This window comes from Anabrus simplex, chromosome 11 (genome assembly GCF_040414725.1).
Source record: "Anabrus simplex isolate iqAnaSimp1 chromosome 11, ASM4041472v1, whole genome shotgun sequence".
Taxonomy (NCBI): domain Eukaryota; kingdom Metazoa; phylum Arthropoda; class Insecta; order Orthoptera; family Tettigoniidae; genus Anabrus; species Anabrus simplex.
In genome coordinates this window covers 102,667,492-102,739,580 of record NC_090275.1, presented here as the reverse complement: position 1 = coordinate 102,739,580, position 72,089 = coordinate 102,667,492, and positions in this window count along the sequence as shown.

Here is a 72,089-nt window from a genome sequence, read left to right as displayed (position 1 = left end):
CTTTTTTCAATGACTGGGTCAGCCATCCTCGTCAAGGTTTCTGCTCCCTAAAGGCACTCCGTTCTAACCACTGTGCAGTAATGTTTTAATTTGGCCTGAATTGAGAGGGACTTGGACTTATAGGTGTCATGACATAGTCTGAATGCCAACTCTATTCTTCTCACCCTCTCCTTTAATCCCTCCTTTTCATCTCCATTGGAGGTGAGTATTTCTCCCAGGTATTTAAATTTTTGCACACGCTGGATATCCCCATTCAGTGTAACAAGTCTGTCCGTGTCGCCTTTCTTTTTATAGAAACCGTGAATGCTGTTTTTTCGAAGGAGATTCTTAACCCTGTTTTGACTGCAATATTTTGTAGTTCTTCAACTTGTTTCTTGGCTATTTGACGGTTGTCTGTAATAATAACGACGTCGTCTGCGATGGCAAGGCAGTCCAACATCATCGCATTTTTTCCACAACCTATCTTTACCCCATTATTATTATTATTATTATTATTATTATTATTATTATTATTATTATTATTATTATTATTATCGGCGTGTTTTCAGGGAGACGTGTCGTGCCCATAAAGGGACAGCGACTTCAGCGACTTGGCGCCAGCAGACACGGTACACAATGCGGTGTAATGGATGACCCGGGCAGGGGTCGCACTCTGTGACTCAGCGCTGGCACACAATCGGTTGGCCATCTCGTGGTGAGACATTAGTCACCGAGGACAGGCCTGCCATCTGTGATCACTTTAGCACTTAAATTAATAAGGACCTGTACAGGTGTCAGAGTCGCGTGCACTTTACTACAGCTATGTCTCATTATCAGTTGGGAACGCTATATATATTATTACGTGATCAATGGCTTGGTATTCGCGCCTCACACCTCCGGGTTCGATTCGGCTGTGTCGTCGTATTCTAATTGCAAACAATTAATGCTCTAGACTCGGTGACTGTTTGCGTGTGATGCCGTTTCCTATAAATAACAGACGCCACTCCTTAAAATACATGCATCCCTTTATCCCTTAAAATGTCATAAAAACGTTTTACACTGGGCCTTACTCATACAAAAACTTCTATTTCCGACCCTTGACTACTGTGACAGTATACTGATTGATCTAACCTGTGAATAAGCAGCAAAACTACGTGTACAGAACTCTTGCATTCGATATGGCATGTTGCTCATATAACACCATACTACAAAAATTTGGGATGGTTACGTTTAAAGTATCGTAGAAAACCCACCGGATGACCCTCGTCTATCAGTGTTGCTTTCTACAAACAGACCCACCTATCTATCGACCAATTTTATTCTTTCTTCTCGTTATGGATCACTACTTGAAATAGCACCGCATCGAACAAATATCTACAGTGATCCTCGTCAACGCTTTGAGGTTATGGAATACGATGATTGATTGGTGGTGATTATTGTTTTAAGAGGAAGTACAACTAGGCAACCATCCTCTTATGGAATACGATCCCGATAGGTATTTAAAAGACTTGCTCGTCTCGGACATTTAAAACAGCCTACCGTAAATTCGTCCAGAGTACATACAGTTGACTCGAATAAACGTGAATGAAACCAAAAAATACGTATTAGATTTAAGAATCTTAGGCTGTCCCATTTACGTTTTTACTCTTCTCATTTAAGACTATGCACTGTTCCTAGAAATAGATAATATAGTAACATGGTTGTTAGCAAACTCAGATTGTAACATAGTAAAATTCAGTTAATGTCTTTTTGGCTCATATTAGAATAGGTTTTCCTTTAAGCTAGTTAGTAGATATATTCTGTTATTATCCACTCTCTCTGCCTGCTGTCATTTCTTGATGGATACAGTACTTTTGCATCCATCTCTTGGCACAGGCCAGAGTAAAGTGTAGCTTCCACCGAAGTCCCAGTCAACATCCATGGCTGTGACAATATGGAAGTTGCTGGGGTATGGGTAGTGCTGAGTAATGACATTCAGAGCATGACTGGTGCATCTGAGTGTTATGAAAGGTGCTGCTCATAGGGTCAGTCGTGCTGCAATAGTACTTTCTGGCCCAGGGAGGAAAGCAATGGCAAACTACCTCACTCCTCATCTTGCCTAGTACACCTCATATTGGTGCTGCCATTGGTTTTTGGGGTTTCCTTATAACCGCATAACCTTTGGTGGTGCTATTTGAGGATCCAACCAGCCTCTGAGCTGATGACCTAACAGACAGACAGACAGACAGACAGACATCTACTCTCTAGTTATCCCATAATTTTTTTAATCAATAGTAGCCTAATCATACGTAACTGTATTATTGTTACTCCTTATCTGAATTGCTCGTCTTATCTAATTGACTGTAATTGATTACCATGATATTTTAAATTAATGCTGTAAAAGTCTAAAAATTTTATGTGGTTAAGCGTAAGAGAGGGCCAAGAGCCCTAACTTCACCACTTAATAAAATAAATAAACAAACAAACAAATAAATAAATAAATAAATAAATAAATAAATAAATAAATAAATAAATAAATAAATAAATAAATAAATAAATAAATAAAGTCGTGCCACAAAATAGAAAGCATACAAAAAAGAAACTGCCGAGTAAGCGGGCGGGCGGGCGGTTCCGATCACGTACCTATCAGCTTGCATTCGGGAGATAGTGGGTTCGAACACCGTTGGTGGCAGCCATGAAAATGGTTTTCCGTGGTTTCACATTTTCACAGCAGGCAAATACTGGGGCTGTACCTTAATTAAGGCACGGCCGCTTCCTTCCCACCTCTAGCCCTTTCCTATCCCACCGTCGCCATAAGACCTATCTGTGTAGGTGCGACGTAAAGCAGCTTAACATCATCATCATCATCATCATCATCATCATCTCATCATCATCATCATACACTTAAGGCTAAGCCTTGACGCTGCAACCATTCTTCTCTCAATCCTGCTGTTGTTTTCACTTCCCTGTAGTCTTTAAATCCCATCAAGTCTTCTTTGGTCTTCCTTTTCCTTTCTTTCCCAGTATTTTTCCTTGAAAGACGTTTTTTAGGAAGTCATTATGTCTTAGGTTATGACCTACAAGGTTTAACTTCCTCCTTTCCATATCCTTTAATATCAGTCTCCGTTGCTCATTGATTTTTTAGAACATCTCCATTCGTCTTTTCTTCAGTCCAGCATATCCGCGACATTTTCCTCCAAATCCACATTTCACTTGCTTCCAGCTCTCACAACCATAAATTAGTAAACTACGCGCCAGACAAATCCGTCGCACCGACACAGATAGGTCTTATGGCGACGATGGGTTAGGAAAGGGCTAAGACTGGGAAGGAAGCGGCCGTGGCCATAATTAAGGTTCAGCCCCAGCATTTGCCTGGTGTGAAAATGGGAAACCACGGAAAACCATCTTCAGGGCTGCGCAAGACACACTATTAATACAAATCCACAGCCTCAGCATCTTTGGTGACCAAGGCTAATGTGACGTCACTGACAGTACACTTTCTATTCAACACACACTATTTATAAAAATCCACAGCCTCAGCATCTTTGGTGACCAAGGCTAATGTGACGTCACTGACGGTACACTTTCTATTCAACACACACTATTTATAAAAATCCACAGCCTCAGCATCTTTGGCAACTGAGGCCTACGGTAGCAACTAATGTGACCTCACTGACTGTACTAAGGCTCTGTAAGATGGGTATACTTAGCCGCCATTTTGGTTCATACATGCGCAATGGGTTATGTGATCAAACTCTAGTTTCTCCTACTAGCGCTCGCTTCCGTCACATTGAACGTATCGTTTTAATCACCGCGTGCATGGACAGAATAGTGCTGTATCTGTGTGGATATTTATTACATAATGGTCGGTCGTTCTGCACCTATCTAATTGTAGTAATGTCTCTACTGCGGAATACAGGTTGTTTAGATTTCCTTCTGATCTGCATTATGCCTCCACTGACTGTGCTACACCTTCTACTTCAACTGCTGACTTAAACCTGCATCGAGCTCCCCCTGACATTACTACACCCCTTAATTCAGTCACACTGATCATTTAATATTCAGTTCTTCCCCAAAGCCCGGCAACAGGAGTTCAACATCCAAACACCACAGTTAGAACATTTGTCAAAACTAACTTCATATGACAGAAATAATTTGTTTAACATTGGTCGTGGTAAAACAAATGCATTACCGGTATTGAAAACCAAGATCTGTGGTAGGCCTATATGCAGAAAGGTTTCGAACTATGAGCCTTTCTGACTCAAGCTCTGAAACAATCGTATTTTTTTTTTAAATTGGGTGAGACCAAATTGTGAAGTTATGAAATTAATTTGTAAGTGTGAGGTCTTCTATAGGGACTATAAGCATTATATGATGCAAAATGGTGCAAATGTTGTAACGGAGAAAATGTTGAATGTTAAATGTACCAGTACATGTTCTCCAACGTGCTGTAATTTAAAAGAAAATATGTTAGACACTTCTTGAAAATTCGATCCTATGCTCTTGTGCGTGGGTTGGCGACCACGAGGCCCTAAGCTGAGTCCTGGCATTGCTTCCACTTACTTGTGCCAGGCTCCTCACTTTAATCTATCCTATCCGACCTCTCTTGGTCGACTCTTGCTCTTTTCCGACCCTGACGCTATTAGATTTGCGAGGGCTAGGGAGTTTTTCATTGTCACGTCCTTCGTGACCCTTGTCTTCCTTTGGCCGATACCTTCATTTTTCGAAGTGTCGTATCCCTTCCATTTTTTCTTTCTGATTAGTGTTATATAGAGGATGGTTGCGAAGTTGTACTTCCTCTTAAAACAATAATCACCAGCACCACTCTTGTGGACTTTAACGAGAATGTACTGAAACTAGGTAAAATGTATGGAACTACTTCGGAAAATAAGAGAAAATGTAAACGAGGAATGGAATGTTATTGTTTTGTAAATATTGTAATAAAAGGAGGCAGTCAATTTGTAAAATATTAGTTAAATATCACATTAAAAAATAGGCTGCCTTAGCAAGTTAACCAATGTTGCAACCCTTTGAAGTTTAATAAGGTGAGTCGTGTTGAGAAATCATACTACTTCTCTTCAAACCGGAGGAATCTCTGTAAAAAGAAAAGTACTGGTAACTTTGCCAAAGTCAAAATTTTAAAATCTTTTTACAGCTCGTGGGTCAATCACCTTACAAGTCACTGGTACCTGATTATCAGTGCAATACTTCAGGTTGGGAGAGAAGATTCAGCCATAGAAGTAGTTACTCTATTCCTATTTTCTTCCTGAATGTAATTTATAATAACATAACATTTGTTTCATAAATTTGACGATACCGCGGCACATAGCTTAGGAACAACCTATTCTACTTGACAGTAATATATTAATAATTGCAAAACCAATTTATTAGTAAGCTATTTTTTCTAATATTGCTCCAGTGAGAGCACATGTCTAGTTTGTTTGATTGTTAAAAGGCAAATTGTCAACGACCTTGCTTTTACGGTAACCGTCTCGAGTAAAAATTACACAATAATGTACGAAATATACTAATATTTATGTTGAGTAACCGTTTGAGTAATACTGAGAATGAGTATTTTTACAGTAAGTTAGTTTAGCATTATTTTCTAGCGTGGGGAACAGTAATAAAGAGGGATGTACGAGGCTGAGGCTGTCAACTGCCTTACCAACGTAGTGCAGGAATGAACCATAATGGCGGGCGAGCATACCTAGTCTTTAGAGAGCACTAGACGGTACACACACTATTTATAACAATCCACAGCCTCAGCATTTTTGGTGATCAAAGTCTACGGTAACGACTAATGTGACGTCACTGACGGAACACTTTCTATTCAACACACACTATTTATAACAATCCACAGCCTCAGCATTTTTGGTGATCAAATTCTACAGTAACGACTAATGTGACGCCACTTCTATCACACATTTTGTCGCGTTACACAAATTTTCGAATGACCTCATTAGTGATTTAATCCCACTAGGGACCTCTTATGACCTTTTCTTTTTTAATGCTCGATTTCTTCCCAAGACCTCTTGAGTCCTCCTATTATTTTTTCCTTTCTTCCCTGTGAAATAGGTTTGCGAGATTTAACAACCTTTTTGGTAGACGACACCACGATTTAATCATTTTACAAAATTTTGGGTGATATTCGTTTAAAAAAATCGACAGTCAGGCAAGCAACTCTATGTTGAAAACATCCTAGAGATATAATGTTCGAATTTTAGGTAAAAATTACAATCCTTTTCTTAATCATCGTTATCCGATGGATTAGACACGGCCGACTTGATGCGTCGCTCTAGCTAGCGCAACGAGGGATCCAGTCGGCCGTGGATTAGATTAGCAGTTTCCCTCTTTCTACCAATACGAGCGCTAATGTGAGTCAATGCATTGTTTCACTTAAGCACCACTACGAGCGCTAATGTGAGTCAATGCATTGTTTCACTTAAGCACCACTACGAGCGCTAATGTGAGTCAATGCAGTGTTTCACTTAAGCCCTTATAACTACATTCGGTGTGGACATTTTCAAAAAATTAAAAAAATGCCTGAGAATATTCAACCAAGGAACACATTACAGAAAGTATTATGTAAATAAGTTAATTTAGCTAGGATTTGAATAAAAAAGAAAACGAGTAAGGAGACAAGCGATTTTAGGCTGTTTTCCGCAAGTGCATTTAGGTCGACAGTGATTTTTTAAATTAGTTGTTTAGTTTGATGGAGCTATCCAAGACTCATAATTTGAAACCTTTCCGGGCCCTTTAGCCCTTCAACTTTCGGCACAATTGATGAAATCGCTAATTTTACATTTTTCGTTATATAGGGACCCCTACTTTGTTTGCTAAGATATGCTTTCAGCATTAAAAAGAAAAGAAAAGAGTTAAAAGAGGCTACACAGTACACTGAATTGGATTTCCGAATACCCTATTGTTGTACAGTATTTAACTACATCAATGACTGTTGTGGAAAGAGAAAGGTGTTTCTCTAAATTCCATAGAATATAACACACGGTTCCTCTTAAAAGAATAATCACCATCACCACCTTTTATTTGATATCGCGGAAGTATTTTGAACACTCGTCAACTCAACTTTAGAGCACCAACCTCCACACCTTAACACTCTAGAAAACTTTCTGTCCTCTTGTTAAAACATGGAACAATGTGAATGACAAGGTATATACGAGCAACGATCGCCAGGTTGTCTAACAGGAAACAATAACACGCTCCACTTCTAAAGCTGTCATTCTCAGCTCACGAAACCAGTGTTACAAGATTCAGGTTGAACTTGTATTCCATACTGAGGTAGTAGTTTAATTATTATTGGCATCACTTATTTTATTAATCACGTGTTCTAAATGTATTTTAAATTAATTTCTTAATATGTAATTAAATGCGATATACATCCTATTAACTTCAGGCATTAATTACGTTTTTGTAATAAAAGATGTAATTGAATAGGTAAGAAAGCTGATACTAATACCGTCCTTGTTAGATCAAAATTTGTTTCTGTGTTGTTCAATTTCAATTGGAGCAGATGCACCGTCATATGTCTTAGACAGGTAAACATACCAGTTTAAACAGTTGAAGCTTCCACGGTCGGTTGAACTAAAATTATGTACTCTGTCCGCGTTGGACCGTATCCTTGTTCTATATACATTCTGTACAGAATGGAACATGTCATTGTTTGTACATAGGTTGGTCCGTGTTTTTCTTCGTACATTCTGAGCAGACTGGACACTGCTACTGATGTTGTGTTTTAGCGTGACAAAGCAAAGCACTTAAATCATTGGCAATGAACGACTTTAAAGGTAGCATAGAAAAACACTTTATGATGTTTGCTGGCTCAGTTGTCCTTACAATTGACAATCGATGTCTTTTACCCAGTCGACTACTTTATGAGTAACATCAATAACGTCTTGCCTATCATCTGGATAAGCTTTTTTCTTTCTTTCTTAAAGACTTCAGAACCTTGACAAACCAAACAGACATCTGGATATTACATACTACATTACAATTAAATGGAACAAATTTGAACATATATACAATTATACAAACTACCTTTCTATGAATCATAAGTCTGTCATCATCACCATCATCATCATCGTCATCATCATCAGTGTCTGAAGGCAATGCCTTGTCTATGTAATGATTATTTTCTGTCCTCAGCTCCTCGTTTCGTTTCATAATAAGAATCATGTCCACCTCTGTAGTGTAGTGGTTAGTGTGATTAGCTGCCACTCCCGGAGGCCCGGGTTCGCTTCCCGGCTCTGCCACGAAATTTGAAAAGTAGAACGGGGTCTACTCAGCCTCGGGAGGTCAACTGAGTTGAGGTGAGGTCGATTTCCCACCTCAGCCATCCTGGAAGTGTTTTTCCGTGGTTTCCCACTTCTCCTCCAGGGAAATACCGGGATGGTACCTAACTTAAGGCCACGACCGCTTCCTTCCCTCTTCCTTGTCTATCTATTCCAATCTTCTCATCCCCCCACAATGCCCCCGTTCAGCATAGCAGGTGAGGCCGCCTGGGCGAGGTACTGGTCATTCTCCCTAGTTGTATCCCCGACCTAATGTCTCACGCTCCAGGACACTGCTCTTGAGGCGGTTGAGGTGGGATCCCTCGCCGAGTCCGAAGGAAAAACCAGCCCTGGAGGGTAAACAGATTAAGAATGAATAAGAATCATTTTTATTTTTTATTTTTTTATTTGTTCGGGGCGTCGACCTATGTGGATCTTTAGCCCCTAAGTAAGAATCATAATGAAGACTCCGTGCCAAGTCTTGAAGAAGTTTTTTCTTCGGTCATCCTCGACAGTAGGTATATTGGATGGTTCGGCCGCCGCCACCGGGCTCCCAGGGGCCTCCTCCTCCGCACTGGAGGCCTTCCGAGGGGCTGAGAGGCCTTCCGAGGGGCCCGCTCCTCCTCCCGAGGGAAATTAGAATTTGTAAACAAAGCCACGTGCTTTTTGACAGCTATCATCGACAACAACGCATCGCTAACCTCACTGCTGCCATCTTGACGGGCCTAAACCTCAATGCTGCCAACTTAACCTCACTAGCGCGAGATTTGAATCGGTAAACAAATCCACGTGCTTTTTTGACAGCCACGTGCTTTTTGACAGTTATAATCGACAACAACGCATCACTAACCTCAGTGCTGCCATCTTGACGACCTTAAACCTCAGTGCTGCCAACTTAACCTTACTAGCGCGAGATTTGAAACGGTAAACAAATCCACGTGCTTTTTTGACAGCCACGTGCTTTTTGACAGCTGTCATTGACAACATCGACATTCCGGATGCTGTTTAAGTCGAAATGCATCCCTCATCGGCGTGCGGGATGGGGGTGAGAAGGGGTGAAAAAGATAACATAAAAATAACCTAGATTATGAATTATGTTCCAGAATAGCTATCAACCAAACTTGGCACACATATGACTTCGTACTGGATAAAAATGCTGGGGCTTTAAGACACTTCTACCACCCACGGGGCGGGGTGGAAAGGTGGGTGAATTATAAAAATATAAAAAAACATCCAATATTAATATAGAATCTATAGTTTTCGGGGTCTCTAAGAGGAATAGTGACACTCTGGATGTATTTTAAGTCCGATTTCAGACCCCAGCAGTATGGAGGGTGAGAAACGATGAAAGAGAAAATGTCCAAAATGATGGAGATTATGGATATATGTGTGCAGGTTCCAGCATAGCTCTGAAGGAAACTTGGTACGTACATGGCCTTCCATTTGTGTGAAAAACCTGTGGTTTAAGACACTCCTACGGGCGGATGTGGAGAGGGGTGAAATATAGAAATAATAGGAAACAACCAATATTAATGTAAAATCCATTGGTTTTGTGGTTTTCTTCTAAATGCAGAGCCTTTGGTGGTACTATTTGAGAATCCAAACAGTCTCTGGGCTGATGACCTAACAGACAAACCACGAGAAAGAAAATAACATACAGCTAAAACTTGAAATAAAAACATCTAAACAACTCTAAAACTATATAATAACTTGTAAAAATATAATTCAACATTTCAGTAAGGAATTCCTATAAAAATTCACTTCACACATAATTAACAGGTAATACAAATTAAAAGGTAAACATTCAAAATATATCCGGGCAACGCCGGGTACTACACATTAGCGGCGATTAGGGGGGAAGTGGGGGAAAATCATCCCCATTTTGTGGAGAAAAAATAAATGTTTATACCCTTTTAGCCACCCGAGTATTTTTAAGTTTACAAAGATTGAACAACCTAAGAGTTATTTAAAAAATCGCCTGAAACTAGAAATGATAAAAAGAGCAATTTGTAAAATGCATACTGTTTTTTCAAATAATTAATTCCTTTAGTTTCTTTGATTACCTATTAAGACACATTTAGCGGAAATACTCAGAAAATATCGTTCGCTGCGGCTAACCGATTCACATTCTTTCTGCGCTGGCTCAGTAAATGTGTCTGTTTAGTTCTATCTAGTATCTGTTTGTTAATGTGTAGTCAAATACTAAATGGCATTTTAATTGTGTAATCACGCTGAACTTCCATTTAATTGTAATGCATGTGTAGGTCTAATTATTGTCCCTTTGGTGAAAGTTATATTGTATGGTACTATCATTACGACACTGAAGTTGGTAGACTCAACCTTTAAGTCTCTATCGAAATGCGCTCAAAGATTATTAAAAAAATTTACAAATTAGTACCTATATATTTTTCCAATTTTTATGTCCTACCCCCACCCCCTCCCATAGCCATTAAACCGGGGTACTTTGTGCTGTCTCATTTCTGTGCCCCTCCCTCCCACTTCTAACGCCCAATCGCCACTAGTGGTACTACAGCTGGTATAAAATAAAAAAGTAAGGAAAGAAGTAGCAAATATGTAAATTGATCAGTTATGTCGTACACAGTCTTGGCTAATAAATGAGTTTCTCTCTGTCCTTCCATATTGTAGAAATCGTTCAATGGGATACACCCTATTCTTTTGCGATGTTCACGTTTGTTTCCCCATTTTGTAATCGCCATATTTTGTGTGACTTTTCTTCAGTATCAGTTACTTTCCCTTTCTTTTGTTACATCTTCACATTGAGTATTTAACAGACAGACTGATTTGAAAAAAAAATGGCGTATAGCTTTTAGTGCTGGGAGTGTCCGAGGACATGTTCGGCTCGCCAGAAGCAGGTCTTTTGATTTGACTCCCGTAGGTGACCTGCGCGTCGTGATGAGGATGAAATGCTGATTAAGACGACACATACACCCAGCCCCCGTGCCAGCGAAATTAACCGATGATGGTTAAAATTCCCGACCCTGCCCGGAATCGAACCCGGGATCCCTATGAAATCTACCACATAAATGGCGGGTGGCCTTCGGAGAGGTCTGGTGCAGGTCTTTCGACATGATGCCATATAGGGGTGAGGATTGGGTCCTATCTAAGATGAAGACGTCAAAAACACCCAGCCCCCGAGCCATATAACTAATGAAAGTTAAAATCCCGAACAGACCTGGAAACGAACCTGGGACCCTCTGAACCAAAGGTCAGCACGCTAACCATTTAGCCATGGAGCCGGACTGCATACTTCTGAAAACAAGAGTTTGAAAATAAGCTGTACATTGCTGTCAGCAATCTCCAAACGCATAACCATTAAAAATGAACATCGAACGTCATACTCGATACATTTCTCCAAAAATGTGATAAAACTACGCCGTTGTATTCGATATGTCGTAATAAACAATGGCGTACAAAGCGATTTTTTAAATGCGTTGTTTAAATAGGATTTAGAAAGAATCGTTTGATTTCGCCGTTATATCCGATACGTCGTTAAAAGCGATGTCGCTATAAACGGTTTCGATTGTATTTTCTTCTTCTGCCTGATATGAATGTGTCCTGAAAATTTGGTCGTAACTTATTGTTATACCCTGTTTATACGGCTGGTTGAAGAAAGAACATAAATTCATTAATTCATGAATTAATTAATTAATTTAATTGATTTATTCATCAAAGGTCTCAACGAGCAAAGCTCACTTTAAGGGGCTGTATACATTGGACTTATGGATTACATTCAAAATTTAAAAATTAGAACATATTCAAGAGGCGTGATATCAGTCGATTACAATGTATGTTAAATTGAAATTTCTACATTGTCCGCCTCTGTGGTGTAGTGGTTAGCGTGATTAGCTGCCACCCCTGGAGTTCCGGGTTCGATTCCCGGCCCTGCCACGAAATTTAAAAAGTGGTACGAGGGCTGCAACGGAGTCCACTCAGCTACGGGAGGTCAAATGAGCAGCCATCTTCGAAGTGGTTTTCCATGGTTTCCCACTGCTTCTCCAGGGAAATGCCGGGATGGTACATTACTTAAGGCCACAACCGCTTCCTTTCCTCTTCCTTGTCTATCCCTTCCAATGCCCCCCCCCCATAAGGCCCCTGTTCAGCATAGCAGGTGAGGCCGCCTGGGTGCGGTACTGGTCCTCCTTTCCAGTCGTATCGCAGACCCAAAGCCTCACCCTCCAGGACACTGCCCTTGAGGCGGTAGAGGTGGGATCCCTGGCTAAGTCCGAGGGAAAAACCAACCCTGGAGGGTAAACAGATTAAGAAAGAAAGAATTACTACATTAATACAAATACTAATGTAAACTAAAACTAGAGAAATATTGAAAGACACTGAGTTATGTGTACATGTTTTAATAATTAATATAAATATTTTAAAAATATTTTTAAGCCAGGTAGGATTGAAACAATCATTTCATTAAATCAAGTTTAAATTTATTTATTGTTGATTTTTTTAATGAGCTGTAACGGTTCAAATCCCGTTACAAGATGATACCTGTATTTTTATTATTGTATGACTTTATCTGTATTTTATTATTATTATTATTATTATTATTATTATTATTATTATTATTATTATTATTATTATTATTATTATGTCAGTATTATTATTATGTTATCTGTGATATTGTACTATTATTGTAATTATCCGTTTTATTCAATTTTGCAATTGCCTGTTGCTTGCAAGATTGCACTTAGATGTATACACATATATACGTATGTGTAGTATAACACTCAATACCTGTACAGTGAGAATTGTAGTATATATCAGAGATGGGATGTGACGTTGGGGCATTGTGCAATATTAGTGGAGATTCTGCCAAGTCATCGCCACTCCATGGCTATGTCATCGTATTGATTTAGATATGCGCGCACGAACTTATCGCCGCGGGGCTATTTCACCACTGTGCGTAATATCTGTCGCGTAGGTGGGAGTATGTCATTGTTATTTTTGGCGATTACGTAGCTGTGTCAACCAAAGTCTATATAAGGTGGATGCACATTGTAGCGTCAGTCATTACTTATACGGATGCAGTACAGTGAAGTAGTCTACTAGATCAAGAGGCCTTAAGTGGTCAGCCAACCAGTGTGAACGAGAGATGGTGAAGACTCAGTGAGACATTATTGGTCATTGAGAGAGTGAGACCAAATGGTTGGTCCGTCACTTAGTGGAAGACGTGGACGCAAGGCTTACCAAGGAGTCAGAGAGGGCAACCCTGGACCTACCAAGAGGTCATACCATATTGACTTACAAAGAAGTCAGATGATATGGAGAAGAAGCAGTCTCAAGGATGTATCACCACGTTAGGCGTGACACATCTACAGTAAACACCAGAGCAATGGATTACGTCGTAATTACACTAAAAGTGTTGAAGGTACAGTCAAGTGAATCAGTGAGGGAAATATTTCGTATAAATTGTTAAATGTCCGGTCAAGAAGAATTCAAATTCATGCCTAGTTTCTTTGAGTCGCAATGTCATAATTTCATATTCTCATCTGTTTTATCGCAACAAGACTCACTAATTTTGATATATTATTTAAAGAATATATATTGTTCTATCAAACGAATTCATAGTTTTATTTCATTAACAGTAATATATTTTAACCTCAAAATTAATGGGGAAACCAAACGCCAATCTCCTTTTCCCAGAACTTATATGGTATGTTGTCAAAAGTAAGCTTATTACCCCACACCCTAGAGATGGTCAAGAGTCTCATTCTATTATTGCTGTACTGAGTGACAGCTGGCGCCCTTCAAATAACGTATGTGTAAGTAAGCAGGTAACAAGTAAGTGTGAGTACAGGGTTCGACGAGTGTGTAATTTATTTAATGAATGTTAATTTTCATATTTTCCATTATAAATGCAGATATTCAGATTTACAAGTTAAATGCAGTTTTATATGTTTGTAAAGATAGTCAGCGAGTTAGGAAGTTCTCAAAGTGTCGACGCAACGTGGGACTGGAATAAATTCAGAATTTGTTCTGAATGACAGCATATCATAGGTTCATTTTGGGAGGAGTGTGCGCATTTAAGCCAACGGAAATTATTACCGGTAAATGTCAAGAGTATAATTTTGTGATATATATTTGTATTTTGGGGATATGTCAAGGGATTTGAAGAGGGAAATTAATTTGAGATCGCGTACTATCACTAGTGAACCAAAGATGGACAAGGAAGACAATAACAAGTCATGTGACGACGAGGTCATTGCTTCTGCGGACATCCAAGGTGAAATTCAGAGTAGGGAGCAGGGGAATACGATGGAAAATTCTGAGGAAATTCAGGAAAGTGCAGAAATTGAGAAGCACATTGAAACTCAAAAGGAAATCGTGGGGGGGATGAACCAAGATATTCTAAATTTGCTGTTGGCCCAAATGACCGAGCTCAGGAAACAAATGGTTAATAAGGAACAGATGGAAGAATTAATTGATAGTAGTAATGAAAATTGTAATAAACAGATTAATTCTCTAAGTAGTAAAATGGAACAAATAATTAGTAGTAACGAGAATAATAAGAGAGAGATGCAAGAATTAATTAGTAATAGTAATGAAAATAATAAGAAACAAATGGAAGAATTAATTGGCAGTAATAAAGAAAATTTTAATGTGACCAATGAGAAAATAGATGCTTTAAGTGAATCACTAAATTATAAAATAGATACTAAGATAGTAGAGGTAACTAGTCAAATATCTACGTTAGAAAATAAGTTAAATAAAGAGTGTGTTGACCTTAGAGGAGAAATGGAGTCGAATCGGAGCGAGCTTCATACTCAAATTGAGCATGTCAAAGGAACTTGTACAGAGAATATCAAAGAATTAAGAAATAAAATTTCGAGTAATCGGGAAGAAATTCATGAGGTAGTCGAGAAAAGATTGGACAAAATTTACAATGCAGTTAGGGAAGATACGAGGGAACAGATTAGTAGAATTGAACAAATTGAAAGCAAACTTGTGGAAGTCAGTGAACTACGGAACGAACAGGAAACGCTATCACAGCAGGTGAGAGAGAGAGAGGAAGAATTGCAGGAAGACGTGAGAATAGTGGAAGAGAATGCTGAAAGAGCAGCGGAAGAAGAAGAAGAAGAAGAAGAAGAAGAATTGAACTGCCAGGGAGTGGTACAGCAGAGAGGTAGAGGTAAGTCGGCGGGTGAAGTGGTAATAGCGAGTGGTTTGTTCAATAGGGATCGTGATTTAACCAAGTTTTCTGGAAAACAGTTCGGTACTACAGAATTTGTAAAAGTAGTCGAGAAAAGATTTGCAAGTAAGTTGAGGAATAATGTTATTGAATGGGAATACGTGTTGGAGATTTTGTCTAATGTGTTTGTCGGTGAAAGTAGAATATGGTTTCGAGTGTACTGGGATAATAGGTCTAATTTAGGAGAGTTTAAAGTGTTCATTGACAGGCTTTGGGAAGAATGTTTACAGGGGCGAGAGAGAGAGCGCATGATGTCTGGGGAAAATAGTATTGTAGAGAGAAGGGGAAAAATGTTAGCCGTGTATCAGAGAAGGGGTAATCATGATCTGCAGAGGATTAATAGTTGTGTTGAAGGTGATAGTGGTCGGAAGAGTAATCAGAGAGAATCGGGAGATTGGAGGCGTATGTATTTGAGTTGTAAGAGAGAGGATCAGAAGAGTAATCAGAGAGAATTGGAAGATGGGAGGCGTATGAATTTGAGTTGTGAGAGAGAGTATCAGAGGAGTAATCAGAGAGAATCGGAAGATGGGAGGCGTATGGATTTGAGTTATGAGAGAGAAGGTCAGAAGAGTAATCAGAGAGAATCGGAAGATGGGAGGCGTACGGGTTTGAGTTATCAGAGAGACTATGATAGTCTTAATATGAATGTTATCCAGGTGTCGTTATCGAGTCAGAGTATTTCAAATTCACAGGGAATCGGGTAAGTTACCGGTAAGTGGACAGGCTGAAGGTAGAAGATGAACTGGTATTTAGTATAAGTAGTTATGTAGTTAAAGTAGAGTTAAGAGTAGTGTGATTGTGACCTAAGTAGTGTTAAGTGAGATATTTAAGTAATGACATAGTCATAGGTAATGCAGTAATTAATGGTAGCAGTAAGTTAGACGTAAGAAGTGTTCTGGTAAGTGATGTAAGTACTTATAATGCCGAGAATGCGATGTAAGTAGTGAGGGAATAACTCCGATGATGGAAATTGTGATATGAAGAAGGTAAGTGAAGGTACTATCAGATCTTATAACAGCCGTTGGGTGAGTCAAAGTGAGTAAATAAGATAGCGGTACCAGTAAATTGAAGATAATTGTAAGTTTCAACTATGCCTTGTTGTACCAGATCTTGTGTATCCAGTGATTTTAGGAGCTGACTTGGTTGCAAATCATGGAAGTAGAATAGACTTTAATTTAGGTAGTGTGTGTTTGTTCTGGGAGTAATCTAGCAAAGAAGTACGTATTAATTATGATGGTCTGAGGTAAGTGTGTTGGTGACGTGTGTTCTTTGAAATATGAGAGGTAAGTGAAGTTGTTCCTAGTGAGAGGAAATGTGTTGTTGGGTGTGTTACGTGTCTATACGACCAGGATCTGAGGGATCGTCGGTATGAGGCAGTGACGTGAGGTAATTTGAGTGAATTACAGGAGTAATTGTGTTCGATGTTAGGTAAGCATCGAGATGTATTTAGTGGTTAAGTGAGGAAGAACACGTATATGAATATGAATTTGTAGTCCATGACCATTCATCGTTTGTGGGAGGTAAGTACCCCATTCAACTTAAAAATGCTAGTGACGTCTAAGAACAAATAAACATTATGCTGGATTACGGAATAATTGAACCATCTTGTAGCTATGGTATTGAGTCTTTAATTATTGTTGCCAAGAAGGATGTGATTTATTGAGATACGTAAGTTAATAAGGGAAAAATTGATTCGTTTGAGTGACAGAGTGCTACTCAGAGTTCCATTTCATCATCTGCAGAGGTGGGAAATATCTTGAAGTTATTCTTTTTTTTATCAGGGGTATTTCACTATTGTGAACCGTATCGGGAAGTGTGCATATTCCTTAAAAGATCAGGAAGGGGATATTGTCGGTATTTGTAGTATTATATATGTAAAGAAGTATTTCACGTGAGATTTGTTGAAATAAGAGTAAGATGATTAAATTTTGTGAGAAACTGGCAAAATAAAATTAACATACATGAATTAGCGTGTGAACCAAGTGTCGTATTGGTGCATTGGAAGAATAAGTGCTACATTGTCATGTTCTGTGTGACAAAACTGAGAACAGGACATTGGACAGTTATCTGCGATAACCATATGCGAGAAAAGTTCTCATATAAGTGATATTTCACAAAATATTTTGATATGTTAAAAAAAAAGGAGAAGAATGTTGTATATTGATTGAAAATTATTTGTGTGTGTTAAATCAAGTGCTATACTCTTGTGAATTGTATGAGAATGGGACACTGAACAGTTATCTACGATGGCAATGTGCGAGAAGAATTCTCATATATGTGATGTATTATAAAATGTATGGATGTTGAAAAAGAAAATTATTGTTGTATACTCATTTAAAGTGTTTATCTGTGTCAGTGTTATATATATAATTTTGTTCATAAATCAATCGATTCTTTGTTCTTCGATTTATTTATGAGGGAGGCGAATTGTAACGGTTCAAATCCCGTTACAAGATGATACCTGTATTTTTATTATTGTATGACTTTATCTGTATTTTATTATTATTATTATTATTATTATTATTATTATTATTATTATTATTATTATTATTATTATGTCAGTATTATTATTATGTTATCTGTGATATTGTACTATTATTGTAATTATCCGTTTTATTCAATTTTATATATGCAATTGCCTGTTGCTTGCAAGATTGCACTTAGATGTATACACATATATACGTATGTGTAGTATAACACTCAATACCTGTACAGTGAGAATTGTAGTATACTAGCAAATGTACCCGTGCTTCGCTACGGTATTCTACATTGTACACGGATATCGACGTAAAGACTGTGCGTGCAGCAAATGAGATTATTTTAAAATTGCATGTCTCTTAGCCTTATCCGAGAAATAGCATGGGGAGGTCCACATACGTTGTTTCCAATGTAAAGTGAGGGTTGCGGAGTTGTGATAATAACGGCAGGCTCACTTGCCTACTGCCATTCACAATCGAGTTGGCAAGTTTACATTATAATTGCAGGCCCCAATGCCTACTGCGCGGTCACAATCGATTTGGGGAGTTTTAGTTACAATGGCAGACCCATTTCCTACTTTCAGACAGGTTACAGTTGAGGAGTTTTTATTATAATACCAGGCAACTTCCCTACCACCAGTCAAAATTGAGTTGTGCAGTTATCATTATAATGACAGTCCCTTTTTACTGCTGCTAGCCAGCTTACTGCCAGTCACACAGAATTAGTGAGTTTCCATTAAAATAGCAGGCCACTATGCCTAATGCTAGTCAAATTTTAGATTGGAACATTTGTTTATAATGGCGGGCACCCTGGCCTAGAGCCACACACAATAGAGTAGGGGACTTTCGAACAAAACTGCATGATCCCTTGCCTTCTGCAAGACAAATCGAAAAGTGAATTATTCGTTAAAATGGTAGGCCCTCCTTACTAATGCCAGTTACACAGGAGTTGGAGAAGGACCCTATTCCTACTGCCAGCAGTCAAAGTCGGTGTAGGGAGTACTGATTACAATAGCAGACACACCCTTTCTCGATCGCTACAAATCGACATCAATGAATATATACAGATGGACATACGAAAGTATATAAATGTTTACAATATTGCAGACCTTCATTTACAGATTAACTGCTGCTAAACGGTACGTCATATCGACAAAGGATTGTACCGTAAGGCGCAGTATTTAGCGATCTAAATGGCTGGTTTTATGATATTTTTTCGCATCTAATCTATTCATGGGTCATATTGAATCAGAAACGTTGAATAGGTTGAAACTTGTGTAAGAATATCTTACATTGCATTACTTTTCGGATAATTATGTGACATAGCATTTGGCTCACATATGGGTACTGGGTGGGCCAATGTTCGTGTAGAGTTTGATCATACCATCTTTCGTGTAAGTGATTGAAATGATGCACATGAGAAGAAAAGGTTTAGAAATTAATTTCCATTAAGGCAGGTAGATTTCCATTAAGTTTGGTTGTGTATACATTGAGGGAGTGCAAAATCACGCTTTCCGTTTCGTAAAAATCCCCACTCAGTTCAGGGATTTAGAAACGATATTTGCGCTAAAACCTACCCAAGGACAGGTGGATTCTAAATATGAAGTTTGGTGGAAATATATATTTAGTAGTTTTCAAGTTATAGAAGGACAGACAAACAGACAAACAGAAAACAGAGAAACAAACAGACAGACACCAAAGCTAAAAATGATGCAGATGGTCATTATTTCACCTGAAACAGATAACTGTACGGAAATTTCGCCAAAATAATCAATGTACAGACGCACGGTCGTTACGATTTTATTTTTTTGTGCTAAAACCTACCCAAGGACAAGTGGATTCTAAATATGAAGTTTGGTGGAAATATATCCAGTAGTTTTCAAGTTATAGAAGGACAGACAAACAGACAAACAGACACCAAAGTTAAAAATGATGCAGATGGTCATTATTACACCTGAAATGGATAACTGTATGGAAATTTCACCAAATTAATCAATGTACAGACACACGGTCGTTACGATTTTATTTATATAGATGACGGATAAGCATGAGCACGTTGAAAAGTGCAGACTTCCACTTCGAGATTCATATCTCCTAAACGGTTTATGATATTAAGAAACGGTTTGCGCCATCAGACGCCTCATGTATCGCTCTAAATGTTTATTTCTAAACCATATCCCCGTATCTCCCATATTAAGGGGGTAAATTGAGTTCAAAGTTTGAATAGGGTGAAATTTGGGTGCATTTTTAACATTTTACATTACATTTTGCCTACTTATGTATAAGCTAGAATCATGAAATTTGGTACACATATGTCCCTTAATCGTGCCAATGTGCGCACCTAACGCGATGATCCTATCATTCTTATAAGTGTGTCAAACAATGAAATATACTTGTAAAAATCACCAAATTTACGAACAATCCAGAAATACGGCCAAATTTAACGTATAAGGGAGAGAGATACGACAAAATGTCACAGGACCAAAGTTGTAGATCACTCCGAATTGAAGCGACATTGTGCCATCCGTTTTGTGATACGACGTGCCGTTTAGCCAAAAAATAGCTCAAAAGGAATGTCTGCACAGTCATTAAAATTGCCTCCATATTTCGATATCTTTGGGGGTAAAAAGTGAAAAATTTGAACATCTTGGAATTTTCCCGTCGGTTAGGGACCAAAAGCTATAATTTCACCAAATTTCAATTGTCTACCTCGTCTGGCAGGTTGTGCAGCCATCTTGATTTGGGGGGATAGGGGATAAAAATGAGGGAATTCCCGAAAATTTTTAAGCCCACGAAACCTATAGGTTATCGTTTTGGATATACTATACGACTGTGTTCTTATGCTGAGCCCAAAATTTGAGCCCCCCCAGCGTGCCCCCTTCAGGGAATTTTGAGAATTTCCAATTTTTCTAGGGATCCTGGGGTCATCAGTTTCCCTCGTACCAAGTTTCAAATTTCTGAGATTTCTGGAAGTGCCTCATTAATTTACGTGTTTTTTCATTTTTAAATATTTATATATACATCGCTCCAGCCCGACTTGCTTTTATATATATAGATGACGGATAAGCATGCGCACGTTGAAAAATGCAGACTTCCACTTCGAGATTCATATCTCCTAAACGGTTTATGATATTAAGAAACGGTTTGCGCCATCAGACGCCTCATGTATCGCTCTAAATGTTTATTTCTAAACCATATCCTCGTATCTCCCATATTAAGAGGGTAAATTGAGTTCAAAGTCTGAATAGGGTGAAATTTGGGTGCATTTTTAACATTTTACATTACATTTTGCCTACTTATGTATAAGCTAGAATCAAGAAATTTGGTACACATATGTCCCTTCATCGTGCCAATGTACGCACCTAACGCGATGATCCTGTCATTCTTATAAGTGTGTCAAACAATGAAATATACTTGTAAAAATCACCAAATTTACGAACAATCCAGAAATACGGCCAAATTTAACGTATAAGGGAGAGAGATACGACAAAATGTCACAGGACCAAAGTTGTAGATCACTCCGAATTGAAGGGACACTGTGCCATCCGTTTTGTGATACGACTTACCGTTTAGCCAAAAAATAGCTCAAAAGGAATGTCTGCACAGTCATTAAAATTGCCTCCATATTTCGATATCTCTGGGGGTAAAAAGTGAAAAATTTGAACATCTTGGAATTTTCCCGTCGGTTAGGGACCAAAAGCTATAATTTCACCAAATTTCAATTGTCTACCTCGTCTGGCAGGTTGTGCCGCCATCTTGATTTGGGGGCATAGGGGATAAAAATGAGGAAATTCCCGAAAATTTTTAAGCCCACGAAACCTATAGGTTATCGTTTTGGATATACTATACGACTGTGTTCTTATGCTGAGCCCAAAATTTGAGCCCCCCCAGCGTGCCCCCTTCAGGGAATTTTGAGAATTTCCGATTTTTCTAGGGATCCTGGGGTCATCAGTTTCCCTCGTACCAAGTTTCAAATTTCTGAGATTTCTGGAAGTGCCTCATTAATTCACGTCTTTTTTCATTTTTAAATATTTATATATACATCGCTCCAGCCCGACTTGCTTTTATATATATATAAGATAAGATGACGGATAAGCATGAGCACGTTGAAAAATGCAGACTTCCACTTCGAGATTCATATCTCCTAAACGGTTTATGATATTAAGAAACGGTTTGCGCCATCAGACGCCTCATGTATCGCTCTAAATGTTTATTTCTAAACCATATCCTCGTATCTCCCATATTAAGGGGGTAAATTGAGTTCAAAGTTTGAATAGGGTGAAATTTGGGTGCATTTTTAACATTTTACATTACATTTTGCCTACTTATGTATAAGCTAGAATCATGAAATTCGGTACACATTGTCCCTTAATCGTGCCAATGTGCACACCTAACGCGATGATCCTATCATTCTTATAAGTGTGTCAAACAATGAAATATACTTGTAAAAATCACAAAATTTACGAACAATCCAGAAATACGGCCAAATTTAACGTATAAGGGAGAGAGATACGACAAAATGTCACAGGACCAAAGTTGTAGATCACTCCGAATTGAAGGGACATTGTGCCATCCGTTTTGTGATACGACGTGCCGTTTAGCCAAAAAATAGCTCAAAAGGAATGTCTGCACAGTCATTAAAATTGCCTCCATATTTCGATATCTTTGGGGGTAAAAAGTGAAAAATTTGAACATCTTGGAATTTTCCCGTCGGTTAGGGACCAAAAGCTATAATTTCACCAAATTTCAATTGTCTACATCGTCTGACAGGTTGTGCCGCCATCTTGATTTGGGGGCATAGGGGATAAAAATGAGGAAATTCCCGAAAATTTTTAAGCCCACGAAACCTATAGGTTATCGTTTTGGATATCCTATACGACTGTGTTCTTATGCTGAGCCCAAAATTTGAGCCCCCCCAGCGTGCCCCCTTCAGGGAATTTTGAGAATTTCCGATTTTTCTAGGGATCCTGGGGTCATCAGTTTCCCTCGTACCAAGTTTCAAATTTCTGAGATTTCTGGAAGTGCCTCATTAATTCACGTCTTTTTTCATTTTTAAATATTTATATATACATCGCTCCAGCCCGACTTGCTTTTATATATATATAAGATAAGATGACGGATAAGCATGAGCACGTTGAAAAATGCAGACTTCCACTTCGAGATTCATATCTCCTAAACGGTTTATGATATTAAGAAACGGTTTGCGCCATCAGACGCCTCATGTATCGCTCTAAATGTTTATTTCTAAACCATATCCTCGTATCTCCCATATTAAGGGGGTAAATTGAGTTCAAATTTTGAATAGGGTGAAATTTGGGTGCATTTTTAACATTTTACATTACATTTTGCCTACTTATGTATAAGCTAGAATCATGAAATTTGGTACACATATGTCCCTTAACCGTGCCAATGTACGCACCTAACGCGATGATCCTGTCATTCTTATAAGTGTGTCAAACAATGAAATATACTTGTAAAAATCACCAAATTTACGAACAATCCAGAAATACGCCCAAATTTAACGTATAAGGGAGAGAGATACGACAAAATGTCACAGGACCAAAGTTGTAGATCACTCCGAATTGAAGCGACATTGTGCCATCCGTTTTGTGATACGACGTACCGTTTAGCCAAAAAATAGCTCAAAAGGAATGTCTGCACAGTCATTAAAATTGCCTCCATATTTCGATATCTTTGGGGGTAAAAAGTGAAAAATTTGAACATCTTGGAATTTTCCCGTCGGTTAGGGACCAAAAGCTATAATTTCACCAAATTTCAATTGTCTACATCGTCTGACAGGTTGTGCCGCCATCTTGATTTGGGGGCATAGGGGATAAAAATGAGGAAATTCCCGAAAATTTTTAAGCCCACGAAACCTATAGGTTATCGTTTTGGATATCCTATACGACTGTGTTCTTATGCTGAGCCCAAAATTTGAGCCCCCCCAGCGTGCCCCCTTCAGGGAATTTTGAGAATTTCCGATTTTTCTAGGGATCCTGGGGTCATCAGTTTCCCTCGTACCAAGTTTCAAATTTCTGAGATTTCTGGAAGTGCCTCATTAATTCACGTCTTTTTTCATTTTTAAATATTTATATATACATCGCTCCAGCCCGACTTGCTTTTATATATATAGATATCAGAGATGGGATGTGACGTTGGGGCATTGTGCAATATTAGTGGAGATTCTGCCAAGTCATCGCCACTCCATGGCTATGTCATCGTATTGATTTAGATATGCGCGCACGAACTTATCGCCGCGGGGCTATTTCACCACTGTGCGTAATATCTGTCGCGTAGGTGGGAGTATGTCATTGTTATTTTTGGCGATTACGTAGCTGTGTCAACCAAAGTCTATATAAGGTGGATGCACATTGTAGCGTCAGTCATTACTTATACGGATGCAGTACAGTGAAGTAGTCTACTAGATCAAGAGGCCTTAAGTGGTCAGCCAACCAGTGTGAACGAGAGATGGTGAAGACTCAGTGAGACATTATTGGTCATTGAGAGAGTGAGACCAAATGGTTGGTCCGTCACTTAGTGGAAGACGTGGACGCAAGGCTTACCAAGGAGTCAGAGAGGGCAACCCTGGACCTACCAAGAGGTCATACCATATTGACTTACAAAGAAGTCAGATGATATGGAGAAGAAGCAGTCTCAAGGATGTATCACCACGTTAGGCGTGACACATCTACAGTAAACACCAGAGCAATGGATTACGTCGTAATTACACTAAAAGTGTTGAAGGTACAGTCAAGTGAATCAGTGAGGGAAATATTTCGTATAAATTGTTAAATGTCCGGTCAAGAAGAATTCAAATTCATGCCTAGTTTCTTTGAGTCGCAATGTCATAATTTCATATTCTCATCTGTTTTATCGCAACAAGACTCACTAATTTTGATATATTATTTAAAGAATATATATTGTTCTATCAAACGAATTCATAGTTTTATTTCATTAACAGTAATATATTTTAACCTCAAAATTAATGGGGAAACCAAACGCCAATCTCCTTTTCCCAGAACTTATATGGTATGTTGTCAAAAGTAAGCTTATTACCCCACACCCTAGAGATGGTCAAGAGTCTCATTCTATTATTGCTGTACTGAGTGACAGCTGGCGCCCTTCAAATAACGTATGTGTAAGTAAGCAGGTAACAAGTAAGTGTGAGTACAGGGTTCGACGAGTGTGTAATTTATTTAATGAATGTTAATTTTCATATTTTCCATTATAAATGCAGATATTCAGATTTACAAGTTAAATGCAGTTTTATATGTTTGTAAAGATAGTCAGCGAGTTAGGAAGTTCTCAGAGCTAGTTGGTTGTATATTTTAAACTAACCATTCTTCAGACGTTTCGTTCCATAAGTTACTGTACCTGAAATAAAATGCTGTATGCCTTTTCTTTTGCTAGGGGCTTTACGTCGCACCGACACAGATAGGTCTTATGGCGACGATGGGATAGGAAAGGCCTAGGAATTGGAAGGAAGCGGCCGTGGCCTTAATTAAGGTACAGCCCCAGCATTTGCCTGGTGTGAAAATGGGAAACCACGGAAAACCATTTTCAGGGCTGCCGATAGTGTGATTCGAACCTACTATCTCCCGGATGCAAGCTCACAGCCGCGCGCCTCTACACGCACGGCTAACTCGCCCGGTGTATGGCTTTTAGTACCGGGAGTGTCCGAGGACATGTTCGGCTCGCCAGGTGCAGGTCTTTTGATTTGACGTCCTTAGGCGACCTGCGCGTCGTGATAAGGATGCAATAATGATGAAGACGACACATACACCCAGCCCTCGTGCCAGCGAAATTAACCAATGATTTTTAAAATTCCCAACCCTACCGAGAATCGAACCCGTGACCCCTGTGACGAAAGGTCAACATGCTAACCAGTTAGCCATGGAGCCGGACAGTTACTGTACCTGATTAACCTGATGAAATGAAATGTCGTATGGCTTTTTAATGCCGGGATATCCCAGGACGGGTTCGGCTCGCCAGGTGCAGGTCTTTCTATTTAACGCTTATAGGCGACCTGCACGTCGTGATGAGGATGAAATGATGATGAAGACAACACATACACCCATCCCCCGTGCCCTTGGAATTAACCAATTAAGGTTAAAATCCCCGACCTGGCCGGGAATCGAACCCGGGACCCTCTGAACCGAAGGCCAGTACGCTGACCGTTCAGCCAATGAGTGACATTGAACTTAATCTCGAATTACAAAACGTAGTGTTCTCGTCTGATCATAAAGAAATTTAGTTGGTGCTGACTAATAATTACAAGAAAATACATGTACTATACACATACAAATGCACATACGTAATTTAGAAAACGCCCGCAGAAGATATAAACGAAAGTGTAACATGGTGACAATGAAGTAAGACGGTCAGAAGGTGTATTACAGAGTATTAACGTTTAACCTGAAGCTGAACGCATGATCTCCATAGGCGGTAGCTACAACATTCGTGCAACAACTGAAAGGGAAATATTTCAATTAAGTATATCTAATCAGGGAAATAGAGAACAGGCTATTTTGTGTTCATCGATATAATTTGTTAAAAAAACAACTTAATCTTATTTTTATTGCTGGCCTGAACATCTTCATAATGTCCCACTTAAAATTCGTTATGGGAAAATCTAATTCTCTTGCTCTGCGTTATTCTAAGCCATAACCTGACTTGGGAGTATTTCTTAACCTTGAAGAATACATATAATAATTAAACCGTAGGAGACTAGTCCTTTTATGTCCCAACGATGTCCAGAACTCAAAAAATAAATATTATTAAAACACTTTCGTTCTCAAGTCAAGCTAATAAATTCTCTACCATACATTGCAATAAATGTCAGCTTATACAAACGATGGCGGCTTACAGGTTTAATATGAATGTCATGCGTTTTGGCGCTTGTCGTCTTGTGATGACGCGCTGCATGCTGGGAACGCGGCATGGCGCCTGCGCACTGGCCAGCCTCGCCCACCAGCCCGGCACACGCCCGCCATGTTTATGACCATGCCGGAGTGACACGCCATATTGAACGAGAAGCTCCAACTGTGATAGCGGCCCCCCTTCAGGACACTCTCGTGTCTTTTTAAGACTTCAGAATGGGAAGAAGAGCATTCTCGGAAATAAATGTCCCACTAAAGAGCCATATCTAAACGTAGATTTATGTACCAGCTTCTGTTACAATTTCTGTGTCCTTAGCATTCCAGGTCGTCCGACGACCGAAGCTGAAGAAGCCATATTGAAGTCCGCTCACATACAAGTTACTCGTAATATTCTCTTTTTCTTCTTCTTGGCCTCTTTTTCAGGTTATTGAGATGGACATTTGAAGAGGATTTGGCACAGTTTTTACAGCGGGATGCCCTTCCTAATGCTTAGGGTTGCCATACCAATAATATAAACATTCAGAACAGTTTGATGCTATAAGTCTGTGCATTATTAGAGAGGTATTGCTCGTGAACCCACAAGATTACTTCTGAAGACCCGGAGTGAAGTTTTCAGCGAAAGGTAAAGAATTCATCCTTGTTTTCTTGTCATGGCAAAAGCGACGTTAAACAAGTAGGAAAAATAATCCGCTCACATATGACATCAGACAAGCAACTTAATTTTGAAAACATTCTAGCGATATGAGCTATGAATTTTAGGTAAATAAAATATTATAAAGTATATGAATATATTCTTTATTTATTCCTAAAAATTACAATCTTTTTTTAAATATTTTGTCGATTAGATTAGCAGTTTGCCTTTTTCTACCACTACAAAAATTAATGTGAGTCATGCATTGTTTCACTTAAGCGCCACTACGAGCGCTAATGTGTGTCAATGCAGAGTTTTATTTATAAGCCCTTATAACTACAGTACATTCGGTGTGGACATTTTTCAAAAATCAAAAGACACATTAGGGTATTGAACCAAGGAACACATTACAGACGGAATTATGTAATTTGAATAAAAAAGAAAACGAGTAGAAAAAAGCGATTTTACACTATTTTTTCGGAACTGTATTTAGGCCAAAAGTGATTTACGAAATTTGTTTTTTTGGTTTGATAGAGCTATCCAGCCCACCTGGTGCCCTTCATCATTAAGGTGTTGAAGTCTAAACGGTCTGATACCGTTGTTAGCCGCTTCGAGTCCCGCTGGTCGAAAATTTTTCAGCATCAGAATGTTGGCCGTCAAGGTAGGAAATCACTAGATTGCGTGTCAAAAGCCTGGATTAAATTCCAAACTTCTACGCAGTGTTCATATAGAGTGAGGGCATATGAGGCTGTTGATGACGATTCGTCCTTCGGATGGGGACGTTAAGCCTCCTTGAATAGACCCCTTGGTTCTATTAGACAGGAGTAGGCACCAGGTTTCACCCTCTCCCTTCCTACTATCATATATCACGTCAATCATTTCATCCCATTAACTCCTCTAATGAGGCTGACGTCAAGAAGGGCATCCGATCATAAAAACCCGCCGAGACAGATTCATTTCACCTCCTGCCCGACTACGTAGAGAAACGGGACAAGGTTTGGACAGACAGCAAAAACAGTTTGACAGAACTATCCAAGACTGACAATTTGAAACAGTTCGGGCGCTTTAGCCCTTCAACTTTCGGCACAATTGAGGAAAATGCTTAATTTTACGTTTTTCATACTTTATTTCTTTGCTAAGAAAGGTTTTCCGCACTAAAAAACTTTCAGATGTACTAGAATATCAATATTTCATTCGATACGGATACCTGAAGAAAGTATCGACATGTCGACATTATCAATACAAAATAGAGGTCTCTCTATAGCGAACTATATTTCTTTCCAAAGTGAAAGGATTTGAAAATATATTGAAGTACACCGAGCAGTTACAGCTTGAAAGATAGCTCTGCATTCGGGAGGCGGCAGTTTGTAGACAGAAAACTTTCGCCCACCAGTCACTCGCGCGTTCTTCAAACTACATTCAGTTTAAGCTCCCCTCTCACCTTCACCTCACCTCAAATCACCACTACCGGGCGAGTTGGCCTTGCGGTTATGGACGCGCAGCTATAAGCTTGCATTCGGGAGATAGTGTGTTCGAACCCCTCTGTCGGCAGCCCTGAAGATAGTTTTCCATGGTTTCCCATTTTCACACAATGCGAATGCTGGGGCTGTACCTTCATTAAGGCCACGGTCGCTTCCTTCCAGTTCCTAGACCTTTCCTATCCCGTCGTCACCATAAGACCTGTCTCTATCGGTGCGACGTAAGAAAAACGGCGCTACACAACTCCTTGCCTAGTTCACTGTTCTTTGTGAATTTTCGTACGAAAATGTCCGGCTCCATGGCTAAATGTTTAGCGTGCTGGCCTTTGGTCACAGGGGCCCCCTGGTTCGATTCCAGGCAAGCTCGGAAATTTTAACCATCTTTGGTTAATTTCGCTGGCACGGGGGCTAGGTGTATGTGTCGTCTTCAGCATCATTTCATCCTCATCACGACGCGCAGGTCGCCTACGGGTGTCAAATGAAAAGACCTGCGCTTGGCGAGCTGAACATGTCCTCGGTCACTCCCGGCACTAAAATCCATACCGGAATGGGCCAGAGGATATGGCAAAGTGATTTTGTTACAGGACAATGCGCCGTCTCACACCGTAAAACCAGTGAAAGACACCTTGAAATCCCTTGGATGGGACATCCTTCCGCACCCGCCGTACTGCCCCGACCTGGCGCCATCTGACACGCGCACGCAGAGCAGCATTCAGCAATTTCGAGGAAGTTAGAAAATGGCTCGAGGAATGGTTTGCCGCAAAAAACAAGCATTTTTCTGGCATAGTATTCAAACTTTACCTGAAAGATGGGGAAGTGTCTAGAAGTCGATTGCCAATAATTTGAATAAACAAAAATTCCTTGAAAATTACGTGTTTTCTTTAGCACAAAAACCGGCAAAAACGTATGCATAGAGCTGATATTAAGAGGAACCGAAAGTAAAACCTACTTAAAATGATCATGCAGGGTAAAACTGATGAACGTAGAGGTCGCGGTCTTGGCTGAGGAACTTACGGGATTGGGCAAGACTAGATTCTAGCAGACTGATGAGGACAGCCGAGTATCATACTGACTTCTCTGTGATTGTGGCCAACCTTCAGTAATGGGGAAGGCATTAACAAGAAGTAGTGGAAGAAGAATAAGAATATTTAGGGTGTGGAATACAAGTGACGAGGTGTCTCCATACTTCCACTGTCTGAAGTGTGGTGATCCAAGTACCTTTCATTTGAAGTTGATGAGAACTTGTCGCTGTGCTCCTCGACGAAGCTAAAATTGCTGTGTTGAACGATTTGCCGTGAGCGTTGGATGTCAAGAGAGACGGTAACTAAGATAGCAAGTTGCTCAAATTAGCATAACTCCCAGAGGACATGTGGGTGACCCCAGGTGAGTCACGCGGCATGAAGATGAGCCGACCCGCCCTCTTCCGGCACACTGCTCTCCCCGCAGCAGCGCCCGCGCGTGACACCACATTATCGGCGGAAAGGTGCGAACTGCTCATTACGGTACAGTAACAGACATACTGTGTGTACTGTCTGGAACAAAAGTTTACACATCCTGTATAAAATACTCGGTTACCATAAAAGTTATTTCTCTTCTCCTCCTCATTCTTCTTCTTCTTTCTTCGATTTTGCTCTTCTTTGGACCAAGGTGAAGAATTGACTTGCTGGTTAGTCCTTTTTCCTTTTCCCAGAAATTCTTCATAGTTTCTCTGTGGTTCCTCTTCCTCTTCCTCTTCCTCTTTCTCTTCCTCTTCCTCTGACCACATGTTCTTGCACTTTTCATTTTGCTTTCCCTGGTACCCCTTGAATTTATCAATTCTAGCTTCCTCCGTGTCATTTGTTGTTTCTTTTCCCATTTAGCAATTTCTTTTAATTTGATGACGTAGTTAAATATTTTCTTTGTTAGTCGACTCTCGTTCATTCTTGTGGAGTGCCCATACAACTTCAGTCTCCTCTTACGTATGGTGTCTGTGATCTTCTCTGTCTATCTATACACATCACCATTTCTCTTCTTTCTCCATGTTCCATTATTTTTTTTCTGGTCCTACCCTTGGCAAGGTTTTTCGTTCTTTCTTTTCTAGTTCATCCATATCCCCTACCTTCAGTATCAGACATTCTGAACTGTAAAGTCCCTCTGGCCTGATAACCATGGTGTAGAGTCTGATCTTTGCCCTGTAAGATATCGTTCTTTTAAAAGTTGTTAATGACTAAGATTTATTTATTTATTTACTTATTTATTTATTTATTTATTTATTTATTTATTTATTTATTTATGTCTTAGCAGTGGCGAAGCTGGGGCTCGTAGATTTCGTTTATTCTTAACCACATAATTAAACCATTCTTTTTTTTCTGGTCCTACCCTTGGCAAGGTTTTTCGTTCTTTCTTCTCTAGTTCATCCATATCCCCTATCTTATTCAGCATCAGACATTATCTCTCCAGTAATTTCTGTTTTCTATCTTCCTTTCATGACCGTGACACGCGATCTGGGTCAAGAATTACAGTACCTCCACATCATACATCTGCCTTCAGTAATTCTTTCCTTGTATCGGGCGCTAAAATATGGAATGCTTTACCCCCTGAAATTAGAAATTGTTCCTCATTAATTACCTTCAAAAGACAGTCTAAAGATTTCCTCTTGAATACGTAGGCTATATCATGTAGTTATGTGTGAATGTGTGAGTGAATGTCTGGAGCAAATAGTTCCCAAAAGTTTACATAAATTACTGTTATATTATATGAATTCCGCCTAGAGTAGTTATTGAATTTATTTTTCTAATTTTAGACTTAGGACGTAATCTTTTAGTTTTAGTCTATATTATGTTATATTATTATTATTATATACAGTGTGTTAAGTTTGAATATTAAGTTTGTATTCAGTATTAAGCCGCATAATGTGGTTAAGTGTAAGAGAGGGCCAAGAGCCCTAACTTCGCCACAAATAAATAAATAAATAAATAAATAAATAAATAAATAAATAAATAAATAAATATAGCTAATCAAGCCCCCCTGGTGGCAATGATCGTTAAGGTTAGTCGGTTCGAGTCCGTTGGTCGAAAAGAATTTCACCATCAAATTGTTGGCCGTAAGGGCAGGAGACTTGGTGGCATACAATTTTTAATCATGATACTGTATAGGCTTTTGGGCTTGTGCCGTGTCAAGAAAATAAGGTGAAATTCCTTACGTTTCGCAGAGAACTGTTCTCTGCGTCATCAGAAGAAAATCTCGACTGTCCACGAGAAAGACTTCTTAACAATGACTTCTTTGACATTTAGACGTTATAATAGAAGTGTAAATGGTACGTTCATTCGTCACCAGATGTCTCCCCGGGCGTGACACAGCGCTAGCGTTCGAAGCGGAAGCTGACCGAACCATCAGAATCAGTCTAAGTAGGTCACATAACATGTGTACGTAACACATGACATTGGCAGGTGTATGACATTGACACAAGCCTGGAATGAATCATCTGGCGATGAGGAACGTGAAAACATCAATGGTAATTTTTAATCACCAGACTTGAGTGCTAAAAACCTGGATTCAATTCCAAGCCTCTCCTCAGTGTTCATACGGAGTGACGCTGTTGATGGTGATAAGTTTGTCGGATGGAGATGTTAAGCCTTGAGCAGACCACTTGGTGTTAATAGACAAGATTAGTGTATAACTAACGGTAACTTAGACCCAATACTAACATGGATATGCTCTTTGGTCTATAGCCTTCGTGGCTCAGGCGGTAGCCCGCCGGCCTGCCTCTCACCACGGCTTCCGTGGTTCAAATCCCGGTCACTCCATCTGAGATGTATGCTGGATAAAGTGTAGGAGGGGCAGGTTCTTCTCCAGGGTACTCCGGTTTTCCCTGTTATCTTTCATTCCAGCAGCACTCTCCAATATCATTTCATCTGTCATTCATTAATCATCATTGCCCCAGAGGAGTGCGACAGGCTCCGGCAGCCGCCACAATTCCTATCCTCGCCTCTACACATGGGGGCTTCCTTCATTCCATTCCTGAGCTGTTCGAATGACATGTTTTGGTCTCGAATTAATATCATCAATTTCCTGACTCCATTGTAACCTTGGAAACCACTGTTCGTCTATGTACACTGGTCAGTAGCGCCATCTTCTCACTGTGAGCCTTCTTCCTGTAACTAAGAGCTTGAGGCTAGGAAAACAACAGATAGGGGATCTGTCACCTGAGTGACTGCCCTAAATGCAGAACAGTAGTGACTGATTTGATGATGATTTGATCTGATGAGAAAATCTTATATCAAGTGAGCCCATTTCTACTCCGCAGCCCAGAAATAAAACCCTCTATCTGGCCGAGAAACGAACCCAGAGCCTTGGTGTAAGAGAAAGGCACGATACCTCTACACAAATAGTGTCGATAATAATAATAATAATAATAATAATAATAATAATAATAATAATAATAATAATAATAATACCGGAGGTACACCTTCTCCGTTCTGTTAAACTGCGCGCCTTCTATAAGGCCATCTGTCATGAAACTGGAACTAGTGTAAGGCAAAATACTTCAATTTTCAACTGTTAGTGGTCTCCACCATCGGCCTAGATGTCCCCTCTTAAGGGAATTTCAATTTTTTGAAGGTGAAAAAACTTAAGTTTGTGAAGGTTTGTTTTGTTAATGTGTCAAAGTTGTCAACACTGCTACGCCTTCCTTTTTCCTTAGTTATTAACCAGTAAGGAATTTTGTGTATATTTTCTCTAGCCAATTAAAATTGGGGGTGTGTATAGGCATCCTGCCTATCTGAAGGGAGTTCTGGAAACTTCACCTCGCAAATGCTATAAAAGCTGGGCGCTTTAGGTTCGTATTGTAATCTTCATCGCTCCGGTTGTTTGAGTGCGGCGTGTTATTTGGAGGCAGGGGCTGCAGGTCGTCGTTAGGAAGACCTAACAACTCAAGGTAATGGAACAAATTTCTTAACATGTGGTAGATCCAGGCAGATAGCTTGAGAGGAAGGTTTCAAACTTCTTTAATTTTTTGTAAAGTTCTAATTTAAGGTTTTAAATGTAGTTTTTTTTGCAAGTCTGTGGACTCTGTTCGAAACCCTCCTAGGAAACATGTAAATTAATAGAACAAAGAGTGATCACCCTCTATTGATCCCCATTCAACTTGGTACGGGGCGACTAACATTTTCTAAACCTATACATTCTTAACACTCTTTCGGCATTCAATATTTCTCGTTTAGTCACCCCTCTGTAGTATAGGCTTAGCCTCTGCAACTTTGGACTATAAGCCCATATGGGTTTTAAGAACTTTTCTAAAAGGGAGTCCAAGTGTTTCGTCTCCTAGACTTTTGTTCATGGCCTATCGTGTTAAATGTTTTATTTTTACATTAAGGCCACTTAGTATGGGCACTCATTGCCCCTTTTATATTATAATTATTGATAGATGAGTGTGTAAAAGACTGTTGAGCAGAAGTCAGGCATAATTTTGTAAGATACTTGTAGTTCTGAGAGGCTGAACTGCAGTAACATTTGGAGCTCAGTCTCCTAGGATGTAAATTAGTTGAGCAAACATGCTCGTATAATAGTGTACCTTCAGACCTATATATTATCTTGTTGATGATCGTCTCTAGTTCTTGTACCTGATTTTTGGACATATAGTCCGTCGTTGATACCAGAGCTGGCGAGGTCACTTGTTGTTTGTTCTAAATCTTCTATCAATCCAATTTTAAGTCGAAAAGGAAGAAAATAAAAGAAAATTGCATAATTTAGTGCTTTAACTTGTGTTCTGGTCATTTCCCTGTCCAACCATTAACCCCGGCACCTTCTTACACCTCTCTTTTCCACGATATTTCCGTAACAACAATAATAATATTAAGGATAGAATAATGGATATACTGTATTTTTGGGCTTATAAGATGTGGGAGCGATTACGGATTCTTAGTTCTTCCCCTCTTAGCAGCCTCTTAAGACACGTAGGGTTACGTATTATGCGTCCTTTCACCCTAGACAAAGGGGAGAAGAACGGTTCCGTTAAGAAATGTATAGCATCATGATTTACAATATGGCAACTGATCCAGCACACGACATTCCCATGTCATGTCACAAGATAGCATCACCTATCAACACCTACGTCCAACAATATGGCAGCTGATCCAGTACACGACATTCCCATGTCATGACACAAGATAGCACCACCTTTCAACATCTACGTCCAACAATATGGCAGCTGATCCAGCACAGAACATTCCCATGTAATGTCACAAGATAGCCCCACCTATCAAGATCTACGTCCAACAATATGGCAGCTGATCCAGCACACACAATATTTCCATGTCATGACACAAGATAGCACCACTTATCAAGATCCACGTCCAACAAAATGATAGCTCATTTAGCACACAATTTTTTGGCCATATATTTGCAAGATAAGTATTTTGAGAGACATCTGCTACTTATGGTGACGTTGCCGTGTGTATGGGGCTTTGCTGTGACCTAGACGAAACGCCAGTCAAAGGCAGTGGAAACTCGTTTAAAACACAGCGCCATTTGTAGCTACTCTATATAGAAGACAATGTAATAATGTAAGGAAGAAGATGACGAGTTGATGACATTAATGCCACATGGACCACAGCCCGAAAACATACACATTTTAAACCGAAAACGTGCAAACCCACGATCTGTTTTGTTTAGTACCTTAACCCGGTATTAGTCGCTAGGTCTTTACGTTCGCCGTTATTCGCTAGCCAAAAGAGTGACTGAATGGGTGGCTATATTTCTAGAAAATAGAACTCTAAGAATTAGGGTAGGAGAAGCTTTATCTGACCCTGTAATAATTAAGAGGGCAATTCCTCAAGGCAGTATTATTGGAACTTTATAATCTCTTATATGTATAAATGATATGAGTAAAGAAGTAGAATCTGTACAGAGTAATAAATAAGTTACAACATTGTGAGCGGCTGCAGGGTGACCTCAATAGTGTTGTGAGATGGACGGTGGGCAATGGTATGATGATAATCGGGGTTAAAAATCAGGCTGTGAGTTTCACAAATAGGAAAAGTTCTCTCAGTTTTAATTACTGCGTTAATGGGGTGAAAGTTCCTATTGGGAATCATTGTAAGTACCTAGATGTTAATATAAGGAAAGATCTTCATTGGGGAAATCACATAAATACGATTGTAAATAAAGGGTACAGATCTCTGCACATGGTTATGAGGGTATTTAGAGGTTGTAGTAATGATGTAAAGGAGAGGGCATATACGTCTCTTGTAAGACTCCAACTAGTGTATGGTTCCAGTGTATGGGACCCTCACCCGGATTATTTGATTCAAGAACTGGAAAAAATCCAAAGAAAATCAGCTCGATTTGTTCTGGGTGATTTCCGTCTAGAGAGTAGCGATACAAAAATGTGGCTGGGATGACTTGGGAGAAAGAAGATGAGCTGCCCGACTGAGTGGTATGTTCCGAGCTATCAGTGGAGAAATGGCGTGGAATGACATTAGTAGACGAATACGTTTGAGTGGCGTCTTTAAAAGTAGGAAAGATCACAATATGAAGATAAAGCTGGAATTCAAGAGGACAAATTGGGGCAATTTATAGGAATGGGAGGGGCTGCCTGGCCGAGGCGGTAAAAGCGTGCTCGGTTCGCCCGGAAGAACGTGGGTTCGATTCCCAGTCAGGAAGTCGAAAAGTTTAAGAAAGGAGATTTCCACTTCCGGAGGTGCACATGGCCCTGAGGTTCACTCAGCCTACACCAAAAATGAGTACCAGGTTAATTCCTGGGGGCAAAGGCGACCGGGCGTAGAGCTAACCACTCCATCCCTTCAAATGCCGAGGTCACAGAGAATGGAAGCCTTTATCTTCCACCCCTCCAAGGGCCTTCATGGCCTGTACGGAGATGTTTTTGCTTTTTTTCTTTTATAGGAAGGAGAGTTAGGGATTGGAATAACTTACCAAGGGAGATGCTCAATAAATTTCCAATTTCTTTGCAGTCATTTAAGAAAAGGCTAGGAAAGCACCAGACAGGGAATCTGCCACCTGGGCGACTGCCCTAAATGTAGATCAGTAGTGACTGATTGATTGATTGATTGATTGATAAATTGTATGATTGTGAGCGGAGCGCTCATCTTTATGTTTAAAGGCCATGATATGGAGGTATCTTAATACGTCAATTTGAGAAAGTTATTTATTTACGAACACGAGCCAATAAAGTGGCCGCGTGTGTTAACGCACTATGGCTAAGGAACTAAGCTCAGTATTTGGGAGGCGCGTGGGTTCGAACCCTATCCTTGGCTGTCCTGAGATTGGTTTTCCATGGTTTCGCGTTTACACTTCCAGGCAAATGCCTATACAGTTCCTATACATAGGGCGCAGGTGATTTCCATCTCCTTACCCAATTTCATTCCCCGTCATTCATTTCATGCCGGCCCCGTGGTTTAGGGGTAGCGTGCCTGCCTCTCACCCGCAGGCCCCGGGTTCGATTCCCGGCCAGGTCAGGGATTTTTACCTGGATCTGAGGGCTGGTTCGAGGTCCACTCAGCCTACGTGATTAGAATTGTGGAGCTATCTGACAGTGAGATAGCGGCCCCGGTCTAGGGAGCCAAGAATAACTGCCGAGAGGATTCGTCGTGGTGACAACACCGCGTAATCTGCAGACCTTCGAGCTGAGCAGCAGTCGCTTGGTAGGCCAAGGCTCTTCAAGGGCTGTAGTGCCATGGGGTTTGGTTTGGATCATTCATTTCATCGTCATTAGCTCCTCAACTGAGGTTGGCAAGAGGAAGGGCATCCCACCGTAAAACATGAGATATAACGTCATCTCATCTCACCTCATCCCCGACCTCGTATCAAGAAACGAACGAATTATTCATCATTATCATCATCATAGGTTGTTCTGCCATCCGGCAGGTCCAATCATGGCCGTGACCTCCATATCTCTCATCTTGTGCCCTTTTCTTCACTTTTGCACAATCTTCCTTTCTTTTTCTAATGCTGTCTAATAACTAATATCGTCTCCTTCCCCTCCCGCGTTTTCTTTTTATCATCATTGCTACTCGAGGTTAAGTATTATGTCTTAGATTATGCCCTGTCCAATTTTTCGTCCTGCTTTGTATTACGGTCAGCATGCTCCCCACTTCTCCCACTCTCTTCAGAACTTCCTAATTTGATATTCTATCTTTCCAGCGTACTCCTTCAATTCTTCTCCAAATCCACATCTCAAATGCCTTTATTTTTCTCTGTTCCGCGTTCCTTTATGTCCAGGTTTCAGCGTCATATAGAGCTATACTCCATACGTATCACCTTATAAGTCTCTTCCTCAGATCTTTCTCTAGCGGGCCACAAAACAGTTTTTTTTCCCTTGGCTAAGACAATTCGAGCTTTTGTCTGTTATATAGAGTGAAGGTCTTCAGTCACAATACTTCCAGGATACTTAAACTTATTCACCTGCTCAATAATTTCTCCGCCCTACCTTGATTGTCGCTTTTTCACCTTTACCTCCAAGTATCATGAATTTGGTTTTCTTTTTGTTTATGGTCATTCCATACTATTCACTCTTTTTTTGTTTAATTCTCTCAGCATTTTGCGGAGGTCCTTTACATTTTCAGCAATTACTGCCATATCATCAGCAAATCGTATACATTCAATTCTCTTATCCTCCAACGTTGACATCTCTTTTACCATCCAAGCATTCACAAATAATTTCCTCCAACAACTTATTTACAAACACGAATACTTAAATTTAAACAAATTTGAAATAAACGCACGAACTAAACAATGCGAACATATAATCCACTTTAAAACCAAACAAACATTTTACACAGTCAGTCATCGTTTCTGTTGCTTTCAGCATCTTTCCTGGAACACTGTTTGCAAATTTTGTTTCCTGGTTCGAACATATGTAGCGGGAGCATGGAGACCCCACTTGGTAATTCCACCCTTTCCTAAAACGGATGGAATACAATCTTTAGTCAACGAAAAGTGCCTCTTCTTCCTTAGAACTTGCAGACACTCTGTTTTAGAGCTTCGTAAACCTCGTCTGTTACATTACCATCACTTTCGTTTTCAAGTCCACTCTCTCCATCGTTTCCCAAAACCACGGAAGGATCTGATCAGTAGATGACATAATTCACTAACAATAGTCAGAGTATAAACATTAAACAGAAGCATGAGACGAAGCTTGAATGATTACAATGTGCGAAATGTGAGTAAGCACTGATACTCGCTACTGAGCGCACCGCTCACCAAACAAGCACTGTCGGGCCTAATAATGGACTGGGGGTCTTGGTTTTCAAAGATAATGGGCGTAAGTGTCGCCTAGAGGTGTGACCAACGAGCTAGAACTTAGCCTAGGCTAAGGCTAGAATAACACAGAGAGGCGGAAGCGCTGCCTGGGTGAAGCTAATAGAACGAAAGTCCACCATGTTTCCTGTTGTCACACAAGCAAGGGGACATGGCCTTTAAATGACGAAAAGTGTAGAAAATACGCATTTTAGATTCACTGGGGGAGAATTAAAGACCGTTGCCGATAGCTTGAAGCATTAAAGCGAATACCGCCACTTCATCATATTGCGGCACGAGGCCAACAGCACGATCAGTTGATTGTAGGGTAGTTCGAAATCATCGCACAGTGACATACGAATAGGCCTCGAAATCGGAACAAGAGCGTTACCCTGCTTGGCTGTTGTGGTTAAGCGTAAATTAGAATAAAAACGATGGACATAAATATTTATGACAGGAAGCCTTAAAATCATAGGGACCTACAATAGGTTACAACCTCATTCTGTTCATATTTTTAAAATTATTGCATCCTCGTGAGTACTGTGTTCCTTTCTTAATCTGTTTACCCTCCCGGGTTGGTTTTTCCCACGGACTCAGCGACGGATCCCACCTCTACCACCTCAAGGACAGTGTTCTGGAGCGTGAGACATTGGGTCGGGGGATACAAATGTGAGGGAGGGCTCCACATGCTATACTGAACAGGGGGCCTTGTGGGGGGTGGGGAAGGAAGCGGCCGTGGCCTTAAGTTAGGTACCATCCCGGATGAGAAGTGGGAAACCACGGAAAATCACTTCGAGGATGGCTGAGGTGAGAGTCGAACCCACTTCTACTCAGTTGACCTCCCCAGGCTGATAGAATCCCGTTCCAGCCCTCGTGTCTCTTTTCAAATTTCGTGGCGGAGCCGGGAATCGAACCCGGGCTTCCAGGGGTGGCAGCTGCTCACGGTAACCAGTACACCACAGAGGCGGCCCATGAATACTTTACCACAATAATCGTTTAGTGTAATTATTTATTATAATATAGGGGGGATATCATGTTTCTCCCATTACCATATCATACTGGGATTACATACTAGCTGAAAGGTAAGCTTGAAAGTTGTCCATTATGAAGTGTGGCATAGTTTTAAAAACCAAGGCAACAGACATCTACAATAAAGGCTGTATACATTTGAAAAATTGCAGTAAAATACTGTATTTACCATACTTAGTGTAGGTTTGAACGAAATAAGTGGTTTTTTTTTTTTTGTGGTTACGTTTTCTTAGTTGTGGGCGCTCCATTTCCTTTATTTGTAAATGTGAAAGAAAATTAAATAGGGCTGGAAATGTACAGAGCATAAGCAACTGAATTGAGTGGGATACCATTTATCTCTTTTCGCCCTCACAACGCATTGTTCCGTTAATTCCTTGCTCTTTAAACGAAATCTGAAACAAAATTCGACAAATAATTACCGTGGCTATCCGTACTTTCGCTAAGTAAACAATAAAATGGATATAATTACAAACAGAAATTACAAAAAGGAATCTTGGCTATAATTCAGTAATACTTACTTAAAGTACGATATATCCTTGGTTTTATTACTCCGATTAGAACAACCATACGCTGAGCTTACGGCTGGCATTCTTGAAAGCGAGAATCTATGTTTTCACCTCTTAAAACTTAGGGAATTAAATTGGCATGCACGATCTCCCTGTCACCTCAACATATGCTCTCGCGCCAATTCGCTTTGTTTTGACAACCGTTAACATGGCTGCCCCTTATCAACTTGCTTCAAGCAGGGAGCGCTGATGACAGGCTTACAGCCCCTCTATGTTATTCTAGCTCGTTGGGTGTGACAAACGGTTATTTTTGTGTAACAGCTATATCTGTCACTGTTTCAATAAAGTAACCGTGAAAAGTAACAGTTAAAAATAACGTCCAAGGTTACGCATCTTTTAATGGTCACAGCCTGGTCACGGCTGCAAGCTTGTCTCCTTACAGCTGTTTTATGAAGTCCCATTCATTCCCTCGCACATGCGCGCACGCATCACTTCACTGGTGAAAGTCGGTGCAGCAAAACACGCATTCCTATTTGCTATAAAGTTAACGAGAGGCAGGGAACGGATGAAATGAGAAGACAACATAGCGTCTCTTATGAAATCTAGAGGAGTGTGTTTGTCAATGACTCGATCAAGGATAGAAGACAAGAAAACATGATGATCTGTCTGTCAAACCTCGACACAAACCGGTACAAGAGGATCGATTCAGTAAAATGAAGTAATGTTATTTTATCTATAATACCAATATGGAAAGTTAGCTTACTAATTTATTTATTACCGAGCTCGGTAGCTGCAGTCGCTTAAGTGCGGCCAGTATCCAGTATTCGGGAGATAGTAGGTTCGAACCCCACTGTCGGCAGCCCTGAAAATGGTTTTCCGTGGTTTCCCATTTTCACACAAGGCAAATGTTGGGGCTGTACCTTAATTAAGGCCACGGCCACTTCCTTTCCACTCCTAGCCCTTCCCTGTCCCATCGTCGCTATAAGACCTATCTGTGTCGATGCGACGTAAAGCAACTAGCAATATATATTTACTGTACAAGAAAAATTGTACTGGTGAAACGTATAATAACATTATAATGCAGGTAGCCCTGCGCGATGTCTGAGTCAACGATTACCACTGAGCAGTTGAATATGTCATGACAGTTTACACTTTAGTTACCAGATGACAGCAGCAACTTAAACAAGTACACTATAGAGTATACAGTATTATACACTATAGTGCATTTGACTTAAAGATAATAATAATAATAATGCTATTTGCTTTACGTCCCACTAACTACTCTTTTACGGTTTTCGGAGACGCCGAGGTGCCGGAATTTAGTCCCTCAGGAGTTCTTTAAGTGCAAGTAAATCTACCGACACGAGGCTGACATATTTGAGCACCTTCAAATACCACCGGACTGAGCCAGGATCGAACCTGCCAAGTTGGGGTCAGAAGGCCAGCGCCTTAACCGTCTGAGCCACTCAGCCCGGGTTGACTTAAAGAGATCTCCTACGAAAGCGCTCTCACTTGGAAGACAATGCGTACTATCTGAACTCGGAAGACACATTCTGTGTCTGTAAGCTGCTACTAGTGACAGTTCCCACTTCCCAGTTACTGTTTTCATTAGTACGTTATTCCGTTGTCGTTACTCGGTAACCTGTTATTTTTTGTCCTCGTTACCTTTGTAACAGTGACAGGCATGTAACTGTGACAAAGTAACAGCTACATTATTTTTCAACCACCTCTACTGCTTGAAAGGTATATGGTGTTTTCAAAAGCAGAGGTGTTGTAACATTCCAACAACAAGCAGTATACTGTTCTACGAAGTTGGGCGCCGTCATAACCGCGCGTTATCGGAGATGTATTATTGTAATTCCTGCGGTTGTCATCGGTTCTGAAGGAGATCAGTTATGGAATATGCTCCTACCTCTGCCGCATTCTGAAACTTACGTCTACTCTTTAAATAAGTTCATTTCCCTCATCAGAATATAAAAGAAGAGTTCCTGCAGAATCTCCGCCGTGTCGCTCTAACTTGTCACGATAAATTACTTCCCACACGTGGGAGAAATGTTCTAGTCCCATGCAAAAGTGTAATAACATTAAGAACGTGATGCTCATATGGCACAGAGAGGCTAAGCGAGCGCCATGGGAGGTATGTCCTCTGACGGAGCTGGAATATATCACGTCACGGAAACTTTTCCTTCTGCACTGGATTGAGAAATAAATACTCATGATACAATGATGTGGGGCTCTGGACCAATTAAACAGGCTTGCAGTTTGCCTGATGAGTGTGTTTACAACGGTCATTGTTTCTCGATAAGGATGGAAATTACTGTCATACTTTCCGTTACAGGAGCTCAGTAATTATACTTATTCCGATATAAGCAGCCTTTGCGTAAGACAGGAAATTCCCGCAATAGATCACAGCTTTTCAGACGTGTGTGGCACCGAACAGGTTAGCTCAGTACTGAGGAGGCAAGTGAGTTCAAATCCTCCGTCCCCCATCCTCGAAATGATTTTCCGTGGTTTCCCCATTTCATTTAAAACCAAACGCCGGGATGGTATGTTTCTCAAGATTCCGGCCGCTTCGACTTCATTCCCAGCACGTACAATTCCACCCTGACACAGTGGTGTATTTTGCTCACCCCCGCCCCGTAGGGTCTACGGGGAAAAGTGGCTACAGAACAGGTGATCAGAATATGTCCTCGGGCACTCCCGACACTAAAAGCCATACGTAAAAAACAAACAAAAAACAAAAAAAACATGTCTGGCATTCACAAGGCACTTGATGACGCTAGAATTACTTCTTTCTTCCTCAGTCACGAGAGCCAAGAAGTAATACCAGTGGGGACATCCTCGCGGTAAGCACGTGTCTCTCCAATATCTGCAGGTGATCTGACTAAACAACAGTCGTTTTGGTAATCCTAGTCCCCCAATGGGCTTTCATCCTTCTTACTTGACCTTCCTAGTTCAACTCTTGTTTTCTTCCGATCACAACAGCCCGCCAGGTCGCCATCAAAGTTCAGGCTTCAAGTGTATGTGGTCTGACACTGAGGTTAGCCGGTTCGAGTTCCATTGGCGGAGACAATGTTCACCATCAGAATGCTGACCAGCAGGGTAGGGGAGGTGATGGTATACAATTTCAAATGCCGGGCTGAGTGGCTCAGACGGTTAAGGCGCTGGCCTTCTAACCCCAACTTGGCAGGTTCTATCCTGGCTCAGTCCGGTGGTATTTGAAGGTGCTCAAATACGACAGCCTCGTGTCGGTAGATTTACTGGCACGTAAAAGAACTCCTGCGGGACTAAATTCCGGCACCTCGGCGTCTCCGAAGACCGTAAAAGTAGTTAGTGGGACGTCAAGCAAATAACATTATATATTACAATATCTAATCACTAAATTACGTGCCAGAAGCCTGTATTAAATTCCAAACCTCTCCGAAGTGTTCGTATGGAATGAGGCATATGACGCTCTTGATGGTGATTCGTCAGTCGATGGGGCGTTAAGCCTTGAGCAGAACCCTTCGTTCTATTCGACAGGAGTAGGCTACAAGCTGGCAGCGGCTTTCACTCTCTGCCTTCCTACTATGTTTGATGTCATTGATTTCATCTCGTTAACTCCTCTAAAGAGGTTGACGTCAGGAAGGGCATCCAGTCGTAAAATAGTCACTTTATACCCGACCCTGTAGAGAGACGAGATAAGGGTTGGACGAACAATGGCATTAGATTTACCTATCTTCTTGAGAACCTCTTCATTCCTTGTCTCATCTGGCTATTTCATTCTCAATATTCGCCATAGCTATATTTCAACAATATTTCTCTTCGTTTTTTTCCCAACATCCGCGTTTCTGCACAACGACACTCCATATGAACAATTTTGTAAATCATTTTCGTAGACGTTTTTCATAACAGTTAACAATACTTCCCAAATATTTCAACGTCTGTTACGAATGAAACAGTGACTATGCTACTGAGTTGACTTCTCAACAAACACACTCACGATTAAGCTTGCAAATTAATGGCAGACTTCGCTAATTAGTGGTTGTTTACAAAAGTATCTTATTCTTGCTGCAGGTCTCCGGATAACTGGTATTTACCTGGAACGGGCGAACTTCCGTAATCGTGAATGTCACAGCTTCTTGCATACAGATTCGAACACACTAATGTTGTTCTATCATAGCGCACGACCAATGTACTGTACACTTGTTTTGTCTCCAGTTAAGACCGACCATTTGCACAGTCAACTCACGTGACTGCTCCTCACAGTCAACTGCTTAACACGTATCACTCGACGAGACGATTACACAGCTCTGTCTAACACTAACCATTAAATAATAACTACTCCAACACTACCAATACTGAATCACGATGACACTCTCTCAATACTACTGTCCTTGTTTGGGGCGAGCCTGCTTTTATATACCTGTTGGTGAAGTTTCAGTATCTTCAGGGTGTGGCTGGTATAAGAAAGTTCTAGCTTCCTCTTTTAGAAAATCCACGAAGACCTCAGACGAAAAGCATAAACCAAGGAAACGCCGCCATATTCCCTCAGGAAGTGTGGGAGGTCTCCGGCCTCACTCACTAATTTCTTCCAGGAAGTACCGAAGGGGGCTGGTAGTCGCATGAGCACGTAACAAAACCAGGTTTGCTCCAGTACCTTTTCTTCTATCTCTTCCTGGATATGTTCAGGTAAAAATGTTATGTAAATCAATTAATGGCTCTAGAGATATTAATTGTTTTGTCCCACAGTGACAAAAGTTTCCTATGTGGGTTAATGTTCCTTGAAACTACACTCATCTGACAATCAATCAATCAATCAATCAATCAATCAATCAATCAATCAATCAATCAATCAATCAATCAATCAATCAATCAATCAATCAATCAATCAATCAATCAATCAATCAATCAATCAATCAATCAATCAATCAATCAATCAATCAATCAATCAATCTATCAATCAATCAATCAATCAATCAATCAATCAATCAATCAATACTGATCTGCATTTAGGGCAGTCGCCCAGGTGGCAGATTCCCTATCTATTGCTTTCCTAGCCTTTTCCTAAATGATTTCAAAGAAATTGGAAATTTATTGAACATCTCCCTTGATAAGTTATTCCAATCCCTAACTCCCCTTCCTATAAATGAATATTTGCCCCAGTTTGTCCTCTTGTAAGCTTCGAAAATTTCCCATCATTTCATGTTCTTCACAAAGGAATACTTTTCACATCTCTTTTCATGAAGTCATTTAAATATTTAATAATCCATTTCATAATAATGTTTAAAAAATGAATATTCATGTAGTGGATGCTCTCTTAACCGGCCAGCCGTTTTGTCGCATTCAGTCTGCCCCTTACGCGGTGGCCCCACGTTCGATTACCGACCCGGTCGTAGATTTTTATCTGTATCTGAGGCCCGGTATGAGATTCACGCAGTCTGCGTAAGAACAATTCAGGAGAAATGATGGAATGATGGCAGCCCCGGTGTAGAAAGCCAATAATTAAGACCCCTGTGGGTGAGATCAGTAGAAAACATCCACAGTGTCTCCTGACTGTAGGGGCAACAATGACTCTGAACCTATGAGCGTTGGTTGGTAACCACGGTTTCCCTAGCTGAATCTGGCACTGCTTCTACTTGCTTGTGTCATGCTCCTCACTTTTATCTTTCCTATCTGACCTCGCTTAGTCAACTCTTGTTCTTTTCGGACCCCGACAATAATATGCTTTTCAGATTCACGCTTTTCGGGCCTCTTTCCTTTCTTCGGCCGATACTTTCGTCTTTTGAAGTGTCGGAGCTATAACCTTTTCTCTCTGATTATTGTTAATAGAGGATGGTTGTCAACTTGCAATACCTCTTTAAACAATAATCACCACCACCACCAAGAATAACGATGGAGAGGTTTCGTCGTGCTGAGCACGCGTCAGCTCTTGTACTGCCATGGCGTTCGATTTAATAGCATGTATATGTTTTTGGTCTGTTGGTGTACTTGGATTTAGCGTGGACAGAAAAGTGATATCGTGGTAACCAGGCAACCAGTGTTCGTCATCTCCTTCCTCACGTTATTACACTGCCTTCTATATACAGCAGGTACAAATGGCGCCGTGTATTAAACGAGTTTCCATTGTCTTTGGCTGGCGTTTCGTCTAGCTCACAACAAAGTGCCTTATACCTATTGCTCACGGTAAAATGTTTCGTAAAATTTGTTGTACAATAATTTTATAAAAATTTGGTGAAAACAAGTTGTGTTGTTCACGGTAAAATTATTTTATAAAATCCGTGGAAGCATCAGGATGGCCATTTATAAACTTACTTCTTAACTAAGCTGTATATGTGGTGCCATCTATCGATAAACTTTTAAACCAAGAATCAGCTGTTCAACTTACAGTGTTTTTGAGAGTATGGCTCCAACAAACAAAGCAAAACTTGCTGCTTTAGCTGCAATTATATGTTGTACAGTGGTAAAAAGGAAGAAAAATGCCAGGAAATGCTGGACTCGGGATTCGATCAAAAGAAGTGAAGAAGGTAGAGGATTGCTGTCCTTGGTCGAAAATTAGTTGAGGTTAGAAGACCAGCATTTATATAGCAATTCGGCGGTTGTGTTTTCTGCCTCTCTTCTTGCATTTCTGTTGTGGTAAAGTGGTGTTTTAACTTCGTACAAACAAGGATGTTTCTGGTATTCGTCCAGTAAAACACTAACAGCTTCCTTAGTCCACCCGGATCCTGCCATTTTAGAAATAAGTGTTTGTTTATAATCGAGCTTCACAATCTTCTCACGACATAGCGCCAGCATCATCGTGATGTCAGTTTCGCTGATTGGTTCGTTTCGTAAAATTAATTTTACGGAATAGAACATGTCCTATTTTATGAAAAGTTTTATCAAAGGTTTTATAAAACTTGAATTTGACCGTGAGCAACAGAAATTTTATAAAATTAAATTATTGTACAATAAATTTGGCAGAAAATTTTACCGTGAGCAACAGGCATTACACACAGTAACCTCATCGAAGGCAATCAGTATTCTTGATTTTATGCATATTAGGTCAGTAACATAATATTATATACGTTACTTTAAGAATCCAAGCCCATTTTTACGCGAAAAATGGTTAATTAAACCTCTACACTCATGTAATCTAGTACAAACACTCGCACTACACGAAATATAGTGAAATTATCAATATGATCTCGCTCTCTCAACTTGAAAGCACAAAGACATGACTTTCATCTTTTCTGTGTAGCGGAGAACTTAAGTTTTGGACGCCGTCTTAACCGACTTCGGGTTGACAGTGCAACCCGGTGGATAATGTCGCTTCCGGTTTCCCAATAACACGAGCGCCAGCGCTGCCTCCAACCCCACCCCGCTTGTGGACAAACTGTAATCATAACGAGGTTGCAAAGAAAGGTCACAGATCTCTTCATATGGTTATGAGAGTATTCAGGGGTTGATGTAAGGATGTAAAGGAGGGGGTGTATGAGTTTCTGTTAAGACCCTAACTGCAGTTTGGTTCCAGTGTATAAGACCTTCACTACGATTACAGTCCTACTCGTTGGCTGAATGGTCAGCGTACTGGCCTTCGGTTCAGAGGGTCCCAGGTTCGATTCCCGGCCCGGTCGGGGATTTTAACCCCCATTGGTTAATTTCAGTGGCCCGGGGACTGGGTGTTTGTGCTGTCCCCAACATCCCTGCAACTCACACACCACACATAACACTAACCTTCACCACAATAACACGCAGTTACCTACACATGGCAGATGCCGCCCACCCTCATTCGAGGGTCTGCCTTACAAGGGCTGCACTCGGCTAGAAATAGCCACACGAAATTATTATACTACGATTACTTGATTCGAGAGCCAGAAAACATGCAACGGAAATCAGCACGATGTGTTCTGGGTGATTTCCGACAAAACGGTAGTGTTATCCAGTCCCTGCTATGAATGGTGTGAAAATGTTGCTCATAGGGTGTATGCATTTCAGTGGGCTTGGCAGACTAATATGTAATAGCAAATCTGGCTCGGCGAGGAAAGCAACGGGAAACTACCTCACTCCTCATTTCCCTAGTACGCCTCTTCAGTGATGCCTAGGCCATCTATGACACCTGATGGCAGAGCTGTTGAGGATCCAACCAGCGGAATCGCTGACGGACTGAACATACATACATGATAATGTTGGAAACTGTTGGCTGGGAAAACTTGGGAGTAAAGAGATGAGCTGCTCGACTAAGTGGTATGTTCCGAGCTGTTAGTGGAGAAATGGCGTGGGGAGACGAATAATGTTGAGCGGTGTTTTTAGAAATAGGAGAGATCAAAATATGAAGATAAACTTGGACTTCAAGAGGACGAATTGGGGCAAATATTTGTCTATAGAAAGAGGAGCTGGGGATAGGATGTAACTTTCCAAGGGAGAGCTTCAATAAAATTTCAACTCCTTTGAAATTATTTAAGGTAAGACTAGGTAAACAGCTGACGTGTGTGTGGTGCTCTTGAGTGTGACATACCATGGGTCTAGTACCGCCATGCGAGAAACACCATGGTTCTGCTTTACCAGTGATTACTAATATGAGGGGCCAGTGACCTGGATTTTGGACTCCTTTCGACCTCTCTGAAAATAAGGAACTGTGAATTGGATCCACTGACTCTTTTGGATGCATAGTAATTTGTTATCCTCTTTCGTTTTAGATTCTAATCAGTAGATATATTTTGAAGTTTGTTATTTGCGTTACGTCGCACCGACACGGATAGGTCTTATGGCGACGATGAGGGAGGAATGGGCTAGGAGTAGGAAGGAAGTGGCCGTGGCCTTAATTAAGGTACAGCCGCAGCATTTGCCTGGTGTTAAAATGGGAAACCACTGAAAACCATCTTCAGGGCTGCCGACAGTGGGGTTCGAACCCACGATCTCCCGAATACTGGATACTGGCCGCACTTAAGCGACTGCAGCTATCAAGCTCGGTTATTTTGAAGTTTAATTATCGTGTAATTTCGTTTCACCTCGCTCCATTAGGGGCCGATGACCTAGCTGTTAGGCCCCTTTAAATAAAAATCATCATCATCCTCGATCTTCCCACTTCAGTTCTTAGTTTAGTGATTTCCAGATTTATCACCTCTCTTCCTATCCTGGGGGTTGCTCTTCCTATGGGTCAATCCAATTTGGACCTCCATAATTGAATCCTGGCTTTGTATGTGGATATATCCAATACGGTGGACGTTCAAAAAACAACTCTTACGACTTTCTTTGATGACCACGGAGAAGATGAGACTGAGCAAGCAACCTTCACAGCTAGGTCATACGGGGCAATGCCTGCCAGGAGATAAAGTTTTACAACGAGTGTAGGTTTTAAGCTCCCTTTAATCAACCTACGTGTCCACTTCCTTTACACGGGCATATTTAAACCATGCTAGACACAAATCAAGCGCAGTGGTCTTCATTGTAGGTGGGTGTGCTCCGCGGGTAGAACCTGTTACCTTTCGAAGGATGTTGTTCCTTACTCCTAGTTTAAGTTTTGTGTTCAGGCATTATTGCTTGTAAGTGAGGTAAATCCTACAGAAATCACTGATGATCAGTGAAATCCTCAAGTCAAAATCATTTTATTAACAAACGTTACCGCAACTGAATTTTTTGTGCACATTGCACGCACTCTATAATCATCATCAGTACAAAACTAGTAGGGGCTGCCTGGCCGAGGTGGTAAAGGCGTGCTCGGTTCGCCCGGAAGGACGTGGGTTCGAATCCCCGTCAGGAAATCGTAAAATTTAAGAAACGAGATTTCCACTCCCGGAAGTGCATATGGCCCTGAGGTTCACTCAGCCTACAGGTTAATTCCTGGGGGCAAAGGCGGCCGGGCGTAGAGCCAACCACTCTACCCCACCACGTGCCGAGGTTAACAATGGTGGAAGCCTTTACCTTCCACTCCTTCAAGGGCCTTCATGGCCTGTGCTTGTCAACAGGAGTTCACATCATCATCATTATAATTATCATCATCCTCGGTAATTATGCGATAAAATATCTTCTTGAAGTGCTACATATTTTATTTTATTGAACGATTTGGTTTGTTCTTTTACTCTTTCAACATAGTGCGGCAGTTCTTTGGGTTCCTTTCACTCAACAATACAGCGAAATGTACGGATATAGGGATACACCAAAGAACTGATAAAGAATAAAATTACTATTTCTTCTTCTTCTTCTTCTTCTTCTTCTTCTTGCATTAGGGCCTACTAGGGACCACGTTCCAATTTCAATTCTTCATAATTTGTTGTTGTTGTTTCCCTTTCCCCCCCAATATTCCTTCATTGTTTCACTATGTTTCTTTTCTCTTTCTTCAGACCGCATTGTGCCGGTTTTCTTTGCCTCCCTCCCTTGGAATCCATCCATCTTTAAAAAACTTTCTTCTTGAAAATATCTCTTTCCATTACTTCTTCTTCCAAGTCTTTCTTCATCTCTTGAATCCAGTGGTTGTTGACTTTTTATCGAAAGATACGTGAAGATCTTTTTGGTTGGTCTATTGTCCATTCTGCAAATATGTTCACAAAGTACCAGTCTCCTCTTAAGTACTGTTATAGATATGTTTTCTATGTTATGATAAATTTCGTTATTACTTATTAATTTCCAAAATTCTGTAGTTTTTAGAGGGCCTAATATTTTTCTTTTTTAGTACTTCCAACCTTTCAAGTTTATAATTCAGTACTAAGCACTCTGGTTTCACAGCTGTGTTGTAGTGCTTTATTTTAAGATTTTTAGATAAACATTTTTATTGTATTTTTGTTATACCATATAATCTTTCCATTTTTATGTATCCTTGTCTTTATAACAGATTTTTCAAACCACTTTCTTAGATTGTTTTCCCCAAATATTTGAATTGCTTTACCCGTTCGATTGAACCAACATCTGTTCCTAGCAATTTTGGAGCATTTTTTTATATTCGTCATGAATTTTGTTTTCTCCGCCGAAATTCTTAAGTCTGTCATGTTGGATGTCTCTTCCAGAAGATTTACTAGTATTGCTGCATATAGTCAGGCTTTCGGAGGGTATGGCAAAATCATCTGCAAAAAGTTATTATTTAATATAATTTATTGCATCCTGCAAGAATTTGATCTCAATTTGAATCCTTCTGATAGAGTGTAACATTACTTATAATTATTAATATTACCTGGTCAAATCTAATATAATCTTACATTTATTTATTTTTTATTTACACGTATACCGCCAACTGAGTCATCATCCATTTACAGGTGACTATTACATAACATGATGTACATTATAAGGAAAAGAATTCGTGAAAACTTTAAAAGAATAGTATTTAAAAATGAAAAGTAAGGGCAAGGCAACAAACATAGTAAAAATACAATGAATCTAGTGCTCTTGTTCTTTGCTTCATCATCATCATCATCATCATCATCATCATCATCATCATCATCATCATCATCATCATTCTTTCCCCTTCTCCAGCTCCTGCCGGGTCGCGGCAATTACGGCACTTCTCCTCCTTCCTCTCTCCTTCCACCATTATTCTTCCATCATTTTGTCCCAGTCCAGCTTTCTTCTTCTTGCACTCCTGGTTCTAGGTCTCCCTTTCGCTCTCTTTACCTCGAACATCTTCGGTTTTGGTATTCTGTTCTCATCCATTCTCTTTGTATGATCTAACCATCTTAGTTTATTTCCATGAATTCTCTCATTTTGGTTTTCTATTCCGATTTCCTTCCCAAAATATTCGTTTCATACTCTGCCTTTCCTATCATACGTCTTACGTATTTAATTTCGCTGGTTTGAATTCTCAGCCACATAAGTCAATATGGGTACATAATACATTTTGTACATAATCTCTTTACGCTTTCTTGGTACTTCCTTATTCCATCCTGCTAATCTTCATGTCCAGCCTCGTACTGTATTCTTCATTAATTTAGTGTCTAGGCATTTGAAGCTGTCCGCAATGTCATGACAAAGGAACTTTACATAAAATGGATCTTCTGGACCAAACTACTGAAAACATGTGCAGTGGACGAAAATGGATTCTGGACTAAATTTTCCGTGGACATTGGGAACAGTGTTGCCAGGTCTACAAATAAAAAGTCACTAAATTGTACGTAAACATTTCGGGAGTTTTAATGAAAATTTCTGTAGTTTCTCGAATACTGAAGTGTTATAACTAAACTAGCAAATGTACCCGTGCTTCGCTACGGTATTCTACATTGTATACGGATTTATCCGTAAATTACTGTAAAGGCAGTGAGTAAGATTATACTAAATTGCATCTACAAACGGATTTCATCATCAGACACCTCGCTCAGTGTTCTACGTGGTTGGTCCTATGACATTTTCTCCTATATTCTATATTTATGGGTTAGATTCAGTTAGTCGTTGAATGGGGTGAAATTTGGTACAGTTTTCGCATACTACTTTATATTTTTGATACCCATGTGACACTGGAATCATAACATTTGGGGAACAATTGGCCACTGGTCATGTCAATATGCGTGCCCAATGTCATGATTGCATCTTTCCTATAAGTATGGCAAACGATAACATGTAAGTGTAAAAAGTACACAATTAACTTGAAATGGGGTAGAGTGGTTAGCTCTACGCCCGGCCGCCTTTGCCCCCAGGAATTAACCTGGTACTCATTTTTAGTGTAGGCTGAGTGAACCTAAGGGTCATATGCACCTCCGGAAGTGGAAATCTCGTTTCTTAAATTTTACGACTTCCTGACGGGGATTCGAACCCACGTCCTTCCGGGCGAACCGAGCACGCCTTTCACGCCTCGGCCAGGCAGCCCTTCTATTTAACGTAAAAGGGATAGAAATACGACAAAAAGTCATAGGACACTCTCCCCAAAAATGAAAGGCAATTGTGCTTTCTGTTTTATGATACGACTTGCCGTTTAGCCACCAATTATCCCGAAACGAAGGTCTGCACCGTCGTTAAAATTGCATCCATATTCCGACATCTTCCAGGGCTGAAAGTTATACATTTGCATAGCTTAGAATATTTCGTCAAAGAAAAGAGTGTCCAGGCTTCGGGATTAGCATTCGCATATGTACGAGGTAAGAAAATAATACAGTGAAGAAAGTTGAAATTAATAGAAAATAGGTTAATAACTGAGGACAGCCCAACGAGCTAGAAAGAGGACTATAGAGTGGCTAACATGGCTGCTACAGCGCTCTGGGTGGTGCCAAGACGAAATAGCGACTCCATAGTTTAAGCGCCATTCATATAATTTCTTCCGCATACGGTGCGATACTTTTAACAGATTAGATAGAAGAAATTATGCTCTCTACGTGTGTGGCATGCAATTGCATAAATTGTAGAGAAAACACGAAGAATAAATATCATTTCAGATAAGATTTTTTTTTTTACTAATGTACACAGTTTTGGGCGATTAGCAGAATTACGTTGCCTGTGTAGCACAATCCAGCACGTGTACATTAGGCCGACTTTTATTTTCTTGTAGGAAGTGGCAGCCAAACACGATAAAAATGTATCCTACCTGACTAAGTGGCTCAGACGGTAGAGCGCTAGCTTTCTGAGCCCAAGTTGCCATATTTGGTATTTGAAGATGCTCAGATAGGTCACCTTTGTGTCAGTAGATTTTCCGGCCCGTAAGGGAACTCCGCCGGGGCAAAACTCCGGCACTTCAGCTTCTCCGAAAACCGTACTAAGTAGTCGGTAGGAAGAAAAACCAAGACCACTATTTATTATTACATTGTATCCTACAGAGCACACTTCCCCAGCATTTTGAAAATAAATATAAAGTGAACAACGGTGTTACAAGTCCTACATCACCACTACTACTGAGCGAGTTGGCTACGTGCGTCGCGGTATATAGCTCTTAGCTTGCATTCGGGATATAGTGAGTTCTAATTCCACTGCCGACAGCACTGATAGCTGGTTTTCCGTGGTTCCCATTTTCACATCAAGCAAATACGGGGGCTGCTGTGCCTTAATGCCACTGACACTTCCTTCGCAGTTCTAGCATTTCCCTATCCCATCGTAGCTATAAGGCGTGTCTGAGTGGGTGCTACATAAGGCAAATAAAAATCGGCGTTACCATAATCTTCTTCCAAAGATAACCGAAGTGAATTATTCAGGAAAGTTTACTTATGTGATTTAAGATCATTATCACAAGAAGAACCGTTCTCTTTTTCAACAATTATTTCAAATTGTTTATCCTACAAATTCTTGTTATTTTATTATTATTATTATTATTATTATTATTATTATTATTATTATTATTATTATTAAGGGATACTTTATTACACCATTGTTCACTTCAAACCTTGTACCCCACGGCTCTAGAATACTTATTTTTCGTAAATTATTATTAGTTTTACGTCCTATTAACTACTTTATCGGATAAGCCGAGGTGCCGGAATGTTGTCCCGCAGGAGTTCTGAGGGATATGAGCACCTTTAAATACCATCGTACTGAGCCAGGATCGAACCTGCCAAGTTGTTTAGGGTCGGCTCCGTGGCTGAATGATCAGCGTGCTGGCCTTTGGTTCAGAGGGCACCGGATTCGACCGGGTTGAGGATATTAACCGGGTAGTCGACAGTTAATTACTCTGGATCCGGGACTGGATAACCTTCTTCATCTACACACAACAGAACATACTACAAACCACTACAAAAACATGCAATAGTAAATACATCACTCCACCTAGGGTTGGCGTCGTCAAGAAGGGCATCTGGTCGTAAAATTAGGCTAAATCCATACAAAATTCCAATTCCAGGTAAATGGAAAGATACTAGGATTTATCATTATTATTATTATTATTATTATTATTATTATTATTATTATTAAAGTTATATGAATTATTTCTCGATGTTATATTACTTTGCTCAAGGTTTTCTGTTCTATATTTTCATTCCCTGTAAGTGGGTCTAAATTTTTGGCAATGTCTTGTGATTTGTTTTGTAATTCGGACTACTGGAAATGCGCTAATTTTCTTTCTTTATGCAATATGTAAGTATGTAGCCTGTATCTTGTATTTTTAATGCCCTTTTAAACAGACATTGCGCATCTTTGAGTGCTTCCCTAATAAAAAAAACAAAAAAAAAACTGTGAAACGGTATTTATTCCCGCAGCCTCTGTACTTGCTTCACAAGCCCACTCGATTTGATCGCTTACAATATGGCGGACGTGGCTTTCAAGTAGATTCAAATATGGTGGTCCAATAGCCACTCTATAGTCCTCTTTCTAGCTCGTTGGGACAGCCGGATAGGACAATAATAGGCCTATGTAATACCAAATGAATGTATTGGAAAATCAAATGCCGGTCAGTAAATTATGCTGATATGAGTTATGGATATAAGAAAGCGGTAACAGAGGAGAAATTTAGGCGCATGGATTCTTAGGTAAACAGACAAGAAGATGACTAATGGTGTTATTACTTAAGCTATTCGAGGACGGTTATAACCTCCAACGATATTCCACAAATATCGCGCAGAATGGCCGATTGACGTCCCTCTTGCTTTCTACCCAAGGTACAACCACGAATTTACAGGAACGATGACGAAAATGGCAATAAGTTACTTCCCTGCTGGCATGCAGTCAGAGACGTTGCTATGGTACCCTGTAGGTTCGTTGTCGGTCTGTCGGTCACTCAATGCAGAGCACGATACCCGCAGAAAATAGTAATTTTCTCCGTCATTTGAAGAGTATCGTAAGGTAAATTATGAACATAATAGAAGTTGTGTATAATGAAGGGACGTTTCACGTACAGTCAACGGTGTTTACAGAAAGACAATTAGTACAAGAGAAGATGGAGGAAAACCGTTCAGGTTTTTCTATAAATACCCAGTCTATTAAAAGATTTTAACAGGATATGCATAGCAAAACCTTCCCCGGGATGTTTATACACTAAATATGACGTTTGGTTGGGATCTATCCAGCCATTTCGCCGTGATGGTGGAACAAACAGACAAACAAACAGACAGACAAACGGACAGACAGACCTAAAACGGATAAATATCTGAAAAATTGGAAAAACAAACGAAATTAGAGACAGCGAACCCACTACAACTTTATTTATATAGATTAACGAATGCAGTAGTCATTTGAAGATATTGTGAGAAAAATATACAATTTCACTCACCCGTTCTCTCTGGACACTCTATGCTTGTTCTTCTCTTTCTCTTCACTCTTCTTGTAGATGAAGTTATTCATCAGGTGTAGAAATTGTGTTCCAGTTTTGAAGTCATAGCAGGATGCAGATTTTTTATTCTATATGCGGGTCGGTAATTTTCTTTCGAATGATGCAGTCAGGCGTGAGAGGGGGGAGATTACGTAATTTGTGCCAATAATGAATGTGGGGAAGTACCTAACGAGTGAAGGCGTTGATAAAATTTCACGCAGTGAGACGAGGAAGATTTTTGTTTTTATCGGGTTTTCTGGTGTGCTGCAAAAAAAAAAAAAAAAAAAAAAAAAAAAATCGGTCCTGAAATTTGAGGAGACCTGGCAACACTGATTGGACATCAAATTGACTTTGCAGTGGATGGACAAAATGTCCTCAAGTGTTTGTTGATTTATTCAGTGCAGTAAGCAGACGAGCTATTTTAAATTGAGTGCCGAGGAAGGAAAACTTGGTACTTCCCCTGTGTTGTTGGGATGAGAATTCTGGACAACCTATAGACGACATTTAATAAAGGTGGAGCAATTTACTTGTTTCCTAGTGGTTTCATGTCGCGCTAACACATCGGAGGTTTTGGACGATGCAAAGATGGGAAATAGTTAGGAGTGGAAAGGAACAGGCCGTGGCTTTGATTGATGTACAGCCCTAGCATTCGCCTGGTGTCAAAATAGGAAACTACGGGAAACCATATTCAGGAATGCCGACCGCGGGATTCGAACCCACCATCTCCCGAATGCATGTTCACAGCTAAGCGAACCTTACCGCGCGGCCAACTCGCTCGGCATATTCTAAACAAATTTTGCACAAACAGTCGAACCTCGATATCTCGAACTTCCATTACTCGAATTTTCAGTATCTCGAAGTAACTTAAATTTCCCGGTCGTTCTATTCTTCACGTGTATTTATTTCTCTACTAGCAAGATACCCGTGCTTCGCTACGGTATTATACTGAAATTTATAATTGAATGCTTATTGTTTTAGATATATAATCCTCCGAAATTCGCGATCTGACTCGTTTTCTGCGAGAATCCACCAAAATTCCCGATCTGACTCGTTTTCTATTATTTTACGGCACGTTTCCTCCCATTTTTCAATCTTCCTTTTCAGCAATCGATTTCGTACTTCCCGGGTTAGGCTCAGGTATTCCTCCCGGTCAGTTGGGTCCGTAAATCTGTGCCATCTTTTCCTATAATCATTTTTAATATGGATAAAATCCTTCAGGAGATCCAGCGTGGTGTCATATTGGGTGCCTTGGCGGCACTGAACCCGCGGCCAGGCTGCATTCTTAGTCATTACCCGTCCAGGAGCCGTTTCCAGCGCGGTCCGCACATTTGACGACGGTCCGGAACATTATTATTATTATTATTATTATTATTATTATTATTATGTGTTGCTGGAATGGCTGATGACAGGGAAAACCGGAGTATCCGGAGAAAAACCTGTCCCGCCTCCATTTTGTCCAGCACGAATGACACATGGAGCGAACGGGATTTGAACCACGGAACCCAGCTGTGAGAGGCCGGCACGCTTGCGTCTGAGCAACGGAGGATCCTTATAAGTACATTAATAACAGTAAAATCAATTGGTCTCACCTCCTTCTACACCCTACCGCCGTTAAGTTTATTTACCGCCACCTCCCCCCCCCCCCACGAAAAGTTAAAAGAAGGCTTGTTTCTTTATGTTTAAGGGAGATTCCAAACACCAATGTTCACGTCTATTACCTTCAGCTTTGAGATATAAGTATCCCCATAAAAATAATTTACTTTTTGCACTTCATTTCACACTACTCCCCCCCTCCCCAAGTGAATTTTCCCGCAAAAAATACTTGTTTCTTTAATAGTAAAGGATCTTCTAAATACCAATTATCACGACTCAAAATTCTTCATTTTGATTTATGTGTCCTCATTAAAGGAATTCAACTCCTTTACACTCCCGCCCTCCAAGATGGTTACCCCCCTCCCCCAAACGCGTTTTTCTTTGTTTTTAAAGGAGATCCAAATACGAATTATCACGTCTGTAACAACTTTAGTTTTTATTAGATGTATGTATTCTCATACAATTAAGTCAATTAATTTTTCAATTCTTTCACCCCCACCCCCCCACCCCTTCATTGGATTTTCGGACAATACGTGTTTCTTTACTTTTAAAGCAGATTCCAAATATCAAATTTCACGTCTGTAACATCTTCATATTTGAGATATCAGTAGCCTAATTAAAAGAATTCAACACCATTTTCAGTCACTTTTACACACACCCCCCCCCGCTCCACCAAGTGGTATTTCCGAAAACTAAAAATACACGTTTCTTTATGTTTAATAGAGATAAAAAATACCATTTTTCACTTCTGTAACATGTTAAGTTTTTTGAGATATACTGTAAAAATTCTCATTTTAAAATTTCACCCCTTTTGAGTTCCCCTTAAGTGGAGTTTCCCAAAACAAATCACCTATGTTTCTTTACATTTACAGGAGATTCCAAACACCCACTTTTTACGTCTGTAACATTTTACGTTTCCAAGATATTCTGTAGATATAGTCTTTCAAAAAATTCACCCCATTTTGTCACTCCTTGTTTAACCGCCATTAATTGGATTTTCCAAAAACTAAAAAATACTTTTTTCTTTATTTTTAAAGGAGATCCCATATACAAATTTTCAGTTCTGTAATATTTTCGTTTCTGAGATATATGTATCCTTATTAAAGGCATTCAACCCATTTTTCACCCTTTTAAACCCCTCCTATTGGGATTTAAGGAAACAAAAAAAGACGTGTTCCTTTATTTTTAGAGGAGAATCTAAGTACCAATTTTACATCTGTAAATTTTAAAGTTTTAAGATGTAGACACACTCATTTTAAAAATTCACCCCCCCTTTTCACCCCCCAATATTTGGATTTTCCAAAAACGAAAAAATACGTGTTTCTTTACTTTTAAAGTAGATCCCAAATACAAATTTTCAGGTCTGTAATATCTTCAGGTTCTGAAATATAAGTAGCCTCATTAAAGGCATTCAACCCATTACTCACCCTTTTACACCCTTCCTATTGGGATTTTCCGAAAACAAAAGAATACGTGTTTCTTTATTTTTAAAGGAGATTCTAAATACCAATTTTTATGTCTATAAACTATAACGTTTTGAGATATAGATACACTCATTTTAAAAAATCACCCCCTTTTCACCCCCCATTAATTGGATTTTCCAAAAACAAAAAAATACGTGTTTCTTTATTTTTAAAAGAGATCCCAAACACCAATTTTCAGATCTGTAATATCTTCAGTTTCTGAGATATAAGTAGCCTCATTAAAGGATTCAACCGCTTTTTCACCCCTTTTCACTCCTCCCATTGCGATTTTCCGAAAAATAAAAAAATACGTGCTTCTTTATTTTTAATGAAGATTCTAAATACCAATTTTTACATCTGCAAACTTTAAAAGTTTGGAGATATAGATTCACTCGTTTTAAAAATTCACCCCCTTTTCACCCTCCGATTAATTGGATTTTCCAAAAACAAAAAATACGTGTTTCTTTATTTTTAAAGGACATTCTAAATACCAATGTTTACATCTATAAACTTTAAACGTTTTGAGGTATAGATACACTCATATTAAAAAATCATCCCCCTTTTACCCCCCACCATTAATTGGATTTTCTAAAAACATAAAATACGCGTTTCTTTATTTTTAAAGGAGATCCCAAATACCAATTTTCAGGTCTGTAATATCTTCAGTTTCTAAGATATAAGTATTCTCTTTAAAGGCATTCTACCCCTTTCTCACCCCTTTTCTCCCCTCTTATTGGGATATTCCGAAAACAAAAAAATACGTGTTCCTTTATTATTAATGAAGATTCTAAATACCAATTTTTACATCTCTAAACTTTAAAACTTTTGAGATATAGATGCACTCATTTTAAAAATTCACCCCCCTTTTCACCCTCGCATTAATTGGATTTTCCAAAAACAAAAAAATATGTGTTTCTTTATTTTTGAAAGAGATCAAAAGTACCAATTTTGAGGTCTGTAATATCTTCAGTTTCTGAGATATAGGTACCGGTATCCTGATTAAAGGCATTCAACCCCTTTTTCACCCCCTCCTATTGGGATTTTCTGAAAACAAAAAAAATACGTGTTTCCTTATTTTTAAAGAAGATTCTAAATACCAATTTTCACATCTGTAAACTTTTAAAGTTTTGAGATATAGACACACTCATTTTAAAATTTCAGCCCCCTTTTTCACCCCCTTAGCGACGGAATATCCAAAAACCCTCTCTTAGCGAGCACCTACATCTTAATATGAATATATCCCCAAAATTTCATTTCTTTATGCCCAGTAGTTTTGGCTCGGCGATGATGAATCAGTCAGTCAGTCAGTCAGTCAGTCAGGACAAGCTACTTTATATATATAGATAGATTACTCGAAGTTCTGTCACACGAATTTCTCGATTTCTCGAAGCAAACATTTCCTCCCTTGAAGTAAAAAATACCCTGTAACTCGAATTTTGTGCAATACAGCATTTGTGGTCTGTGAGGAACAGTTAACAAGCTGCCTCTGTGGATCCGTGGTAGAGTGTCGGCCTCCGGAACCCAAGATAGCGGGTTCAAACCCGGCAGAGGTAGTCGGATTTTTGAAGGGCGGAAAAAAGTCCATTCGATACTCCATGTCGTACGATGTCGGCATGTAAAAGATCTCTGGTGACACATTTGGTCTTTACCCGACAAAATTCATTAAATCTCAGCCATAGACGCCCAAGAGAGATCCGGTTTACTCTGTTTGCCATCTAGTGGGCCTAGAGTAAAACGGAACGTCGAAATTGACGAGCAGACAGCCAGATGGCGTCAGATCGAAATGTCTGCACACGGTAGCTGAGGCCATACGATTATTATTTATTATTATTAACACGTAAATAAAGGGTTACAGTGAAGCTGGGAGCTAATATGACTGGAACCTAAAAATTAAAACTTCTATAGATAGACTACTAAAATCAGCGAAGCCTCGCTGTTTCTCGGGTGTGAATTTATTATCGGTCACGTACGAAAGCAATACTCGAGGTCGCGGATTCCATTTACGAATCTCGGCTGCGTGGTGTTGACGAGAAGTTTCAACGTGAAGGGATGAAAGGTTAACAATAACAAACAGAAGAGACTAACGGTTGTTTTCCAAAGGTGTTAACCGAGGTATGTTTCTTGTTTCGCTACTGTATGTACCATACTACGCCGCCTCTGTGCTGTAGTGGTTAGCGTGATTAGCTGCCACTCCCGGAGGTCCGGGTTCGATTCCCGGCTCTGCCACGAAATTTGAAAAGTGGTACGAGGGCTGGAACGGGGTCCACTCAGCCTCGGGAGGTCAAGTGAGTAGAGGTGGGTTCGATTCCCACCTCAGCCATCCTCGAAGTGGTTTTCCGTGGTTTTCCACTTCTCCTCCAGGTGAATGCCGGGATGCTACCTAACTTAAGGCCACGGCCGCTTCCTTCCCTCATCCTTGCCTATCCCTTCCACTCTTCCCATCCCTCCACAAGGCCCCTGTTCAGCATAGCAGGTGAGGCCGCCTGGGCGCGGTACTGGTCATACTCCCCAGTTGTATCCCCCGACCAAGAGTCTGAAGCTCCAGGACACTGCCCTTGAGGCGGTAGAGGTGGGATCCCTCGCTGAGTCCGAGGGAAAAACCGAACCTGGAGGGTAAACAGATGATGATGATGATGATGATGATGTTGATGTACCATACTATAAACAGGGTTATAATAAAAGTGATGCCGTAAAATAGAGTTTGTTTCTATATTTTTAAATATTGTAAAAAATAATATATCAGTAGATATCAGTAGATACGTATGATTCAATTATGTGCTATACATGCTCAAAAACGGCATTCTCTATATCTGGAAATAAAATTTAGCTCCCGAGGTGATTTGAGAAATCGAGGTTCCCCTGTTGTGAAATAAACTACCAACTGTCACCAAAGGTTGACTACTTGATTTGTACAAAAAATACATTAAACCTGGCAGCTCTGGTATTGGATGTCATGCTTTGTTAGGCTATGAAGCCGTTACTCTGCACGTTCTTTGAAATTCAAAGCAACATCTGACCCAGTAAAAGTAACTGCGAAACTTCCTGTAGCACATGAACGCTAGGGGCAATGCAGATCATACAGGCCACAGAGCCAGCGTGAAACAGAGGTTACAGAGATTTGCATGCATACATACATAGAAACATACATTTCTTGTGTATGGAACCCACACTCATTTACTTGAGGTTTTTATTTATGGGACCATGAGATCCTGATAAAATGTAGTGATTTATGACCGCTGTTAAATTTCATAGCGATTTAAATGTTAGGTCACAGGATCTATTTGTGTCACTGAATGAATTTAATGCACCTTGAAAGTAAATCTTCTTTTACTCGGACATTCTTCTTAACGAATGGAAATATTAAAAGTGTAATTAACCTCGAGACATTCAGACGTCCATATTTTTTAAATTTAAGACTGGGAAGGCGTACAGTGAAGGACCTCTCCTGCACTTCATGTCTTTGATATGCGATTAAACGTTGGTGATGGCAAACTTTTGAATGATACTCTAAAACAACTGACCAGATAGTCTGGGAGATGGGGCACACTATTTCAAGTTACGTCGATCGCTTCGTTTCATTTGAATAATGATAGTGTTGATTTTCACTTCACTTTTCACGGAGATATTTAAATATCAATTTGAGGGAACTTGATCATTTAAATGCTGCAGTTCACATGGACTATTTCGTACATAAACTAAAGAATAATATAATATTTTCTCTTAAAATGAAACCATCTTCAATACTAGTGTACTAAAGAGAATCAAAATAAAACCATCATCACCTATTGAAATACCCACTGTTAAGTAAACAAAATTGAGAGAGACAAAGAGAAGCAAACTTGAATTAAGCAAATTTAATCTGATGTATCATAAAATTACAACCACTTCAAATAAACTATAATACTCTAAGAGATGGATTTACTACCAGCAACGAAATGGGTCTGACAAACCCCATTCTAACGAATTATAGTTCACGTACGGTGCACGAAACAGTATGAAATAAAGCCATTCTAAAGTAATGTAAGCTGAGCTAAAATCACTTTTCCAAATATTGAAAGAACAAGGTTTAGACATGAAAACACATGCAATCCTAGAACAGGCACAGACAGACACGAAATCCAAGGTTAAATTCATGGGGGAAACCTCAGATCCCTTTGAAATCAAAACGGGAGTAAGACAAGGAGATGGACTCACCTTTACTCTTCAACTGCATCCTTGAACAAGTGATACAAGAATAGTGCAAACGGAAATTAGTCCTTAGAATTCACCAACTGATCACTTTAGACAGAGGAAAACTAGCTATAGAATGCCTAGCATTTGCGGACGACCTTGCAATATTAATCCGAGACATTTCAACAGCCAAAAATCAGATTGAACACCTGAAAGAAATCGCAGAAAAAATCGGCCTTTTGGTATCTTTTGAAAACACAGAATACATGACCTACAACGAACAAGCAGCAACATTCATGGGGGAAAATTATGACAAAATTAAACGAGTCACAGTTCAGCAAAATGGACTCGAAACAAAAGCCAATGATATTAGATGCCTGAAAATGGAAAATGCGAAACCGAAACATGTTGCTCATACGGTCGGTTGGTGCGTGCATTTCAATGGGCTTGGCAGATGATATGTAATAGCAACTTATCGACGGCCTAGAATGAATACCTCGTATCTCACAAAGTTCTTCCTATCCATTTCTTCCCTCAAGACTGGCCACGCCTCCCAGCCACACATGAATATGCAGTCCATCAGAACAATGTACGTTGTGTTCTTTCTTCCTATGCCGGTGTGTGAAGGAAAATGAACCTTACCGTACCGTACTATAGGAAAGTATGTCTGCATGACGTATTTACTAACTCCTAGAGTATAATTTTTATAAGGTTCATTTTCCTTTACTCGTAAGCATAGGAAAATAAACCCAACGAACATTGTTCTGATGGACTGCATACCCAGATGTGGCTGGAAGGCGTGACCAGTCTAAAGTGAAATAATGTATAGGAAGAACTTTGTGAGATACGAGGTATTCATTCTAGGCCATCGTTATGGCTCGGGGCGGAAAGCAACGGGAAACTACCTCACTTCTCATTTACCTAGTATGCCTCTTCAGTGACTCCTAGGCTATCTGACTGCTGTTCGCGGAGCTTTGGAGGATCAAACCAGTCTTCGGGCTCAATACTCAACATAGTACATACAACAGCAATTTATTATTATTATTATTATTATTATTATTATTATTATTATTATTCTAAAATTTGCAGTTAACATATTAACTTTCAGTCTTCAAAGGCTAAGAAAACATACTTTATGTATGAACGATATAATGTCAAATTTTATGCAAAAATTAAAATGGAAGAAAGTCTTACAAATGGAAGGATTCCAAGGGAGAAAGGGAAAGAAAACAGGCACAAAGTGGACTGAAGACAGGAAAATGAAGCACAGTGAAACAATGAAAGAATACTGGAAGGAAAGGAAAGAACAACTAAGGGGGAAGAATTGAAATTGTAACGTGGTCCTAAGAAGGCCGGAACGCAAAAAGAAGAAAATGCAAGTTTGAAGCGATTTTCTCCACAAGCATCTGTAGAATTAGTGACTTCATGCCAAAAGTGAAATTTCCTGTACTGAACCTTTCTACTAACGTTAGTTTGTTCCACTGTCTATTCTCGTGATGTCGTCGTTTTAAATTTTTGTGTTGTTATGTTTGAAGGGGCGCAGATATTCACTAGGTGAGAGAATTGAAGTATTTTTTTAGCATTTCAATGTTTGCGGGCCATCGCTGTTTCAAATGTGCAAAGTTTCACCACAAAATTTACACACTCTTCCATGATTATGTTTTCTTTTTTAGAATTTGCTTTAAGTCGCGCCGTCCTATGGCGACGGTAGGATAGGAAAGGCTTAGGAGTGGGAAGGGAGCGGACGTGGCCTTTGCATTTGCATGGAGTGAAAATGGGAGAACACGGAAAACTATTTTCAGGGCTGCTGACAGTGGGGTTCGAACCCACTATCTCCCGGATGCAAGCGTACAGCTGCGCGCCCCTAACCACAGGGCCAACTCGCCCGGTGATTATCATAAGCATTGAACACATTTCGACTTCTTTAACTCCTCCATTTTTACCTACAGAACAGTCTAATTTAAATGAAGTGACTGTGATGGAATACATGATTCATGTTAAACTCATCTGAAGAAGAATGACCTAAAGAGGGGATAATATCGTTTACTCAAAAAAATTATCTTAACTATGACAACGACATCGAAAGAAAAAATGTGATTTCCCCCTTACTTCTGACCCTGTTTTCCCCTCTCTGACAGACATCGAAAACTTCCAGGCTCAGAAGGACACCTCTGATGTCGGAAACGCTGAGAGGGATATGCTGGAACCGATGTGAAATTCTTAACTTAGGAGGTTAGGTTGGTTTAGGTTACGTAACTTAGTTTAGGTAAAGTTTGGTTAGGTTAGGTTACTTCACGTTAGGTTGGGTTAGGTGAAGTTAGGTTAGGTTGGGGTAGGTTAGGTTAAGTTAGTTTAAGCAAAGTTTGGTTAGGTTAGGTCAGATTAGGTTAAGTTAGGTTTGGTTAGGTAAACTTATGTTAGGCTGGGGTAGGTTAGGTTAAGGTATTTTAGATTAGGTAAACTTTGGTTAGGTTAAGTTTTTTAGATTAGGTAAAGTTTGGTTAGGTTAGGTTAGGTTAGTTTACGTTAGGTTTGGTTAGGGAAATTTAGGTTAAGTTGCGATAGGTTAGGTTCAGTTATTTTAGATTAGGTAAAGTTTGGATAGGTTAGGTTAGGTTAGTTTACGTTAGGTTTGGTTGGGGAAATTTAGGTTAAGTTAGGGTAGGTTAAGTTATTTTAGATTAGGTAAAGTCTGGTTAGGTTAAGTTATTTTAGGTTCGAGACACATTAGGAAAATGTTCACAGAGTTCATCAATTGTGACGCGCCGATCGTTCCTCACGCATTCGTCTACTGCGCTCAGCAGTTGGTCTGTAATGACAGATGGTCTCCCTGAACGCTCCTCGTCGTGTGTATTCCCCCTCCCCAGGTTGAAGTTGCGACACCAGCTCCGAACAGACGACTCGTCCATCACATTGTCTCCATACACCTCCGTTAATTGGCGATGAATATCACAAGGTCGAACGTTTCATGCATTAAGAAATTTAATCACAACACTCACTTCACAACCGGTGGGGTTCCCAATTTGTTTAAACATTTTAAACGATCACAGACCTAACACAGGCAATGCTAGCGTCACGCAACCTCGCACAGAGCAGGCAGACAAGCCAGTGACGCGGTCTGACCTTGCCCAACGGCTACCCGAGTCGTCAGCGCTTTATGCGGCGCTAACGGGTTCTACTTTCCGAATGGCCCTCGTAATATACTGTAGTTTGCCTTCCCAAGTGGCGAGAAACAAGCCGAGGTCTTTATACCTCCTTTCGGTGTACACCATGTGATCCGGAACGTCTGCTGGTAGTTGTAATAATTCTTTAGTTCCACTGTTTAACATTTTATCCGCATCTGATAGAAAAGTTTGAGGGATCTTGTTTAGAGGAGCAACTTGGAGTGGGTAAATAAGAGTAGGGTGTCAATCTTGTTTCGCGTCTTGTCAAGTACGGCTTGTGGATCCAGTTTAAGTTCATTAATAAAGTTCACACCTAAGTAACGAATTGCACTTCCGTTGCACTGTGACTTAATTTCACAGTCCTCATCTAAAAGGTAAAAATCTCTGCACATGGTTATGATGGTATTTAGGGATTGTACTGTAGTAAGAATGGAAAGGAGAGGGCATATAATTCTCTGGTAAGACCCCAAATAGAGTGTGGTTCCAGTGTATGGGACCCTCACCAGGATTACTTGAATCAAGAACTGGAAAATATCCAAAAGAAAGCAGCTTGATTTGTTCTGGGTGATTTCCGACAAAGGAGTAGCGGTACGAAAATGTTGCAAAGTTTGGGCTGGGAAGACTTGGGAGAAAGAAGTCATGCTGCTCGACTAAGTGGTATGTCCCGAGCTGTCAGTGGAGAGATGGCGTGGAATGACATTAGTACAGTAGATTAATACGTTTGAGTGGTGTCTTTAAAAGTAAGAAAGATCACAATATGAGGATGAAGTTGGAATTCAAGAGGACAAATTGGGGCAAATATTCGTTTATGAGGGGGCTAATTAGGGAATGGAATAACTACCAAGGGAAATGTTCAATAAATTTCGAATTTCTTTGCAACCATGTAAGAAAAGTCTAGGAAAACGACAGGTAGGCAATCTGCCACCTGAGCGACTGGCCTAAATGCAGATCAGTAGTGATTAATTGAAGCTTCTCGTTAGAGGTGTGAGTATGCCGAGGTTGTATTCTATGCCTCTATCCACATGTAGCAGAAAATCAACAACAAAACAACAACAACAACAATTTAATGATGAAATGGACGAGCCCTATTCTTCCCGTTACATATTTTGTGTGATCTCATTGGGAACAAGGAAGCGGGAATGGAACGTTAAGAACCACATTCCTGGAGCGTATTAAAACGTGTATACATATGCATCAGGCTTAGATGTGGTTACAGATGGACCATTATAAAATCTACAGTCATTACACTCCCGGCTCTCCACACTATAAACCGTGTAAGTACTCCCGCCCTTGTGACGTCACGAGGGGAGGCAACGCCTTCTCTTACGCATTATCTACTCTGTGCGCCTCCGGGCTTGACTCAGTACTGTACGGCTCAATTAGAGTACGCTTTCTCACTTCACGAAGAAATTACGTACACTCGTATTTCTAAATTTCCTAACACCTGGTACCATGCAGTCTTAAATGTAATTATTATGTTTGCCATAATGGAACAGCGTTCCGACACGGGACATAGTACACCTTTCTTCAAGTTAATGGGAACAAGAAGTGAAATTCCAAAACTTAAAATTTCCGGTACTCCTGTACTATGTCTGTGTGTTATTAAGGTAGACTTACGTTTCTCGACGAGTAGGGCCTACAGAGAAAGAAAATATTTAAGACGCTTTGTGTTCGGGTAGAAGGCATATATTGCCGATTGTTTAATGTCTCAATTGGCAGATAAAATAGGCTACCCGTAGAAAAAAAGAAATCTGTTTCATGAAATAGCTCTTCAAAGTAAGGCAAAATATGTGCTAAATATGTGACGTCACACGCATATCCCTATTATATAAAGCCACAAAGCTAACTCACTGACTGACTGACTGACTCACTGACTGACATTAATGTTTGCCCACTTCCAGGCGAGCTAGGAACTTGAAATTCGGCAATCGGATAGCTATCAGGCTGCAACCCAAGGAAAAATTCCAAAAAGTTGATATTTTTAATATTTAGCCCCCTTCCGGCCAATCAAATTATCGGACTGAAATTTCGTGTTGGATGCTAAATATGTGACGTCACACGCATATTCTGTCATAAGATGGCGCTGTGTTGACTAGCGCGCTCAGTTGGAGGTTAGCTGTCGTTGTGAATACATCGTGAGCAGTTGTGTAGAATGAATTAGGACTCGATAATAAAACAACTGAAATAATTAAAGCAACGATAACAAACACATAAAAGTAAAATTTAGGGGCGAACTCTCAAAATCTTCTGAAATAAAGTCAGGTGTAAGACAGGGAGATGGTTTGTCACCTCTGCTTTTCAACTGCGCATTAGGGAAGGTAGTTCGAGAATGGAGGAAAGCCATCAATATTAAAGGTGTTCAACTAGGAAGAAATCCAAATAAAATCACTGTAGATTGTCTAGCTTTTGCAGATGACATGGCGTTAATTACTGACTCACTGGATAATGCTCAAGAACAAATCAGATAAGTACAAAAACAAGCAGCTAAAATAGGACTAAAAATATCATTTTGAAAAACAAAATTCATGACAAACATTAGCGATGCCCCGCAAAATATGACAGTTCATGACAAGACAATATGAAAAACAGATTGCTTTAAATACTTAGGAGATTGGATAACGAATGACACAAAAGAAAAAAACAGTTATAGAAACTAGAGTGCACAAAATGGAATGGATGTTTCACGTGACAAAAAATGTATATAACAAAAATCCTTATGTTGGAACACAGAATTGAGACACTACCAAACAGTAGTCAAACCTGAAAATTTATATGCGGCAGAAACACTTAAACTAACAAGAACTGGAGATCTCGAGAAACTAGAGAAGGTTGAAAGAAGAATTTTGGCAAAAACACTTGGAGGTAAACAAAGTAATAATTCAGAATACAGGTTGAGACCAAACAGAGAGCTATATTTGAAAATTGAAAAACTAACTGACGTAATGAGGAAAGGAAGACTACAATTTTTTGGACAAGTTTATAGAATGGACGACAACAGACTAACCAAGCGCATATTCAACTTTCTGAATAGTTACAAATCTAAACCCACATAGTTCATTGAAATTGAGAAAGACATGAAAAATGCTGGAATTAAAACAGATACAATAAAAAACAGAACACTTTTTAGAGAAGCATTTCAAAAGGCAGCGTTTCAGGAGCGGAAGAAACCAACAACTAGAAGAAAGTGGACTCAAGAAGAGAAGGAACGACACTCTCGAAGGATGAAGGAAATTTGGAAGCAAAGGAAATCGAACACAATGAAAAGTAACCAAAGTTGACTCATCGTACCCTCCAAATGGGTTATTTGAAAGTAGAAGAAGAAGAAGAAAAATTTGATTAGGATTCGGCAGAAACGTGCAGAACTAAGAGTTGAAACGAGAAAAGCGAATGATGAAAGGAAGAAACGAGCGTAATATGCGTTACTTTGGGAAATTGAAAAAGCAGAAACAATTTGAAGTAAATGAAGGTGCATCTACATAAACGCATTCGATTACTTTATTCGATTATTTATTCGACTATTTAAATAATCGGAAGTAGGTTATTCGAATTACTAAAAGTATTCGATTATCCCATCTCTACGTCGAGGTTGTCGCATTTGCGAGAGCTGTTAGCAATCGTTGACCGCACATTCTTAACAATGGGTTATGCTAAATGACCTCGCATGCGCTCCAGTGCTTTGTATCACCTGTGACCAAGTATCCTTTGAAGAAATTATATTCTGATATAAAGCCGAGTTTGCACGAGGACAGTATGCAAGACAGGACAATATTGTATTGTCCTGGTATTGTCCTGTGCTCCGTGAACAGTTCCCTTGCGCAGGACAAGACAATATCAAGTCGTCCGCTTTCCATCGTCAAAATGGATCCACGACACCGTGCTCTTGAAGGAAAATTAAGAAAATTGATTCATATCTTATAAGAAGATGTGTTAGATATAGTTGAAGACGTTATAACTAAAAATAAGAAGAGACTGTGGTTACGGAAATGGTTGTCACGGAGATCTTCATTAGGATCGTCTGTTTTATTATTAAAAGAATCAAAAGAATATAAAATGTGCATGAGGATGTCAACTGAATGTTTTGAAGACCTTCTGAGGAAGGTCTCACCGATGATTCAACGTAACAATACATTAATGAGAGAAGCAATACCCGCCGGAGAAAAACTACAAATTACACTAACATACTTATCAACAGGACAATGAGAGCGATGGTGGGGGGAAGGCATTGTCCCAATAGATAGGAAGCGAGGCTAACTCGTAAGACAGTAGCTTATTCATTGTCCTGTCCTCGGCTAGTTCGTTCACACGAGGACAATATTGTCTTGGCTCACTGTATTGTCCAGTCTACTGTCCTCGTGTAAACTCTGTGTAAAGCATTAAGGAATCATACATTAGGGTAGAGTATTGTTAGCCTATGACTAGCTATATCGCGGAACCGGAAGAAAACTGCTAGATTCTGAACCCTAGTCATCTTAGATGCAAACTTGGAAACAGGCCTGACTGGGTGGTTTCTGAACGTGTGAAACGAAACAAGTGAGATATCTTCACGTATCGTATACTTCATGTGTGGCTGACATACAAGTTTACAGCTTCACGTGACTAGATACTTGACCACGGGACTACGAGCTGGATGTGATCTCATTCGTATGATCATCTCTCTTGTTCATTGTTTTCTTCTTGTGCTTCCATTGATTTTTATTAGGTATACCATTACTCCAAGTATCGAAACGTACCCTTATTGCTGATGATAACATGCCTGCTTAAATTCAACCACTCAAGAAAATCTGCCGATATCTTGAGAAGGCTCCGGCTCAAGTCATTTAATTACATCCTCCTCCCTCTTTTACTAGCCATTCATCTAAAAGGATTCGGCTCCATGGCTAAATGGTTAGCAAGCTGGCCTTTAGT